General features: G+C 40.2%; 1 protein-coding gene across 1 annotated transcript; it reads right to left on the bottom strand.

Annotated features, from left to right (window-relative positions):
- Positions 1-11,519: 11,519 nt before the first annotated feature.
- Positions 11,520-15,681, bottom strand: LOC128102694 (odorant-binding protein 2b-like). The gene is made up of 6 exons (XM_052726697.1): positions 15,547-15,681; positions 14,379-14,512; positions 13,583-13,656; positions 13,406-13,507; positions 11,660-11,761; positions 11,520-11,548 (listed from the first exon to the last, which is right to left on the bottom strand). Exons 1-6 carry the CDS (start codon positions 15,679-15,681, stop codon positions 11,520-11,522), a joined length of 576 nt encoding a protein of 191 aa, XP_052582657.1.
- Between the last annotated feature and the right edge of the window lie 45,267 nt (positions 15,682-60,948).

The raw sequence follows: 60,948 nt of genomic DNA, 5'->3' as shown, positions 1-60,948 counted from the left end.
TGCTACCTGATGGCAGCATAAACTCCAGAGTTGGCAGGGTAAGGGTACCTTACCTGCCATGTTGAAAAACTGAAGTGGGTAGAGTCAGCAGCCAGGGATGCTGCTTCAATCTTAGCCACTCTGCAATTTGAAATGATCAGAAAAGAATTATAAATATACAAAAGACAGATTCAGATGAAATAAACCTCTAAATGATTTACATTGTGTGTAAACATGTTATATAGGCTTGGAAGAGAGAGGAGAAGGAGGATAGAGTTATATACAGAAATAGATACTTTTAAGCAGAGTCTTTAGAGAGACAGTAAAAATAATATAAAATAAGCCACAGAAAGATGGAAATCACACAGGGAGTCTGGATTATGTTGTCCTTGGGATTTTTAACTGCAGAAAGACATTTGATTGTAAACCTGCTGAGTTAAACCAATAGATATATTTTAAAGGTATCTTGACTTCAAAATTTGTGTCTAAGGATACATTACTTTGAATAAGAAGTTCTGCTTTTGTTTTCACAGAAGATGAAGAGCTGTGGATTGATTCAAGGCTAATACGGTTTGATCAGCCAAGACCACCTGAAAGGTCTCCAATGACACCACGGCCCAGTGTCATGGATCCAACATCCAAAATCAGGTTCAAAGCACCTGACAGAGATGATCCATCCTCACAGCTTACAGCCAAGATTTAACTATAATTCTTAATTTTCTCAACATCCCCATTAGATTACCAGTGCCCCCAATCAACAGGAAGTAGTATGAGAAGCTATGCCCAAATTTCTAAAATATTATTTATAAATGTTTATTTTTATTTAAAGGAGATTGATTATAAATGCAATATCTTTCTAAAGAAGAAGGGAGATATAGATATGATAGGATAAAAAGATAGATTATTGAATCTACTTTTAAAAAGCAACAACTTGTTTGAAGTGTTTTACATTGCTATGGATTTTAGTTTATTGATGCTAATTTAAAGATAATTTTGTTATACTGTATGTATATTTCTTCTGTTGTTTAAGGTATTATGTTTATGCAGCTCAATTAAAAATGTTATATATAATTAAAAATGCAAATTAATAGACATCTATAATAGTCAAACTTACAGTCATATTAATTAGGTTTTTTAGATATGCAGAGATATATTTCAGGTAGATAGGTAATCTTCAAACACTTCAAAGACTTATAGAATATGGCATTTAAAATGTTTTAAAAATTTAGACTTTCTGGACAGTGAGACGTGTCTGTTCCTGGCAGCACTGATTTATTTCAAAGAAGATGATAGACATTGAAGAAACTCCATATAGAGTTTGCTTTCCTTATGAAAAAAGCCATTTGAGCAAGAAACTGTTCTTGCCTGGACTGTTTAACAAAATATTGTATCGACTGGCCATGCATCACAATGGCATGTAGATTGGTCCTCACTCATTCTGTGTCTTGCATTCTGCTGCTCATTGCCGTTGACTTGGTCTTTTCCAGTGCTATATCCCAGCTGCATGGGTTTCTCCTATAGCAAACCACCATTCCCCATACAGTGTGTGAGCAGCCAGAGTGGCTCCTGGCCCATGCATGCAGTTAGTATGGCTGGAGGCACCCCACTGTATCTGTTCTCCTGCCTACATAGTCAAACATCATGCACATTCAAACATCAGGTATAATCAAACATAATCACTACAGCTGATTAGTCCTGCAGAGCTCCACTTATGCTGCCAGTAGATCCATTGAGACACCGGGGAATTCTTAATGGGGAAACTAGGTTTTAAAAAGAGGGGAGGAGGATGGAATCTTTCCCATGTTTAGATTCAGAAATATCACAATGCAGGGAGCTAGGACCCTGTAAAGTGCTAGTATGGATGGATTGCAGATGGAAAAAAATAAATGAGGAGATAAACCATTTAGCTGACATTGACATAATATTGATTTTAATAATTATCAGTTTGCTAAATCATAATTTATTCTTAAAAATGGTTTGATAACTGTGCCAAATATGGAAATTTGACTGATAGAAAGACTTACTATTGATAGTATGCAAGCTTTAGACAGATGGACTACTGGTAAGATAGAAGACTTAGAAAGATTTACTAATGAAATTTTAACTGATAAGATACAGGCCTTAGAAAGACCCACTAAGGAAAATAAGAAAAATATTCACACAGACAGAAGAATTTAGAACAGAACCTACCACACCACTGCATTATGAAATTGAAGAGGAATTTACCAAGGATTTTAGACAATCAACCTTAGTTTGTCCAGTTTCCATACAAGAGCAACCACCAGATTATAGTCATCCCCAAGGCTATGCAGAAGATGACTGGAATACTGCAAAAGTTTTAGATTTGAAGAGATTTAAAGAAGCAGTCTTTTCATATGCCATGAATTAACTCTATGTGAAGCAGATGTGAAATTCATGAGCAAATCAGAAGATAATTATTCCAAAAGACTAGGGAGATGTAGCTACAGAGTATTGAAAACTAGCCCTCAGTCATGATGGAAAACATGGTGGAAAGAGGAAGGTAGGGTCATAGAACAGTGAGGTAGGGTTAGAGGTATGGAAATTTCCTAAGACCACATACTTGGGGAAGGCTAGTATGCTGATTTGCAATGGAAATCTAGATTTGATGATCACACCTTGGTGTCCTATTTTATAGTGGCTTTGAATGCTTGGGACAGGGTAGAAGAATCATGAAGGAGTACTGAGTCACTTATACAAAGCCTAAAGGAATACTTCACTGATTTTTTACAAAGATTGATTTCATCTGTAAATAGAATGATATCAGATCCAGAAGTTAGACAAATATTAATTGAAACTTTGGCTTTGAAATTGCTAATTCAGAATTGAGAATGGTGATTAGGGATTTAAAGGCAATATTAGCACTAATGGAAGAATGGATTAGAAATATGGCTGATATTGGGTCTTACACTAATGATGCAGCTTTGATAGAGGCAATTTCTAGAAATTTTAAGAAAAATAAAAATGTGAAATGTTTTAATTATGGTAATAAAGGTCACTTGAAAAGGAATTGCAGGTGAGATGGTCCTAGAAACAATGTTTTTTCTAGAGATAATTCAAACAGAAAGCCCCAGCCTTCTGGAGTATACAGAAGGTGTGTCAAAGACTAGCATTGAACAAATGAATGCAAATCAACAAGGGACAGGCAAAGTAATCATTCAACATTGGGAAATGCCCTTAGGGGCCTTCTGCAGGCCCCAACATCAAATTTGGCTCAATCATTCCCTGTCAACATGAGAGAAACTCATCCAAAGAGCAACTAAAAGACTTAATACCTGTTGTTAAAAACCTGCTCTAGGTATGACCAAAGACAAACCAACTTGCATAAATACAAGAAAAAGATCAGGAGATACCAGAAAACAAGTATTTTGGCAAACTGCTATAAGTGATCACAAACAAAAGCTTAAAAAATATAAAATGGCATTAAAATTGAGGGCTTGATAAATATAGGTGCAGATGTAACAAAAATTTCACCAAAATTTGGCATCTAAATTGGCCTCTTCACAAGGTAAGTGTTCAGCTTTTGGGATTAGAACTTTATTTCATATAAAACAAAGTGCAGGATGCATCAAGTGTATGGGGCTAAAAGCACAAATAAGAAAATTAAAACAATATTATGCTAACATAGCAATGAATATATGGGGATGGGATTTGTTGCAGCAATAAAAAAACACAGATTAACATTGCTCCACTCTCAGAAACAAACCATAAAATAAAGAATGCTTCTGAGAGAAATATTAAAATGTATAATGAACAGTCACAGACAATTCAGGTTGTATGTAACATGGCACAACAGAGGTGATATTTCAAAAGTAGCAACAGTCCTACCTTTAGAATAGTTAACTGACAAACCTGTGTGGGTGGAACAAAGTCCTTTGATATCAGCATAATTACAAGCACTAGAACAACTGGTACAGGAACAGCTAAATACTCAACATATTGAAGAATTGACCAGGCCTTAAAATTCTCCTATATTTGTCATTAAAAAGAAATCTTGAAAATGGAGAATGTTAACCAATTTAAGAGCCACAAATAAGGTAATTCGGCCCATGGGCCTGAAATTCCTTTGCTCTCTTTATTACTTAAAGCACAGTCTGTTATAGTGATTGATTTAAGACTATTTCTTCACTGTAGCTTTACAAGGACAGGATAGAGAAAAGTTTGCCTTGACAGTGCCTACTTATAATAATTCCAAGCCTGTTAAAAGGTATCAGTGGAAAGTTTTCAACAAGGAATGTGAAACAGCCCTATCTTTTGTCAATATTTTGTACAACAGGCATTGGAAATAATATTTAGTTTCTTCAATAAATAATTTCTCATTATAAGGATGATACCTTACTAGCTGATTGAGACTGGGACACCTTAGAAAAAGGTTGAAGAGGTAAAGAAATTTTTGTTTTGCAGAGGATTACAAATTGCTGCTGAAAAATACAAAGAGAGGATTCTATTAATTACCTAGGATATAAGATAGGTTTACAAAAAATTCAATCACAGAAGGTATAAATCAGCAGAGATCAATTATGAACTCTTAATGATTTTTAAAAACTGCTGGGAGATATTAACTGTCTATGGCCCACAATTGGAATAACAACTCAAGAACTAAATAATTTATTTCAAAGCTTTACAAGGTGATAAGGACTTACATAGTCCAAGAAAATCATCACCTGAGGCTGAGAGAAAATTGGCTTTGGTTGAAGATAAATTATAGGATGAACACATAGATCACTTGAATCCAGAGCTTGATTGTATCCTGCTTATTTTTACCTTCTACACATTCCCCTATGGGAATTCTTATGCAGAGAGAAGATAATATCTTAAAATGGATATTTTTACCACACAAACAGAGTAAAAATTAAGGACCTGTGTTAAAAAGATTTCTGAATTGATTCTGAAAGGAAAGTTGGGACTTCATCAATTAGCAGGAATAAAGCCAGCAGCAATTGTGATACTTTTTACTGATGCTGAAATTGCCTCATTATGTATGGAAAATGAATATTGGCAAGGAGTTTGCAGTAATTTTGTGGAGATATTAGTAACAAACATCCCCAAAGCAAGAAACTTCAATTTGTAAAAGGAACTAATTGGATACTTCTTCACATTATATAGGGAACACCAATCAGGATCCCCTACATTCTATATTGTGTAAATAAATCAGGAATGGCAGGTTATAAGTCAGGAAAAGTAAGTAATAAGTGGCTCAAAGGCTTTATGATTCAGTTAAAAGTTCAGAATTATATGCTATTCCATGGTATTATTAGATTTTCCAGAACCTGTTAATATAGTTACTGACTCTCAGTGTGCAGAGAGTTGTTGTACATATTGAAATCACTAAACTTATTCCAGATGATTCAGAATTAACTGTGTTATTTATTCAATCCAAGAAATAATCAGGAATAGAAATCATCCCTTATGTATAGCACATATCAGATCACTTATGGACATACCAGGCCCTCTAGCGTAAAGTAAAGATCAAGTTGATCAGCTATTAGTAGGAAATGTGCTAGAAGCCTCATAATTTCATAAGAAACACCATATTAAAGCAAAGTTTTGAAGGTAGATTTCTCCATCACTTGGCAGCAAGCCAAAGAAATTATATAGAAATGTCATACTTGTCTTTCGTATAACCAAACTCTAGTATCTGTAGGAAGTAACCCAAAGGGTAGTAAAAAAAAAATTGGCAAATGGAAGTCTTTCTTTTTGCAGAGCATGGAAAATTAAACTATATGGACCATGCCATAGATAAATTTTCGGCATTTCAATGGGCAACAGTTTTGAGTTCTAAAAAGCCAGATTCTGTAATAACATATTTATTACAAGTATGGCCATCAGGGGAAACCTATACAAATTAAAACTGACAATACTCCATCATATGTCTCTAGTCAAATAAAAGGATTTTTTGCATATTACAATATAAAGCATATTACAGGTTTACCATATAATCCTACAGGACAAGCAGTTATAGGAAATTCTAATCTCACTTTAAAAGATACACTAAATAAACAGAAAAGGGATATTAAAGGCTTCCAGAGTTAGATAGCACAATAGTTTATTAACCTTAATTTTGAAGTGTGTCTGAAAAAGGAACAACATCTATGGAGAGACATTGGATAATGAAAAAAAAACTACTGAATTAAATCAGCCTGTATATTTAAAAGATGTGTTGACCTCAGAACGGAAATCAGGATATGTGTTACATTGGAGAAGAGGTTTTGCTTTTGTTTCTACAGGAGAAAAAACACTATGAATACCATCAAGATTGATAAAGATTTGATTCAAATAGGAAAGTCCTCTTGATTAAGAGAGAAATTGTAGTGCCTCAACTGCATAGCCATTCCATCTAAATTAACTTATAGGATTGACATATGTCTTCCATTTGATCTGCCAAAAAAAAAGGAACCTCCCCAAAGGTAGAGTTGGTATAGTGTTTTCTTTTTGTCTTTCCAGGAGAATAAAACCATCCAACTATAGAATCTGAATACCACTGGACAAATATGACATCTAAAGAAGAAGGACAAGTTGTGCAGAGAAAATGCCCCAAGAAAGAATAGATTGGCTTAATTTTATAACACAGTTCCAACAGTAGAATTTCCATGTCTTCTCAAATGTTTGTTTCTACAGTTCTCTACAGACAAATAAGGCAAATGGTCTTTTTGTATTCCCAACTTAACTAAAATTTAAAGCTGGCTTTGGGGTTGGAGTGTGGCTCTCTCCTTCTCTAAACCCAAGAATACATATTAGAGGAAAATCCATGGTCTCTGTCTCATGTCAGAAAGCCACCTGATAGGAGACAGAAGAAACCCAAAATTAAGGGACTATTTCATGTCACTAATTTCACAATCCTTTATTTTAGACTCTTTAAAACTTTCCTTAGGGTATTAATTATATTATCTTAAAATTTATAAATGTTTACTTATTTATTTATTTATTTAAACTTCTGTCATATATTAATGGTCATATAGAGAAGTAGGTCATTAGAAGTAGGCTTCATCTGCCTTTCCGTACAGGATTTCAGTATTGAGTTTGAAGCAGGTAACTAGGAATTAAGTTTGTGTATACCAGATGTATTTTGTAGATTGTGGTCATTTAAACAGTCTGAGATCTACTGCATGTGACATTTAAAACAGCTAAGATTTTTACAGTAATCTGTGATCATTCTTAACAATGACCTTTGAAGTTTCTAAAATGATGATGGGGCCCCACAAGGTCGATTCCACCTGGATTGTGGTAATGCCACTAAGCTGACAAACATGATACAAAGATCAGCTTTGGTCTACAATTTACTCATGACAATTTCAAGACAGGTAGATAAGTTGGTCCAGCATCATAGACTACTACAGCCAGAATTTCAGATAAGCCTTGCACTTTCCCATCTTATACAGAATGAAAAACAGGTAGCTCTCCCAGATCTTGATCTTTACCTCAATTATTTCAGGGTCCCATAAAGATGCTGTCACCACCCAGACAGAAGGAACAAGATGCCCACATACCCAAGAGGTGTGCTGGGTGTTTTTTAGTTGTTTGATGGATTTTTGTCATTGTTTAGGGGGTTTGGTTACAACTTGTTATTGGTCATGGTCAGGAAGAAAACTAAGCAAGGGATATTAGATTCATGGAACTTCTTCTGAAAATAAAAAAGGAGAATATAGAGAAGATAGGATAAAAGGGTAGATTATTGAACCTACATTAAAACTAAAAAAGCAACTACTAGTCTCAAATATTTTACATTGGTATAATTTTTGTATGTTGGTACAATTTAAGGTTAATTTTGTTATACTGTATGTATTTTTCTACCCTTGCTTGAGGTATTTGTGCATATTGATACAAATTTACGGTTATTTTTGTTATACTGCATTATATGTTTCTATTTCTTGTTTAAGGTGTTGTACTTGTGTGGCTCATTTAACAATGTAATGTTAAGTTCTATTCCTTGAAACCTATTTAGGATAACAAAAAATTAGAGGTTAGTAGTCAGTCATCTATAACAATCAAACTTCTAATCATGTTAGGTATGTTTTCAAGGTCGAATAGAGATATGTTTTAAATAGATGACCTTCAAACACTTCAGAAACCTACATAATATGTCATTTAAAATGGCAATAACGCAAGGCTTTTCTTGACAGTGACACACTTTTGATCCAAGTAGCAAGCATTTACTTCAAAAGAGGATGACAGGCATTAAAGAATCTCCATAGAGTTTACTTTCATTAGTGGCAAAGTTAGCCACTGAGCAAAGAAACTGTCCTTGCCTCAAATGCTAACAGTATGCTGTCCAAATTGGACAAGCAGAACACAAAGAATGGCAACTGCCAAAATTGCCAAGACAGGGTAGAACAGTCCTTCAAAATTCTTGCTTCACAGAAAAGTCTGTCAGATATTCTAGGCCTGGGGGCCAAAAATGCATGCCCCAATGTTCCAGAGGAACCTTGAGGTGCTTGTCTAGGCAGTCAGATGTCACTGTTTTGTTGTTGTTGTTGTTTTAAGTTGATAGCCCTACAAATTCTGTTTAATCAGGCAATATTATAACCCTTTCAGGTCTCTGATGTGGTTGAAAATTAGATAATTACAGATATAGTTTTCTGTAGTTTTATAGGAAGTAAATCAGATACAAAACTTTGGGCTCACCAAGATGGGAATTTTTTTCATATTTTCCAAAATATTAATGGATTAGACATTATGAATGTATTTTTTGCTTGATAATTGTTCTTATTGTAAACAGTTTTACTATGTAAGAGTTAAGACCTTTCCCTTTCATCCAGACAAAAATGGGGAAATGTTGTGGGGTAATCGTTCAAACTACCATCCTGCTATGCCAATAAATTCACCTTAAATCAAGGACAGAGTCAGTGACTGGCTGACCAAGATTTGCAATAGATTTTATGAAGAGTGAGAAAGTTGGAGAGACAGCAACAGAAAGAGAAAATGAAGGGCAGGGATATATTTCTGGGTCATTTTGATGGTTAAAACGGGGAGAGTGGGATCAGCTGATTGCCATCTGTTGTTCTTTAGATTTATCAGGTTTTTATCTCAATTTCTGATTGCTGAACTTTTATTAATACTAGAACAATTTAAGTAAAATCTATACAGTCCCAACACGACTCTCACACTCTGGGTCCACACACAACTCTAATACACTAGAACAAGATACACTGTGACCTCGAGTATTCATAATTGTTTAGCTTTCCTAAAGTCAAAGAAACAAGATACATATCTAATCTCAATAAGACCCAGCTCACTTCTACCATATCCCAGAAGCAAGACTCTCTGTAAACAGATTCTTGAGCTGCTTTCTACATTTGGGTCTCTAGTCAAGAATAACTCTGCCTCACATTTCCTGAGGTCATTGTGGGCATGACCACAAAGTAGCATCCACCGTATAACACACCCTGATCCAGGAAATTCTCCCACCAGTAGTCATAGCTTCTGAACCCATAAAACCATTTCCCTAAAAATTTCATCCATTTATTTGAACCTGTTTCTGCTTCTAGGCTAGGATAAACACCATTAAGGGTACAATTATCTTTCCAACTCTCCTCTATCAGGGGTTACTCTGAATGGAGACTATCCTGCCAATTGTCTAAATACCATGGCCTATACTCCATTGGTTGAGCAATGCCAGACAGGCTTCACAGGTCAAGTGTATGCACAGATACCACAGACACCAGTAATTCTTCACATTTATGATTCAAATGACTAAAGAAAGTCAAGCATCACTTGTCTCACCCCAGAGGGATGGTACAGGTGGGATTTGAGTGTCCTTGGGAATGGAGTCACCAGGGTGAATGAGGCTCTGATGAGGATTACACTTTTGGGTGGTTCCATCCCAACAGGTACTCACAGCAATGATGGCTCTCAGTCAGTGAAAACTCCTGACCTGGCCTGTTGCAAAGCTCTGTCCTCCAAGCATGACATTTGCAACCATTTTCGATCAGCAAATGTGATAATAAAAACACTATTGAGATCAGGTCTATAGATGTTTTCTGAAATAAGTGTATGGTGGGTCTTACACCTTCAGGTGAGATTTCATCAACTCCCTACTGGACCTCCCTTCAAGATGCATGTAACTGTACAAACTACACATGTTCTTATCTTGGAATACACAAAAGGTTAACTGAAGAAAACTTCATCTATACTGCTGTCGGTAGTTTGTCATCTGAGCCCTGGGGAGTTGTTTCAGTGGTGTGGCTTCTTATAGGTCAGTCATGCCCCTGTAAACACCCCTTCATCCTTGATCATTATATAATCAAATTACTCTTTGGTTCATCTAATTACTTTTCAGTGGAAATGTACTTCAGTCTTTTGTATGTGATAGTCAGATGTGAGAAGATGTTTGTTGATTAACACAAGACTTATCAGGTCTCAGAAGAATGCTGCCATTTTCCTGTCCCAGAAGCTCAGTGTGAGACAGTTGGAAGGCACAACAGACACCCTTCCTGTGACTTCCATGAAGAGGATTCATCCTTCATCCTGATCAATGAACATGGTCATCCTGAGAGTTCACTGTGTCTTCTGAGGTCCAGAATCCTCTAATCCTTCCTCAGGACTCAAATCTACTCTGACTGACAATCTATGGCTGGCATACCCAAGGGACAGGGCCAGATGGGCCGACTTTTCACTGCACATGTTTCATGGTCATAGTAGCCTGACCTCCAGGAACCACGTGCAGAGGGTGAACCCAGGGGGACTTGAGTCATTACAGTAAACCCACCTGCTTTCCTGAATTTGGGAAGACAGCAGAAAGAGGAAATCTGCATTTTATATGAAAATATATTTCTATGAGAAAAGATATGTGGTGTGCCAAAGAAGACTGTTTGTTGGAACTGAAGTGGAGATGTGCGGTAAATTTTCCCATTCTTTTTATCTGGGCTTGTGGAAGAGCATACTTGTGTTTGACTTCCTGCATATCTGGAGCTCTGTGTCTTAACCTTTCTGTTTTTGATTACCTCAGTCCCAGGTTATCTAATTGCTAGAGACAGTAAAGGCTTTGCCTGCAAGCCCTGCATTCCAAATTTACAGAGCCCACCCTACGTCCTCCATGGCCCTCACAACAGGACAACTATCCAACATTAGGCACCAGAACATAAAGTTCTTAAACTGACCCACACTAGCTGACATACACCTGCTTGCCTGTGACTGTAATAACCCTCTCCCACCCTCATTAGCCATAATGCATGTTCCTATCCTGTCTCTCTCTCTAGATGCTTTGCCTACCAAAGCTGAGCACCATGACTTCATGGGACATGCATGACATGTCACTTCTATAGGGACCATGAGTGCTGGTGATCAAGTTCAGGGATGTGTGGCTTCTCACACAAGAGTAAAACAAATCCAGGCACCATTTGATCACACGTGACACATACAGCAGAGAATATTTACCACTTTTACTAAAAGCTGAGATGTGAGAGGGTATGGATATATGGTCTGTCATCTCTTGGCACCTAGAATTATAACTACAGGATGACAGGGTAAGTGCAGTGGTCCCAGATTCAAGGTCCTGTGCAGACTCTGTGGTACTTCTCCGTGCACTAAATTTCTCTGGACAGCTCACAGGAATCTGTTAAAAACAGAGATAGTTGTCTCAGAGTGGTTTTCGTATGGTCATTATCTTACAGAAAAATCATGAATGTCAGTGGAACAGAAATAAGCAAAACATCAATCGCATTACCATCACACCTAGGGCTGACGATGTCTTTTGGTTTCAGCCCCACTTCTACCACAACATCTCCAAAATCATAAAGTATTGTTTTCTTAGGAGCCGTGTTGCGACCTGCAGGACAGATGGGTATCAGAATAGGGGATGGAAAGGACTCTTACTGTAGACAGTTAGCACACATATCATTCAGGTATTTTTTTCTGGGACCTGAGAGATTTCAAGTCAGAGAAAGAGAATCTCCAGCTGAATATTCATGAGCAGGAGAAGGACCAGGTGGAAGCAATCCCAAAGGACAGCAGTAGGTATATGTAGAGTCTCCACGTCTAGGTTGAGGGATTCCTAGGCCATTGTTGGGATGTCTTGTGTGCAGAGATTACTGTTTGAGGACTGTGGGTGTTCAGGATGACCTAGAGAGAGGGAGGAAGCACAGTGCCACCTGATGTTCAGAAGATCATGAGAGAAGAGCTACTGGAGAATACAAGCAGAGGCTAGAAATGTGCTGCCAGAATTGGGATCTAAGTGCTTGGTGATGGTGGATGGTGGAGGTCAGGTTTCCACCCAACACTGGTAACTTTGAACCCGAGTTCTTTTCATGTGCACTTTAATGTCTAGAACTCCCCCGTGAGAACAGACACAGGATGGAATGCTTGATCAGGACACCTCCATTCTCCAGAATGTGACTGACAAATCACTCTTGAGGAAAAAAACACATGCCTAAGTCCTGTTTTTACTCCCAACTGGCAGGTGTGTGTGTGTGTGTGTGTGTGTGTGTGTGTGTGTGTGTGTGTGTGTGTGTGTGTGTGTGTATGTGTGTGTTTGTGTGTGTGTGTATGTGTTTGTGTATGTGTGTGTGCATTGGATGGTTGGATGTGTCTGTTTGCAACCATGGTGACCAGAGAAGGATGTCAATCATCTTCCTCCACAGCTCTCAACACTGTTTCCTGAGACACAGTCACTCACTGATCTGGACCTTCATCAATGTGCCTTGATTGTCTGAATAGCCAGCTCTGAAGACCCACTGTCTCTTCCACAATAATGGTTGCAGACATGCTCAGCCATGTCTAGCTATTTATGTGAACTCTTGTGACATGGATTCAGGTCTTCATGCTTGCAGGGCAAGAGCTCTGATCACTGAGATTTCCTAAGCCTTGTTCAAGTTTCTCATTACATTTTAAACAATCTGAAGGAAGAAGTGAGTAACAAAATATTTTTCTCTACTTAACACTGACTAAAACTGTACATGAACCTTCCTTCAGCAATTTTTCTCTCACTTCTCTTTTGATATTATGATAAATGTAGATTCTAGTACCTCATATCTATCTCGATAGAGTGGGACAATTTATGTACAGCAGGAGTTGAGTACAACCCTGTCCTCCACGGACTGGTTGTCAGATCAGGCCCTGTTAACATGACAATAGCACATTGTCTCCAAATGATTCTCAGTGTCACCATGGGAAATGATTCCAAGCAGATCTCTTCTCAGAACAGGACAAGAAAAAGGCTAACAGAGAAAGGAAAGGAGGACCTAGGGCTCAGTGTGTGGGGTGTGGTTGTGAGCATAAAGTTTCAGTAGCCATCTGGAGAGGGCTGAAGACATATTAAGAGCTTGCAATACCCTCTCTCAAAAACCCCAATCATCTCAGAAAAGACCCCAAGGTGGGACTACAGTAAGAGAGCAGGAGATAGTGACCCACTCTGTACACACTGCCCCCCAAAATCATACTCATCTCTCACAGTCTTAGGCTCTGTGAGACGCACCCATGAGCATTGTCAAAATGTTGTTGTTCAAAATGCCCTCATAAAGGGCAATAGCGAAGTCCTTCCCACGCACAAACACAAATTTGATGCGGTGATCTGGCCCTGTGGAGAAAAATAAATCATGTAGCTGAAGGGCGATAGCACCAGAAAAGGAAGAACACAAACACAAGCACTCACAGATCTTGAAGACACCAGGTTTATGTTTAACTTTATCCATATACACCTTGAACTCAACACACCCGGTGGGTTTTCTGTAACACAAGACAAAAGCATGGCTTTCTCCATGATATTATCCCTGTCCTTCCCTGTTGCCCTCTTTGAGCTACACACCCCAGATACACTTCTAGTACATATAGTAACTAGCCAAGCATCAGCTCATGGCTTTCCACAACCCCTGAGTCACCTCCTTGTGTGCTCCACATCACAGCAGGTGGGAGCAGCAGAAAGATGGTCCATATCTGAAGATAGCCCATCTTCCCAGTTCTAAACAGTATATTGCCAGCCCAATCTATTTTCCCCAGGAGGCCAGGTCCTGCCCTGATTCTGCTACTGTGTCTCCAAAGGTATCCCCCAGAAGACTGAGTCCTGCACCTGCTGTCCCTACCCCTGGATCCTCACTGAACAAGGAACTCAGTGAAATCTTGAGGAGCCTGAGGTTCTGTGCCTGAACAGAAATAAGCACAGCATCTACAGGGCTCCAAGGAGCAAAGCAGCACTAGGAAGGAAAGCTTCAGTCCTCCAGGGAGTATCATAGGAGAATAGCATGTGATGCGCTGGACCTTCTGTTTGAATCTGGTATCCTGTGAACATCTCTCCTGTGCTTCCGAAAGTCAGCTGAACCATTGTCCAGACAAGAAAAGAGGATTCCATGTTGACATCGAGTGTCCAGCTGATGTCTAGGGCATCCACATGGTTAATGTGGTGATTCCATGGAGCCGAGGGCAGAGAGGGCTCTCTGAGTACAGGTACTTACGAGATGTTCATCCTGAACTCCAACTTGCCAATAATGTTCCTGACGAATGTGAAGGGTGGCAGTGGGCTGAACTTATTCTTATCAGGAATAGGCACGTTTCCTGCCCAGGCAACTATGTACCACTTTCCTAGAAGCTTGAGAGCAAAGCCACCCATTAGGGGGGAGCATGGAAAAGGGGAAGCTAAACAAAGGGGTTCTAGGAAGTAATTGAGATGGGAGGAGATGAAGGAAGGGCCTGGGGTAAGGGCCCTGTACCATTTGAAGGGACATAATACACTGAAGCATCAAAAAGAGTCCTGGTTTTGGTTTGCCCCTCTCTGTCATGAGTGGGTAGATCCTGGCAGGATAGTCCTGGGACCTTGAGTGGAAGATATAATTTCTGGGACAGATTGATTCTAGGGTTCCTGCACACATCCCACATAAAAAAAAAAAAAAAAAAAAAAACCAGAGAAAATCACCAACAGACCCAGGCTAAAAGCATGATCTAAATGTCCAATCCCTTTATTCTCAGACTGAAAAGGACCGTTGGTCCAGATTGAGCTGAGTTGTCAGAGGGAGGCAGAGTACCCAATTACCAGCTTCATCTGTGGGGAGTGCTTGCCTCCATGTCAACTGAGTTTCCAGGAGGAGGCCATGGAAGATCAGGGAAGCCACAATGGCATCCTTATCCATCAGTGCCAGGGCATGGGAGGAAGCCTGATCATCTCCAGGGTCTCTTATCTTATCAAAACTCATCAATTTAAGCATCAAAACATCTTAGGAAGTTCCTCCCTCCAGACTTCCTCATACCCAACAATGCTCAGCCCTCTGCAGACAGCAGCTCTGCATTGTGCACATCATCCTGCATGATGCTTTCATTGAGAAATAGAAACTCTGAAAAGAATCATTTCTGTGGACTATCTAGAAGGCTTTAGAAGACTGCAGGCTGACAGAGGAAGACGTGTGTTTCTGTGGCATATGATGAGACAGAGGCATTCTTAAATCACCATTTGGCATCTGGGTACCCCTGATGTCAGATATCAAGGAAAGCCATGCCGGAGGATGGACACTTAGTCAAAAAACAGAGCCTCTCAGTGATGTGCATTTTCAGCTCTCATCAGCAGCCCAGACACTCTCACTCAATCCACGGGAACCCACTGTACATATTCTGTCTGCCCAGCACTCTCACCTCATCAATAGTGACATTGTGTTGAAAATTCCTGTAGGATGATTGCTCCACAGAGGGCAGGGTCAGAGCCACAGTCAGCAGGAGCAGCTGCATGGTCGCCATGGTGCCACTATGTTCCTGGCCTTGCTGCAGCATTTATATCCTGCACTGGGCGGTACCACACTTGCCCCTGTCCATGCTATAGGTTCATTACACTGTTTTGTTTGGACCTCGTGAATACATGGTGCTAATTTCTGTAATTAGTCACCTGCCTGTGCTTTCACTTATTCTCAAGAAGCCTTGTCAGGAGCGAGAATGTTATCAGAGTGGGAAGTGACACCTGAGACCCAGAGTCAGGAGGATAACCAGGGCTCCTGTGTTCTCAACCTCCCCATGCCTGGCTCTACTAGCATTAAAAGATGCCACAACCCTTTTTCTTCCCTCTCAAAACCTCCACTTTCAAGAGCAGCCTCCAGCTTGTCTCCAGATAGCAGTGCTGGACAAAAAAAGTGTGTTCTCCAGCCACAATCCCCATGATAACTGAGCTATTGTACCGGCCTTCTGCACCTTGGCCCCTCTGTCCTGTCTTCCCTCATGAGAGTGTTGCACACTTCCCTGACTCTCCCCACCCTCACAGCTTATCTCTAACAAGTCATCATCTTGGCCCTAAAATACACATAAATCCCAACCCTCCTTTTCATGGAGAAGCTGCCTTCACACTTCCCAGGCTCCAAGATTCATTAGGAGTAGGGTCTCTGACAAAATTTCCCCGGTTCTCTACTTCTCATTTCTCTTTAGTTCTCTGTCACATCACAGTGTAAATGCATTGTCCTGCTTCTTTGTATTTATGAACCTGTCTGTGCCAGAGTGCATACAATGTGTTTATGTGTCTGGGTAGCTGTGGAGACTGCATGTGAGTATTTATGTTTACACATTAATGTGTGCAAATGTCTCTGTGTGCTGGTGTATTTACCTGCTTGTGTAAATTTTTGCCTGTTTAGTTCTTTTGTGCATTTGTATCAGTTGTGTCTGTTTTGAATATGTAGATACATGCATGTTTGTGCATTTTTCTCTGTGACTAGTCATATTGCCCATATATGGGCATGTCATTCTACGTGTGACTGTGTAAGTCTTTTTCTAGGTGTCCACTTGTGTCTGTGTACATTCCTATCAGTGGGTCCCTGTGTGTGTGTGTGTGTGTGTGTGTGTGTGTGTGTGTGTGTGTGTGTGTGTGTGTGTGTGTGTGTACATGTCTGTTTATTTATGTTTGTGTGTTAATTTCTTGGATGTTATTTTTAGATACGAAATGGTATGCACTGAATCTGGTTTTTGAATGCCTGGTCATTTGTGGAGGACATTTGTGGGGAAATGTGGAACTTTTGGCACTGTGTCCTCTCTAGAAGACATGGATGTCAGTGGAATTCCCATCTGGGTCTTCCCTGAGCACTCAGGTTTCTGATTCATCAACATGCAAACAAAATCAGGGGCAAATCCCACAAGTAACAGCGTTAAGTGGAAATAAAATAAAAATTGATATTTTGAAAAGAGTATAATGAATGTCAACCTTTAGCAAAACAAAGCAAAAGAAAAACTAAAATTAAATACAATATATCAAAGAGAAGACATGTGGATAACCCCTCAAAATCAGAGGACCTTCAGGATATACCTTAAAATTTTATACTCAAGCCAGATGATGGCGGCACAGGCCTTTAATCCCAGCACTCAGGACACAGAGTCAAGATGATCTCTGTGAGTTCCAGGCCAGTCTGGTCTACAGAGCGAGATCTTAGACAGGCGCCTAAACTACATAGAGAAACCCTGTCTCGAAAAACCAAAAGAAGAAAACCTATACTCAAATAAATTGCAAAATACAAAAGAAATGAACAGTATTCTACACTGTGATACACAAAATTAAAAAGGAATACATGGGCAATTTAAAGAGTTCTACAGTAAGCAGTGAGATTAAACAGCAACAAAATGTCTTCTAACTGGAACAACCCTGAGCCAAATGTGTCTAATGCTGAATTCTCCCAAGAATGAACAGAACATTCCTGAATCCATTCCAGAAATCATAAAGGGGATGGCATGCTGCCAAACTCTTTGATGAAGCTGGTATTGTGCTGACATACCCAAGCAAGGAAATTGTAGGCTGATTTCCTGATTAACATGTAAGCACAAACTGTCAGTTACATTTAAAGAAAGCATTTAGCAGCATATCAATATAAATTTACTACTATTCATTTGGTCTGATATATTAAAAAGAAATAAATAAGATATACCACACTGAAGTATTTAGGGACAGAGATGGCACAATCATATGAGATGGAGAGAAGCCTTTTGAGAAAAGCCAATCATACTTCATGATCATAGTTCTGAAGGAACTATCCCTGGGAGGAGTGAATTAACACAGCTAGCATCCTCCTAAGTAGAGACAAATCAAAGCAATGTCACTGAAGTCAGCAGAGACTTTCTTCTAAAGTTCTTTCTTTTTCCTCTTTCTTCTATCCTACTGAATGATTTCTTAAAGTATTATCTAGAGCAATAAGACAACAGCAAGAAATAAAAGGGATACAAATAGAAAAGGAAGAAGTCAAAATAATAGCAGTGGCTGATGATATGATCCTGTACATAAGAGACTTCAGAGATCCACAAGGAAACTCTAAGGACTAATAAAAACTTTTACAAAAACATCAGGTTACAAAATTGATGAATAAGACCCAGCACCTTTCCCCCATACCAAGAGGGTCATATGGAGAGAGAAGTCAAGAAAGTACTCCAGGTAGCATTGGCTTCCAAATGAGAAATAAAATACCTTAGAAGAAGTTCAGTCAAGGGAGTTAAAGGCCTCAACAGCGAAGTTTTCTGTGGAGTGAAGAATGAAAGAATGAACGTTTTGAATCACAAGGGAAAAAACTGAAGAAGGAACAGAAATGGGAATAGTTTCCTTGTGTATGGAATGGTCGAATCGATACTGGGATAATGTCTGTATTATCAGAGCAATCTATAGATTCCATGGAATTCTGATCAAAATTTTAACATCTTTGCTCACAGAAATGGAAAAAGCAATTCTAAACTATAAATAATAAAACTCCAAACAATTCAATCAATAAATGGACTGATGACATGAACAGACAATTCTCAAGAATGGAAGGAATAATGGCAAATAATCACGTTTTTAAATGTGATTTAAATTAAAAATGCCCCCGTGAGGAGAGTATTGCTTTTATTTTGGTAATTGCACATGGTATGCTTGTCAAATGCCTTCTAAATGTTTCTGTTTGTGCCCATAGGTGACAGTTGCTGTCAGCCTCACTCCAGTGAGAAAGTTATTTGTGCTGTGGGTGGTGGTTACTACAACTCATATCTACAAACTGATGAAAGTGACTGTTGGTGTTGTATAGGGGACAGTATTTATCAAGAAATGAAAGAAAATTAGACATTTGTCTCATAGTTCAGGGGATAGTACAGAAGACAGGCCAAGACTGGGCAGATCATGTCTCTAGCCCCTAGGCCTTGGGGATACATTCTGTGACTGTCCCCCAAGCCATTGGAACCCCAGGGACTGAGCTGCTGCCTCTTCCCTTGCCCCCCTTGCCAAAAAAACAGCCCCCCCTAAAACACCAGTGAAAACCAGAGTTTTAAGTCCACCCTGCATTGATTGGGAATAGCTTCTCCCTGAGACAGAGCCCATCATCTGTAAATAGAAGACCAGGTCCCTAGCCACTAGGCCCCAGGAGCACATTCTGTGTTCCTCCCCCAAGCCATTGGAGCCCCAGGAACCAGATAGCTGCCTCTTCCCATGCCCCCTCACCAAGAAAACCATCTCCTATGACACCAGCAACCACCAGAGTCAAAACCCCACCCTGAACTGATTGGGAATAGCTTCTCCCTGAGGCAGAGACCATCATCTGTAAATAGAATGATATCAGATCCAGAAGTTAGATAAATATTAATTGAATCTTTGGCTTTGAAAATGCTAATTCAGAATTGAAAATGGTAGTTAGGAATTTTTAAAGATAATATTGGCATTAACAGATGAATGAATTAGCTATATTGCTGATATTGGGTCTTACATTAATGATGGTGCTTTGATAGGAGTGGAAATTTCTAGAAATTTTAAGAAAAATCAAAATGTGAGATGTTTTAATTATGGTAAACAAGGTCACTTTAAAAGGGATTGTAGGTGAAATGGTCCTAGAAACAATTGTTTTTCTAGAGATAATTCAAACAGAAGGCCCCAGCCTTTTGGAGTATACAGAAGGTGTGTCAAAGGTTAACATTGAACAAATGAATGCAAATCAACAAGGGACAGGCAAAGTAATCATTCGACATTGGGAAATGCCCTTAGGGGCCTCCCGCAGGTTCCAATATCAAATTTGGCTCAATCATTTCCTGTCAACACCAGAGAAACTCATCCAAATATCAATTCAAAGACTTAATACCTGTTGTTAAAAAACACACTGCTATAGATGTGACCACAGACAGAGCAACTTGCATAGGTACAAGAAAAAGATCAGGAGATACCAGAAAACAAGTATTTTGGCAATCTGCTACAAATGATCAGAGACCAAAGCTAAAACTAAATATAAAATGGCATTAAAATTGAGGGTTTGATAAACATAGGTGCAGATGTAACAAAAATTTCACCAAAATCTTGGCATCTAGATTGGCCTCTTCACAAGGTAAGTGTTCAGCTTTGGGGATTGGAACTTTATCTCATGGAAAACAAAGTGCTGGATGTATCTAGTGTATAAGGCCAGAAGCACAAATAGGAAAATTAAAACAATATGTGACTAACATATCTATTCTCATGGTATTATTAGATTTTCCAGAACCTCTTAATATAGTTATTCTCAGTATGCAAAGAGTTGTTGTACATATTGAAATCACTAAACTTTTTCCAGATGATTCATAATTTACTTTGTTATTTATTCAGTCCAAGAAATAATCAAGAATAGAAATCATCCCTTATGTATAGCATATATCAGATCACTTATGGACATACCAGGCCCTCTAGCACAAAGTAAAGATCATATTGATCAGCTATTTTTATGAAATATGCTAGAAGCCTCATAATTTCATAAGAAACACCATGTTAAAGCAAATGTTTGGAGATATATTTCTGCATCACTTGGCATCAAGTTAAATAAAACTCTAGTATCTACAGAAAGTAACCCAAAGGGGACTCAAAAAGGAAATTTGGCAAATGGAAGTCTTTCATTTTGCAGAGTGTTGGAAATTAAACTATGTGGACCATACCATATACACATATTCAGCATTTCAATGGGTAATTGTTCTGAGTTCTAAAAAGCTAGATTCTGTAATAACATATTTATTACAAGTATGGCCATAGGAGGATACCTCTACATATTAAGACTGACAATGCTCCATCATATGTCTCTAGTCAAATAAAAGAATTTTTTGCATATTACAATATAAAGCATATTACAAGTTTACCATATAATCCTACAGGACAAGCAGTTATAGAAAGTTCTAGTCTCACTTTAAAAGATATGCTTAATAAACAGAAAGGGACACTAAAGGCCTGCAGAGTTATATTGCACAATGTTTTATTAACTTTAAATTTTTTAAATGTGACTGAGAAAGGAACAACAACTATAGAGAGACATTCAATAATGGAAAAAAACTACTGAACTAAATCAGCCTGTATACTTAAAAGATGTGTAGACCTCAGAATGGAAACCAGGATATGCATTACTTTGGGGATGAGGTTTTGCTTTTGTTTCTACAGGAGAAGAAAGGCTATGAATACGATCAAGACTGATAAAGATTAGATTCAATTAGGAGAGACCTCTTGATTAAGAGAGATGGTAGTGCCTCAACTAAATAGCCATTCCATCTAAATTAACTTATAGGACTGACATATGTCTTTCATTTGATCAGACATAAGCTACAAAAAAAAAAAAAAAAAACCAACTCCCCAAAGGTAGAATTGGCGCAGTGTTTAGTTTTTGTCTTCCCAGGAGAATAAAATGATCCAACTACAGAATATGAACATCATTGGACAAATAAGACATCTAAAGAAGCATAAGTCATGCAGAGAAAATGCCCCAAGAAAGACAAAATTGGCTTAATAGTATAACACTGTTTCTATAGGAGAAAATTTATGTCTTCTCAAATTTTTTTTCTACTGTTTTCTACAGACAAATAAGGTAACTAAACACAAATAAAATTTAAAGCTGTATTGCAGTTGGAGTGTGGCTCTCTCCTTCTTTAAACCCAAGCAGACTTGTTAGAGAAAAATCCAAGATCTCTGTCTCATGTCAGAAAGCCAACTGATATGAGACTGAAGAAAGCCAAAATTAAGGGACTATTTCATGCCACTAATCTTGTAATCCTTTGTTTCAAACTCTTTAAAATTTCTCTTAAGGTATAAAAATTACCTTAACTTTATAAGATATTTATTTATTTAAACTTCTGTCATGATATTTGATATTAATGGTCATATAGAGTACTAACTAATCCTAGAAATAGGCTTCATCTGCCTTTCTGTACAGAATTTTAATCTTGAGAGTGAAGCAGGTAACTAGGAACTAAGTTTGTATTTACTAGATTGTGGTCATTTAAACAGTCTGAGATCTGCTGCATGTGATATTTAAAATGGCTAAGATTTCTACAGTGATCTGTGACCATTCCTAACAATGACCTTTGAAGTTTCCAAAATGATGATGGGGCTCCACAAGGACAATTCCACGTGGATTGTGGTAATGCCACTAAGCTGACAAACATGTCACAAAGATCATCCTTGGACTACAAATTGCTCATGACAATTTCAAGACAGGTAGATAAGTTGGTCTAGCATCATAGACTACTACAGCCAGAACTTCAGATAAGCCTTGCACTTTCCCATCATACACAGATTAGATAATAGGTAGCTCTCCTAGGACTTGATCTTTATCTCAATTATTTCAGGGTCCCCTAAAGATGTTGTCACTGCCCAGACAGAAGGAACAAGATGCCCACATACCCAAGAGGTGTTCTGGGTGTTTTTTGGTTGTTTGATGGATTTTTGTTATTGTTGGGGGGGGGGTTGGTTATAACTGTTATTGGTCATGGTAAGGGAAGAAACTAAGCAAGGGAAATTAGATTCATAGATCTTCTTCTGGAAAGAAAAAGGGGGAATATAGAGAAGATAGGATAAAAGGGTAGATTATTGAACCTACATTAAAACTAAAAAAGCAACTATTAGTCTCAAATATTTTACATTGGTATGGAATTTTGTATGGTAATACAAATTTAAGATTATTTTTGTTATATTGCATATATCTTTTTACTCTTGCCTAAGATATTTGTGTATATTGATACAAATTTATGGTTATTTTTGTTATACTACATTATATGTTTCTATTTCTTGTTTAGCATATTGTACTTGTGCAGCTCATTTAAAAATGTAATGTTAAGTTCTAGTCCTTGAAACCTATTTAGGATGACGAAGAAATAGAGGTTAGTAGTTAGTCATCTATAAGAATCAAACTTCTTGTCATGTTAGGTATGTTTTCAAGGTCAAACAGAGACATGTTTTAAATAGATCGATGGCCTTCAAATACTTCAGAAACCTAAAGAATATGTCATTTAAAATGGCAATAATGCAGGGCGTTTCATGACAGTGACACACATTTACTCTTGGCAATACCAATTTACTTTAAAAGAGGATGACAGGCTTTAAAGAATCTCCATGTAGAGTTTGCTTTCATTGTGGCAAAGTTAGCCACTGAGCAAAGAAACTGTCCTTGCCTCAACTGCTGATATATGCTGTTCAAATTGGACAAGCAGAACACAAAGGAAGGCAACTGCCAAAATTGCCAAGACAAGGTAGGACAGTCCTTCAAAATTCTTGCTTCACAGAAGAGTCTGTCAGATATTTTAGGCCTGGGGGCCAAATATGCATGCCCCAGTGTTCCAAAGGAACCTTGGTGTGCTTGTCTAGGTAGTCAGGTGTCTCTGGTTTTTTGTTTGTTTTTTTTGTTTGTTTTATGGGTTTTTTTAGTTTTGGAAGTGGATAACTCTGCACATTCTGTTTTATCAGGTATTATTATATCGTTTTTGGGCCTCTGATTGGATTGAAAATAAGATAGTTATATTTTTCTGTAGTTTCTTATAGGAAGTAAATCAGATATAAAACTTTGGGCTCACCAAGATAAAAGACATAATGGAGTATTGTCTTCATATTTTCCAAATACTAATGGATTGGATATTATGAATGTACAACTTCCTTGATAATTGTTCCCATACAGTTTTACTAAGTCAGAGTTAAAATGCTTCTCTTTTGTCCAGACAAAAATGAGAAAATGTTTTGCGGTAATTGCTCAAGCTACCATCCTCCTGTGCCAATAAATCCATCTTAAATCAAGATGTCAGTGACTGGCTGATCAGGATTTGCCACTGATTTTTTTTGAAAGATCAAGGAAGTTGGAGAGACAGCAACAGAAAGAGAAAATGAAGAGCTGGGGAGGGGTTCTGGGTCAATTGGATGGTTAAAACATGGAAAGTAGGGTCAACTGATTTCCCCCTGTTGTTCCTTATATTTATCATGTTTTTTTCTAAATTTCTGATTGCCAAGTTTTTAATAATACTAGAACAATTTAGGCAAAATATATATAGTCCCAACACTATTCTCACACCTTGGGTCCACACATAACTCTAATAACCTAGAACAAGATCCACTGTGACCTCGAGTATCCATAATTGGTTAAGTTTCAAGAATTCCAAGAAACAAAATACATAGCTAATGTCAATAGATCCAGCTCACCTCTTTCATATCCCAGAAGCAAGGCTCCTCCATGTGGCCAAGTTTGTGAGCTGCTTTCTACATTTGGGTCTCTAGTCAAGAAGAATTCTGCCTCACATTTTCTGAGGTCATTGTGGGCATAACCACAAAATAGCATCCACCTTTCAATACACTCTGATCCAGAAAATTTCTCCTGACAGTTGTCACAGCTTCTGAACCCATAACCCGGTTTCCCTGATAATCTCATCCATTTATTTGAACCTGTTTCTGCTTCTAGGCTAGAATAAACACCATCAAGGGAACAGTTATCTGCCCAACTCTCCTCTATCAGGGGTTACTCTGAATGAAGTCCATCCTGCCAATTGTCTAAATCCCATGGCTTATACTCTGTTGGTTGAGCAATGCTAGACAGGCTTCACAGTGGGTCAAGTGTGCACAGATATTACAGGCACCAGTAATTCTTCCCATTTATGATCCTAATGACTAAAGAAAGTCTAGCATCACTTGTCTCACCCCAGAAGGATTGTACAAATGGGATTTGAATTTCCTTGGGAAAGGAGTCACCAGGGTGAATGAGCCTCCTATGAGGATTACATTTTTGGGTGATTCCCTCACTACAGGGATCCAAAGAAATGATGACTCCCAATACATTTGTGCATGGTAGGGGACTATGAATACTCCTGACCTGGCCTGTTGCAGAAATCTGTCCTCCAAGCATAACACCCACAACCATCTTCTATTAGCAGCTGTGATGATCAAAACACCATTGAGATCAGGTCTACAGATATTCACTACAATAAGTGTGTGGTAGGTCCTTATACCTTCAGGTGAGATTCCATCCACTCCCTACTGGACCTCCTTTCAAGATGCATGTAACTGTACAAACTACACATGTTCTTATCTTGGAATACACAAAAGGTTAACTGAAGAAAACTCCATTTATACTACTGACAGAAATTTGTCATCCATGTCCTGGTGAGTTGTTTCAGTGGTGTGGCTTCTTATAGGTCAGTCATGCCCCTGTAAACACCCCTTCACCCTTGATCATTATATAATCAAATTACTCTTTAGTTCATCTAGTTACTTTTCAGTGGAACTGTACTTCAGTCTTTTGGATGCGATAGTAAGATATGAGAAGATGTTTGTTGATTAACACAAGAATTATCAGGTCTCAGGAGAATGCTGCCATTTTCCTGTCCCAGAAGCTCAGTGCGAGACAGTTGGAAGGCACAACAGATACCTTTCCTGTGACTTCCATGAAGAGGATTCATCCTTCATCCTGATCCATGAACATGATCACCCTGAGCTATCGCTGTGTCTTCTGAGGTCCTCTCTTCTATACCTTCCTCAGGATACAAATCCACTCTGGCTGACAATCTATGGCTGGCATACCCAAGGCACAGGGCCAGATGGGCCGACTTTTCACTGCACATGTTTCATGGCCATAGTAGTCTGACCTCCAGGAACCTCATGCAGAGGGTGAACCAATGTGGATCTGACTCATTACAGTAAACCCACAGGCTTCCCTGAATTTGGGAAGACAGCAGAAAGAGGATTTCTGCATTTTATATAAAAATATCTTTCCACAAGAAAAAGATGTGTGGTATGCAAAAGAAGATTGTTTGTTGGAACTGAAGTGGAGATGTGGGGTAAATTTTCCCTTTCTTTTTATCTGGGCTTGAGGAGAAGTATGCTTGTGTTTGACTTTCTCTGTATCTGGAGTTCTGTGTCTGGACCTCTCTGCTTCTGGTAACCGAAGTCCTAGATTACCTAAGTGGTAGAGACAATAAAAGCTTGCCTGCAAGCCCTGTATTCCAAATTTACAGAGCCCATGCTACCTGCTCCATGGGCCTCACAACAGGACAACAATCCAACATTAGGCACCAGAACATAAGGTAAGTACTGAGACCCCAGGTCCTTAAACTGACCCACACTAGCTGATCTACACCAGCTTGGTGGTGACTCTAATGATCCTCTCCTTCTCTAACTAGACATAATGCATGTTCCTATCCTATCTCTCTCTCTAGATGTTCTGCCTGCCAAAATGAGCACCATGACATCATGAACCATGACATGTCACTTATATAGGGACCCGTGAGTGCTGGTGATCAAGTTTAGGAATGTGTGGCTTCTCACACAAGAGTAAAACAAATCCAGGCACCATTTGATCACACGTGACACATACAGAAGAGAATATCTACCACTTTTACTGAAAGCTGAGACATGAGAGGGTGTAGATGTATGGTCTGCATTCTCTTGCCACCTAGAATTGTAACTACAGGATGACAGGGTAAGTGCAGTGGTCCCAGATTCAAGGTTCTGTGCAGACTCTGTGGTACTTCTCCATGCACTAAGTTTCAATGGACAGCTCACAGGAATCTATTAGAAACAGAGATAGTTGTCTCAGAGTGGTGTTGGTATGGTCATTGTCTTACAGGAAAATCATGAATGAGAGGGAAATAGAAATAAGCAAAATACTAATCTCATTACCATCACATTTAGGGCGGATGATGTCTGTTCGTTTCAGCCCGAAATTTACCACAAAACCCTCAAACTCTGATAGTATTTTTCGTTTTGGAGTCATGTTGCGACCTGCAAGACACATGGGTATGGGATAAGGGGGTGGAAAAGACTCTTACTAAAGACATTTAACACATGTATCATACAGGTATTTTTCTGAACCTGAGAGATTTCAAACCAGAGGAAAAAAATCTCCAGCTGAATATTCATGAGCAGGAGGAGGACCAGGTGGAAGCAATCCCAAAGGACAGCAGTATGTGTATCTAGAGTCTCCATGCCTAATCTGAGGGACTTCTAGGCCATTGTTGAAATGTCTTGTGTGCAGAGACTACTGGTTGAAGACTGTGGGTGTTCAGGCTGACCTAGAGAGAGGGAGGAAGCACAGTGCCACCTGATGTTCAGAAGATCATGAGAGAAGAGCTATTGGAGAATACAAGCAGAGGCTAGAAATGTGCTGCCAGAATTGGGATCTAAGTGCTTGGTGATGGTGGATGGTGGAGGTCAGGTTTCCACCCAACACTGGTAACTTTGAACCCGAGTTCTTTTCATGTGCACTTTAATGTCTAGAACTCCCCTGTGAGAACAGACACAGGATGGAATGCTTGATCAGGACATCTCCATTCTCCAGAATGTGACTGAAAATCTCTCTTGAGGAAAAAATACATGCCTAAGTCCTGTTTTTATTCCCAACTGGCAGGTGTGTGTGTGTGTGTGTGTGTGTGTGTGTGTGTGTGTGTGTGTGTGTGTGTGTGTGTGTTTGTGTGTGTGTGTGTGTTTGTGTGTGTGTGTGTGTGTGTATGTGTTTGTGTATGTGTGTGCATTGGATGGTTGGATGTGTCTGTTTGCAACCATAGTGACCAGAGTAGGATGTCAATCATCTTCCTCCACAGCTCTCAACACTATTTCCTGAGACACAGTCACTCACTGATCTGGACCTTCATCAATGTGGCTTGATTGTCTGAATAGCCAGCTCTGAGGACCCACTGTCTCTTCCACAATAATGGTTGAAGACATGCTCAGCCATGTCTAGCTATTTATGTGAACTCTTGTGACATGGATTCAGGTCTTCATGCTTGCAGGGCAAGAGCTCTTGACCACTGAGATTTCCTAAGCCTTGTTCAAGTTTCTCATTACATTTTAAACAATCTGAAGGAAGAAGTGAGTAACAAAATATTTTTCTCTACTTAACACTGACTAAAACTGTACATGAAACCTTCCTTCAGCAATTTTTCTCTCACTTCTCTTTTGATATTATGATAAATGTAAATTCTAGTACCTCATATCTATCTGGATAGAGTGGGACAATTTATGTACAGCAGGAGTTGAGTACAACCCTGTCCTCCACGGACTGGTTGTCAGATCAGGCTCTGTTAACATGACAATAGCACATTGTCTCCAACTGTTTCTCAGTGTCACCATGGGAAATGATTCCAAGCAGATCTCTTCTTAGAACAGGACAAGAATAAAGGCTGACAGAGAAAGGAAAGGAGGACCTAGGGCTCAGTGTTTGGGGTGTGGTTGTGAGCATAAAGTTTCAGTAGCCATCTGGAGAGGGCTGAGGACACATCAAGAGCTCACAATCCCTCTCTCAAAGACCCCAGTCATCTCAGAAAAGACCTCAAATTGGGGACTAGAGCATGAAAGGAGGAGATTGTGATCCACTCTGTACACACTGCCCAGGCCCAACACCATACAAATCTCTCACAACCTTAGGCAGGGTGACACGTACCCATGAGCATTGTCAAACTGTATTTACTCATGTCATTAATATAAACGGCTACAGCGAAGTCTTTCCCCTGCACAAATATGAATCTGATGATGTGATCTGGCCCTGTGGAGAAAAATAAATCATGTAGCTGAAGGGCAATGGAACCCTTGGAAAATGAAGAACATAAACCCAAGCACTCACAGATTTTGAAGACACCAAGCACAGATTTATGTTCATCCAGATATATCCTGAACTCAATACACCCGATGGGTTTTCTGTAACACAGGACAAAAGCATGGCTTTCTCCATGACATCCAGCCTTGTCCTTCCCTGTTGTCATCTTTGAGCTACACACCCCAGATCCTCCTTCTGGTACATATAGAAGCTAGCCAAGCATCAGCACATGGCTTTCCACAACCCCTGAGTCACCTCATTGTGACAGCAGGTGGGAACAACAGGAAGATGGTCCATATCTGAAGACAGCCCATCTTCCCAGTTCTGAACAATATACCTGCCAGCCCAATCTATTTTCCCCAGGAGGCCAGGTCCTGCCCTGATTCTGCTACTGTGTCTCCAAAGGTATCCCCCAGAAGACTGAGTCCTGCACCTGCTGTCCCTACCCCTAGGTCCTCACTGCACAAGGAACTCAATGAAATCTTGAGGAGCCTGAGGTTCTGTGCCTGAACAGAAATAAGCACAGCATCTACAGGGCTCCAAGGAGCAAAGCAGCACTAGGAAGGAAAGCTTCAGTCCTCCAGGGAGTATCATAGGAGAATAGCATGTGATGCGCTGGACCTTCTGTTTGAATCTGGTATCCTGTGAACATCTCTCCTGTGCTTCCGAAAGCCAGCTGAATCATTGTCCGAACAACACAAGAGGATTCATGTTGACATAAGTGCCCAGCTGATGTCTGGGACATGCACATGGTTAGTGTGGTGATTCCACGGAGCCTAGTGCAGAGAGCACTCGCTGAGCACAGGTACTTACGAGATGTTCATCCTGAACTCCAACTTGCCAATAATGTTCCTGACGAATGTGAAGGGTGGCAGTGGGCTGTACATCCTCTTTTCAGGAAGACGCACGTTTCCTGCCCAAGCAACTATGTACCACTTTCCTAGAAGCTAGAGAGAAAAGCCACCCATTAGGGGCAGCATAGAAAGGGGAAACTAAGCCAAGTGGTTCTAGGAAGTAACTGAGATGGGAAGAGATGAAAGAAGGGACTTGGGTTAGGGCCCTGAACCATTTGAAGGAACATGATACACTGAAGCATCAAAAAGAGTCCTGGTCTTGGTTTGCCCCTCTCTGTCATGAGTGGGAAGATCCTGGCAGGATAGTCCTGGGACCTTGATATCATTCCTGGGACAGATGATTCCGGGGTACCTGCACATGTCCCACATAAGCAGAGAAAATCACAAACAGCACCAGGCTAAGAACATGATCTAAATTTGTCCAATTCCTTCATTCTAAGACTGAGAGAGATTGTTGCTCCAGATTGAGCTGAGTTGTCAGAGGGAGGCAGAGTAACCAGATACCAGCTTTATCCGTGGGGAGTGCTTGCCTCCATGTCAACTGAGTTTCCAGGAGGAGGCCACGGGAGATCAGGGAAGCCACAATGGCATCCTTATCCATCAGTGCCAGGACATGGGAGGAAGCCTGATCATCTCCAGAGTCTTTTATCTTCTCAAAACCTGTCATCAATTTAAACATCTAAACATCTTAGGATGTCCCTCCATCAAGACCTCCCCATACCCAGCAATGCTCAGCCCTCTGCAGCCAGCAGCTCTGTATTGTGCACATCATGCTGCACGATGCTTTCATTGAGAAATAGAAATTCTGAAAAGAGTCATTTCTGTGGAATATCTAGAAGGCTTTAGAAGACTGCAGGCTGACAGAGGAAGACGTGTGTTTCTGTGGCATGAGAAGAGACAGAGGCATCCTCAAACCATCATTTGGCCTCAAGGTATTCCTGATGTCAGATATGAAGAAAAGCCATGCTGGAGACTAGACATTGTGTTTAAAATAGCGTCTCCTAAGCTCTCTTTCCTCCTGACCCTTGCCCTCCATTACTAGGGGAATTGGGGGTGGATTGAGGGGGAGGGCTGGGGGATGGGAGGAGGGAGGACAGGAGAATTCATGGCTAACATGTGAAATTAAGTTAATGTGTGTGTGTGTGTGTGTGTGTGTGTGTGTGTGTGTGTGTGTGTGTGTGTGTGTGATAGCCTCTCAGTGATGTGCATTTTCAGCTCTCAGCAGCAGCCCAGAAACTCTCACTCAATCCATGGGAACCCACTGTACATATTCTGTCTGCCCAGCACTCTCACCTCATCAGTAGTGACATCAAATTGTAAATTCCTGTAGGATGATTGCTCCACAGAGGGCAGGGTCAGAGCCACAGTCAGCAGGAGCAGCTGCATGGTCGCCATGGTGCCACTATGCTCCTGGCCTTGCTGCAGCATTTATATCCTGCACTGGGTGACACCCCACCTGCACAAAGCCTCCATCCAAGCTATAGTCTGGTTACACTGTTTTGTTTGGACCTCGTGAATACATGGTGCTAATTCCTGTAATTAGTCACCTGCCTGTGCTTTCACTCATTCTCAGGAAGACTTGTCAGGAGAGAGAATGTTATCAGAGTGGGAAGTGACACCTGAGAACTCAGAGCCAGAGGATAACAAGGGCTCCCATGTTCTCAACCTCCCCATGCTTCGCTCTATTCCTGTTAAAAGATGCCACAACACTTTCTCTTCCACCTCAGAACCTCCTGTTTTAAGAGGAGCCACCAGCCTGTCTCCACATAGCAGGGTAGTACAAGGCAGTGTGTTCTCCAGGCACATTTCTCTGAGGACTGGACACTTCAGCACCCTGACCCCTGTGTCCTGTCTTCCCCTCTACTTTCTATCCTTATGAGAGTGCAGCACACCTCCTTGACTCTCCACACCCTCACAGCTGATCTCTACCAAGCTAGCAGCCTGGCCCTAAAATGCACATGAATCCCAACCCACCTTTTCATTGAGCAAGGGCCTTCACACTTTCCAAGATTCCTTAGGAGGAGGGTCTCTGACAATAGTTCCCAGGTTTCCTACTTCTCATTTCTCTTTAGTTCTTTGTCACATCACAGTGTAAATGCATTGTCCTGTTTCTTTGTATTTATGTACCTGTCTGTGCCAGAGTGCATACAATGTGTTTATGTGTCTGGGTAGCTGTGGAGATTGCACATGAGTATTTATGTTTTTGTGTTAATGTGTTCAACTGTCTTTATGTGCTGGTGTCTTTGCCTGCTTGTGTAAATCTGTGTCTGTGTAGTTCTTTTGTGCATTTGTATCAGTTGTGTCTGTTTTGAATATGTAGATAAAGCATGTTTGTGTGTTTTTCTCTATGACTAGTGCCATTGCCCATATATGGGCATGTCATTCTATGTGTGACTGTGTGTATGCCTTTTTCTGTGTGTGCACATGTGTCTGTGTGCATTCCTATCAGTGGGCCCATGTGTGTGTGTGTGTGTGTGTGTGTGTGTGTGTGTGTGTGTGTGTGTATGTGTGTTTAATGTCTGTTTATTTATGTTTGTGTATTAGTTTGGTATTTTGTATTAGATGGTATTTTGGGATATGAAATAGCATACACAGGATCTGGGTTTTGAAAGCTTAGTCATTTGTGGAGGACATTTTGGGGGAAATGTGGAACTTTTGGCACTGTGTCCTCTGTAGAAGACATGGATGTCAGTGGAATTCCCATCTGGGACTGCCCTGAGCACTCAGGTTTCTGATTCATCAACATGCAAACAAAATCAGGGGCAAATCCCACAAGTAACAGCATTAAGTGGAAATAAAATAAAAATTGATATTTTGAAAAGAGTAGCCGGGCGGTGGTGGCGCACGCCTTTAATCCCAGCACTCGGGAGGCAGAGCCAGGCGGATCCCTGTGAGTTCGAGGCCAGCCTGGGCTACCAAGTGAGTTCCAGGAAAGGCGCAAAGCTACACAGAGAAACCCTGTCTCGAAAAACCAAAAAAAAAAAAAAAAAAAAAAAAAAAAAAGAAAAGAGTATCATGAATGTCAACCTTTAGCAAAACAAAGCAAAAGAAAAACTAAAATTAAATACAGTAGATCAAAGAGAAGACATGTGGATAACCCCTCAAAATCAGAGGACCTTCAGGATATACTTTAAAGACTTACACTCAAATAAATTGGAAAATATTAAAGAAATGAACAGTACTGTACACTGAGATACACAGAATTAAAAAGGAAAACACGGACAACATAAAGAGTTGTACAGTGAGCAGTGAGATTAAACAGCAGCAAAATGTCTTCTAACTGGAACAAGCCTATACCAAATGTGTCCAATGCTGAATTCTCCCAAGAATGAACACAACACTCCTGAATGCATTCCAGAAATCAAAAAGGGGGTTGCACGCTACCAAACTCTTTGATGAAGCTGGTATTGTCCTGACATACCCAACCAAGGAAATTATAGGCTGATTTCCTGATCGACGTGTAAGCAAAACCTGTCAGTTACATTTAGAGAAAGCATTTAACAACATATCAATATATTTTACTACTATCCCTCTGGTCTGATATATAAAGAGCATCAAATGGGATATATCACACTGAAGTATTTAGGGACAGAAATGGCACAATCATCTGACATGGAGAGAAGCCCTTTGAGAAAGGCCAACCATTCTTCATGATCATAGCTCTGAAGGAACTATACCTGGGAGGAGTGAATTCATATAGCCAGCATCATCCTAAGTGGAGGCACATCAAAGCAATGTCACTGAAGTCAGCAGGGACAGGGCTGTCCTCTTTCTTCTATCCTACCGAATGATACCTTAAAGTATTATCTAAGGTAATCTAGGGACATCGAGTTAATGATGGGAAAATGTACAGAGATGACCAGCCAAACTAGTGGAAACACATGAACTGTGGACCAATAGATGAGGAGCCCCTTTGGTACTAGACTAGGCCCTCTGGATAAGCGAGACAGTTGTTTAGCTTGAATTGTTTAGGGGGCCCCCAGACAGTGGGATTGGGACCTATCCCTGGTGCATGAGCCAGCTTTTTGGAGCCTAGTGCCTATGGTGAGACACTTTGCACAGCCTTGGTGCAGGGAGGAGGGACCTGGACCTGCCTCAACTGAATATACCAGGCTCTGCTGATTCCCCATGGGAGACCTTGCCTTGGAGAAGGTGGAAATGGGGGTGGGTTGAGGAGGAAAGCTGGGGGGAGGCAAGAGGGAGGAGAGGGGAATCTGTGGTTGGTATGTAAAATGCATAAAAAAATCTCTTAACAATAATAATAAAAATAAAGAAGAGAGGCCAGAGAAAATGGAAGAGCCTGAGAAAGGAGTGGAGTTCAATGTAGCTATTCCCGCTTCATGGAATATTCTCTCCCTTTATTTATTTTACATTCCCTACATTCCCTCTTCCCCATCCATCCCCTACATCCCCTCTGCTGGTTCCCATCCATTACTTCTCTGTTTCTAATAAGAAAAGGGAGGCCTTCCATGGATATCAACAAAACATGGCATATCTAGTTGCAGTAAGACTGAGCACCTCCCCTCTTATTAAGGGTGGACAAAGAAATCAAGTATGAGGAATAGGATCCTAAAAGCTGACAAACTTGTACGAGACAGTAGCCCCTGATCCCACTGTTAGGAGTCCTAGAAGAAGACCTGTAGAAGTAATCAACCGTCTAATTAAATAAGAAACACACAACCAATGCAAAGAAGAAAGCCAAGAGATCAGAGCTAAGAGCCTTACCCTGCAGCTAGCCTCTTAAGCCAAGAGACCTCTCCGAAGGAGACCTAGTTCCTGTGTGTTTGTCTTTATATAGTCTTTCTGTTCTGCCTTCTCATTGGTTGTAAACCCAAACACATGACTGCCTCATCACTGCCTGTCTGTAGAGACTTCCAGGTCTTCTATGGTTGGGATTGAGATTAAAGGCGTGTGTCTCCAATGCTGGCTGTATCCTTGAACACACAGAGATCTACCTAGCTCTGTCTACCAAGTGCTGGAATTAAAGGCGTGCGCCAACACGGCCACACTCTTGCTATGGCTCTAGTAGCTCCGACCCCCGGGCAACTTTATTTATTAACATACAATTAAAATCACATTTCAGTACAAATAAAATACCACCATAAAGACCAAACTACACAACTGTAACAAATGTGCAGAAGGCCTAGGTCAATCCCATGTATGCTCCAGGTTATCCATTCAGTCTCTGAGCCCAGGTTCGTTGATTCTGTAGGTTTTCTTGTGATGTCCTTGATCCCTCTGGCTCCCACAATTCTTCTTCCTACTTATCTACAGAATTCCCCAAGCTCTGTCTAATGTTTTGATGTGGGTCTCTGAATCTATTTCCATCAGTTGCTGGATGAAGCCTCTCTGATGACAATTGTACTAGGCACAAATGTATGAGTAGAGCAGAATATCATTGGCACCATTACAATGATGTTTTTATTTTTGGTCAGTCGTGTTTCAGTCTATCCTGGGTCTCTGGGCCATTTCCCTATGGGTCCTGGTGCTATAGGCAATGAGTGTCAGGGGTAGGCTCATTGTTGTGGCATAGGTCTCAGACTGGGCCAGTCATTGGTTAGCCACTCCCACAGTCTTTGCACCACCCTTATCCCAGCACATCCCATAGGCAGGACAGACTGTAGGTCAAAGTTTATGTGGCTGGGTTGATGTTCTATTCTAACTCCTAGGAGTCTTGTCTGGTCACAGAAGATACCAGTTCAGGCTACATATCCCCTATTTTTAGGAGTCTTAACTGGGGTCATTCTTGTAGATTCCTAGAAGTTTCCTTTGCACTAGGTTTACCCCACATGAAATGCCCCCCTTTTCCAGTCATCTCTTTCAGTATTCTCCTTCATTCCACACCACACGATCCCTCATGTTCCCCTCTTCACCTACCTCCAGTCCACCCACATAATCTTTTCTGTTTCTCCTTCCCAGGGAGACCCAAGAACCCTAACTCCTTGAGCCTTCCTTTTTAGCTAGCATCTCTGTGTCATTGAATTGTAGCATGATTATTTTTTATTTTACAGTTAATATCGACTTATAAATGAGTACATACCATATTTATCTTTCTTGATCTGGGTTACCTCACTCAGCATGATTTTTTTTTTCTAGTTCCATCCATTTGTCTCAAATTTCATGGTATCATTGTTTTTATTTTTATTTTTTTAATTAACTTCTTTATTCAATCTTTGGGAGTTTCACATCATACACCCCAATTCTGATCATATTCCAGTCCCTCCATTTCCTCCCATCACCCCTGCAGCACCCCCCCAAACAACATATAACAAAACAAGTGAACAAACACACACAAAAAGGAACAAAACTAACCAAAAAAAAAAAAGTCTTCTCTTCTTTCCCGCCTCTCCAACATCTCTTCATTCATCCTGGTGGCATTGGGAGCCTCTGTGTCATATAGTGTACACTTTTGTCCCATCAGCCATACTAACAACTGTTCATTTCAATGAGTCATTGCTCCTGTTCAAGGCCAGGGGTTTCTGGTATACCACCATCACTAGATCCTCACTGAAACTCTTCTGGCATATCCCATGGATGCCCCAAGTTTTAGAGATTCTGAGGATATTGTTCTGCAGGACCAGTCCCTTTAAAAGCTTCAGCAGGTCCTAGATGGGGTAGATGTTAGGGTGGGTCAACCCAAGGCCCATCTGTGGGCCTGGGTAGTAGCTGAACTGGTTAGTCATGGCTACTGGGGCTACCCACCTCAGGGAGCAAGGAGTGGAGTCAGCTGCCCTATGCCCATACCCTCAGGGTCAGTTGACCCTCTCTGTGGTGAGGGGTGGGGCCATCTATCCAGAATGTAGGAGCCAACTCTCCTGTTTTTATTTTTATTTATTTTTTTTAATTAACTTCTTTATTGAATCTTTGGGAGTTTCACATCATGCACCCCAATTCTGATCAGGGACAGCTCTCTTGCTGCAGTGTCCAATGGGAAACAAGGTTAGCTTTCCTGGGCCAATGAAGGGTGGGTTCTGCTCAGTGTGGCCCTCTAACTTCATCTTGCATGGTTCCTAAGGCCCCCTGAGGTGACATGGGCCTCAGTGGCAGCTTTGGCCCAGATGAGATTCTGGCCTAGGTTGAAGCACTGGCCACTCAGGTGGGATGGTTCTGGTGGCTGCATGGCCCCTGGACACCACCAAGGCCTCTGGTTGGGATCCCAACCCTCAGCTTCTATGTGAGGGTTGGGATCCCAACCAGAGGCCTTTGGTGGGAATATGGAACTTGGACTTCAACACAAACCTCAGCCATGGTAGGACCATGGACCTAGACATGGTCCGAGCAGGAGCCAAGTCTGGATGTCACAATTTCCCAAGGTGAAAGTGCAGGACACTCAGATCATCAGAGGCCCCAGTGGCAGTGTGGCCTTCAGACATCAACATGGCCCCTGTCCTTGGGCATAGGCATGAACTTCAATGGTAAGAGGAGCCTTGAACCTCAGCATAGACTCTAGATACAGTAGGGTCATGGACTCAGACATGGCCTTCAGCTGCAGCTCTGGCCCTGATATCACCATGGCATTGGGTAGCAGTGTAGGCCTCTCAGATCTGTTCCCATCCTGACCCTTAGAAACCAACTGGACTCAGGTAGCTGACCTGATCCTGGACATCCTCATGGCCTTTGGGGCAAGAAGAGTCTCATATATCAACTTAGACCCTGGCCCTCAGCAGCAGCTTGGGCTGGGGTGACACCATGGACCTGGGTGGCAGCACAAGCCACACAGATCTGTATGGCCAGTGCTGTGGCATGGCGCCCAGAATCCTACAAATCTACAGACTGTGGAATAGACCTTGGGCCTCTGTGTGGGCCACACTGGAAAATCTGGGCCACAGACTTCAAAATAGACCCCAACTATAGTTGGAACATGAACCCAGACATGGTCCCAGAGAGCAGCTTGGCCCAGTAAATGTCATTGTTTTTTATGTAAATGTACCACATTCTTCTGTTGAGGGACATCTAGGTTGCTTCCAACTTCTGGCTATTAAAAATAAACATGCTATGAACATCATTGAATAAATATTCATGTGGTATGATTAAGCTTCTTTGGGTATACGCCCAAGAGTGGTAAAGCTGGGTCTTGAGTTAGATTCCATATTTCTGAGACACTGCCATATTGATTTCAAAAGTGGCTATTCAAATTTGCACTCCCACCAGCAATGGAGGAGTGTTCCCCTTGCTCCACATCCTTTCCAGCAGGAGCTGTCACTTGTGTTTTGATCTTAGCCATTCTATCAGGTGTAAGATGGAATCTCAAATTCATATTGATTTGCATCACCCTGATAGCTAAGTATGTTGAACATTTCTTAAAGACTTTCTCAGCCTTTGAAATTCTTCTGTTGAGAATTCTGTTTAGATATGTATCCCATTTTTTAATTGGATTATTTGGGTTTTTGGTGTTTAGTTTCGTGAGTTCCTTATATATTTTAGAAATAAGCCCTTTGTCAGCAGTAGGGTTGGGGAAGGTCTTTTTCCATTGTGTAGGCTGTTGTTTTGTCATATTGACAGTGTCCTTTGCCTTACAAAATTGTTTCAGTTTCATGAGGATGCATTTATTAGTTGTCAGTCTTAATGACTTCATTATTGGCATTCTGTTCAGCAAGTTGTGTCCTGTGCCAGTGCTTTCAAGGCCATTCTCCACTTTATTTTCTATCAGGTTCAGTGTATCTGAGTTTATGTTGACATCTTTGATTCACTTAGACTTGAGTATTGTGCAGGATGATAGAAATGGATTGATTTGCATTCTTTTACATGCCAACATTCAGTTTGATCAGCACTATTTGTTGAAGATATTTCCTTTTTTCCATTGTGTATGTTGGCTTCTTTGTTGATAATCAGGTGTCTGTAGGTGTGTGGATTTATGTCTGTTTATTCTGTTGGATTCCATTGATCCACCTGCCTGTTTTTATGCCAATAACATGTGATTTTTTATTACTATCGCCCTGTAGCAGAGCTTGAAATTGGGGATAGTGATACTTCCAGAGGTTCTTTTATTATACACAATTGTTTTAACTATCATGTGTTTTTTTGTTTTTTTTTTGTATGAAGTTGAGTATTGTTCTTTCAAGGTCTGTAAAGATTTGTATTTAGATTTTAATAGTGATTTCATTGAATCTGTAGATTGCCTTTGGTAAAATGTCCATTTTTCCATGTTAATCTAACCAATCTACAAGTATGAGATTTCCTTTTATCTTCTGATATCTTCTCTAATTTCTTTATTCAAATACTTGAAGTTCTTTTTGTATAGATCTTTCACTTTCTTAGTGTTACACCAATATACTTTATATTATTTATGGCTTCTATGAAGGATGTTTCCCTGACTTCCTACTCTGGATGTTTGTCATTTCTTATAAGGGGGACTGATTTTTTTTTTAAATTAATCTTGTATCCAGCCACCTCAGTGAAGGATTTTCTCAGCTGTAGGAGTTTCCTGATAGAATTTCAAGGCTGTTTATGTATACTATCATATCATCTGCAAACAGCAATTTCCTTTCCAATTTGTATCCCCTTGATCTCCTTTAGTTTTCTTATTGTTCTAGCCAGACCTTCATGTACTATATTGGATAGATTGGATAGATATGGAAAGAATGGGCAGTTTTGTCTTGTTCCTCATTTTAATGGAATTTCTTTGTGTTCCTCTCCATCTAATTTGATATTGGCTGTCAGCTTGTCATTTATTGCCTTCATTATGTTTAGGTATGTCCCTTGTATCCCTGATCTCTCCAAGACTTTATCATGATGCATGTTGGATTTTGTCAAATGCTTTTCAGCATCTAATGAGATGATCATGTGTTTTAATTTGTTTGTACCATAGATTACATTGACAGATTTTCATCCCTGCATCTGTTGAATGAAGCCTATTTAATCATGGTGGGTAATCTTTTTGGTGTGTTCTTCACGTGTGTTTGTATTTTATTGAATATTTTTGCATCAATGTTCATGAAGGACATTGTTCTATAATTCTCTTTCTTTGTTGAGTCTTTGTGAGGTTTGGATATCAGGGTGTCTGTGGCCTCATAAAATGAATTTGGCAATGTTCCTTCTATATCTATTTTGTGGAATGATTTGAGAAGTATTGATATTAGCTCTGCCTTGAAAGTCTGGTAAAAATCTACTTTAAAAAACTGTCTGTCCCTGGGCTTTTTTTGGCTGAGAGACTTTTAATATTTGCTTCTATTGCCTTGGGGTTATAACTCTATTTACATTGTTTGTCTGATCTTGATTTAACTTTGGTAGGTGGTCTCTAACAAGAAATTTCCCCATTTCTTTTAGATTTCCAATTTAGTAGAGTACTGGTTTTTTTTAAAAAAATATGACCTAATTTTCCTCATTGCCTGTTGTTATGTCCCCGTTTTCATTTCTGATTTTGTTAATTTTGATATTCCCTCTGTGCACTTTAGTTATTTTGGATAGGGGTTTGTCTATCTCATCAAGTTTCTCAAAGAACCAACTTTTCAGTTTGTTGATTCTTTGTACTTCTCTCTTTGTTTTTATTATTGATTTCATTGCTCAATTTGATTATTTCATGCTGTTTACTCCTCTTGAGTGTATTTGTTTCTTTTTGTTCTAGAGCTTTCAGGTGTGTTGTTAAGTTGCTAGTATGAGATCTCTATGAAGGCACTTAGTGCTATGAATTTTCATCTTAGCACCATTTTCCTTGTGTCACATATATTTGGGTAGGTTGTGCATTAATTTTCATTGAATTCTGGGAAAAATTTATTTCTTTCATTATTTGTTTCTTGACACAGTAGTCATTCAGTAGAGAATTGTTTTAGTTTCCATGAGTTTGTAGGCTTTCTGTTATTTCTGTTTGTTACATCCAGATTTAATCCATGTTGGTATGATAGGATACAGGAGGTTATTTCAATTTTCTTATATCTGTTGAAACTTTCTTTGTAACGTAGTATGTGGTCAGTTTTGGAGAAGGTTCTGTGAGGTGCTGAGAAGAAGATGTATTCTTTTGTGTTCGGGAGAAATGTTCTGTTAGATCCATTTTATTTCATAACATCTGTTAGCTCCATTTTTTCTCTGTTTAGTTTTTGTCTGGATGATTTGTCCATTGATGAGAGTAGGGTATTGAATTTTCGCATTGTCAATGTCTGATAAAGCTTTAGTAGTGTTTCCTTTACAAGCATGGGTGCACTTACGTTTGGGGCATAGATGTTGAAAATTGAGATGTCATCTTGATGGATTTTTCATTTTTGAGTATGAACTGGTCCTTCCCTGTTTCTTTTGGTTGGAAGTATATTTTGTTAGATATTAGAATTGCTACACCATCTGTTTACTTGGATCCTTTCCCTTGGAAAATCTTTTCCAATTGTTTACTCTGAGATAATGTCTATCTTTGACACTGAAGTGCATTTCTTGTATGCAGCAGAAGAATAGATATTGTTTTCATATCCATTCTGTTAGCCTGAGTGTTTTTATTTGTGGAAGAGAGGCCATTGATATTGAGAGATATTAATGACCAATGATTGTTAATTTATTGTTATTTGGTTATTGTTAATGGCAGTGTGTGTATGTGTTTGTGTTTTTGTGTATGTCTTTTGCTAGTATGAGACTTTTTCCTGTGTTTTTACGGTTGTAGTTAACCTCCTTTGGATGGGAGTGTTCCTTTTAATACCTTCTGTAAGGATGGATCTCTGGATAAGTACTTTTTAAACTGATTTTGTCATAGAATATCTTGTTTGATTCATCTATAGTGATTAAAAGTTTTGCTGGGTATAGTGATCTGAACTGGCCTTTGGTTTGTTATAGTCTGAAGGACTTCTATCCATGCCCTTCTGGCTTTTAGAGTCTCCATTGAGAAGTCAGGTGTAATTCTAATAGGTCTGGTTTTATATATTACTTGGCCTTTTTCCTTTGCAGCTTTTAGTATTCTTTCTTTGTTCTGGAGGTTTAGTGTTTTGATTAGTATGCAGCTGGGAGGCGGGGCACTTAAACTTCTGGTCCAATCTATTTGGTGTTCTTAAGCTTCTTCTACATTTCTAAGCATCTCCTTTCTTAGGTTATGAAAGTTTTCTTCTTTGATTTTGTTGAAGATATTTTCTGGGCCTCTCAGCTGTGTATCTTCTTCTGCTATTCCTATTATTTTTGAGTTTGGTCTTTTCATAGTGTCCAAGATTTCTTAGATGTTTTGTATCAGGAACTTTTTATATTTAACATTTTCTTTGATTGCTATATCAATTTCTTCTATTGAATCTTCAATGCCCAAGAGCCTTCTTTCCATCTCTTGTATTCTGTTGGTGATACTTGCATCTGTAGTTGCTGTTCACTTACCTATATTTTCCAAAACCAGGATTCCCTCTGTTTGTCTTTTTTTATTGCTTCTATTTCCATTTTCAGGTCTTGAAGGATTTTATTCATTTCTTTTGCCTGTTTGTGTTTTCTTGCATTTCTTTAAGGTTTTTTTTTTTAATTTCCTCTTTAAGGGTCTCTACGATCTTCATAAGATTGTATTTAAGGTCCTGGTCTTGTGCTTCCACTGTATTGGAATATCCAGTGCATTCTGTAGTAGGATAGCTTGTGGTGCCCTATTGCCCTGGGTGTGGTTGATTGTGTCCTTATGCTGGCCTCTAGTCATCTGGACTTGGGATTATTATCAGTTTAGGTGATGATTTCTGAGTTTATCTTTGTTTGACGAAGGCTTTACGGATAATTTCCCTCTTGTTTTCTGCGTCTTTCTGGTCTTCTGGTCTGAGTGTCCTGTGATTCTGGTGACCAGCCAGGCTTCAGGTCCAGATACATGTCTCTGATAGGGTATAGGTGACCTACTTGGCCTCTAGGGTTTTGGATCTTCACTTTTCTTCTGAGATTCTGGGGTTCTGGAAAAAGGTATGGCCTCTAGGGTTCTGGGAAATGAGTGTGGTCTCTGGGGTTAGGTACCTGGGATTCCTAGGGTTCCTAATAACAATGTGGCATCCAGTACAGTGGATATTTTCTGGAGTTCCTAATACCTGTGTGGCCTTCAGTAGAGAAGACATCTTCTGTAAGGGGTTTTTGGCCAGGATATGGAATCCAGGGGAGGAGGTACTGTTGGGGACTGCTGGGCAGGACTTAAGGCATATTACTGGGTAGTTGGTGGTATCTTAACTGAGGTTCCTTTTACGGGCATGGCCTCCAGTAGAGTGGAGTCTTCCTCCAGGGGTTGTGAGTTAGGATGGCAATATTGTCTCATGGAGAGTAGAGGTACAGACTCACAAAACTGATATAAAAATTATAAGAATTCCTAAGAAATTACAAAAGGACACACTTTCCCAGTGTCTTGGGAATTGTACTTGGGGCTACATCCTGGTGTAGACACTCATATCTGTAAAAATAGAAACTCTTCTGCCTGGGTCACTGGACTCAGGCAGATGGATCAGAGCCCTCAGGAACTGAGGAGTCTGAGCTCTCCTAAGGTCCTTACAGGGAGTCACTTACTATTGTGATCTTCAGGGATACACATTTCTGTAGAAAAAAATGAAAAAACCAGGGTTGAAGAGGAAGTATACTGGGTGAAAACCCAGACACCTTCATACCTGCAGCTTAGAAGGTTCATGACTGAGTTCAGAAGAAGGGCTCTTTGGTCCTTATGAGGACAGAGTGGGGCACATGGTGACATAAAAAGACAACAAAGAAACTGGGAAACAGAAGAGTCAATTAAGGTCATGGCCGACACAGAAAGGACATGAGATAGGGTCATGGGCACCCTGTTTTCTCACCTCACTGCTCAGAAAATAATGATGTTTTCTTGAAGAAATCCTTTTGTGCTGTGTGAGTTTTGTAAATACTTGTAGGGCCAGAGTGTTTCTTTCAGCCCCTTCCCTGTGATCAGAGGACAGAAAGGTAGAGGGGTCATAATTGCACAGCTCTACGGGGAGCAGTGGCAGAAGGACAGGAACACTGCCCAGCACTAGAGTCTTCACCCTGGGGTGGACGCAGGCAGTAGAGGAGGGAGCACTTAGAGTAGACAGGGAGGTAGGGTATGGGTTGAGGAGATGGACACCAGCATGCAGGCAGATACAAGGAGATAACAAATATCATGAATGACTATACAGAATCACATCCTGACCAGGAAGAACTCTGATTTCTAGGCCCACTGGTCCTCCCAATTCTAGCATTCACTATAGAAGATGAAATGGTCCATTCCTGGCATCTTATGTACATGAGAAACATGACCCCATATAGTAGATAATCAGAGAAAATCTGGCCATACTCAGGCACAGTCTAGAAGATGTCAGCAATGACCCATGAATTCCCAATCATATGGAGCTGTAGTTTTCTACAACCTTATTACAAGACCAAAGTTCTCTCCTGGAAAGGTGTCATCACCGGGTATGGAGTCTGGACCAAGTTTGGCAGGGAAGGTGGAGGCTAGAGCTTGCTATGGCTCCTTAGCAGCTTCACTGCCATGCTTCCTAGGTTCTATGCTTCAGTTTCCCTTTGGGTCAAGGGACAGAATTATATGGATGGAAGAATGGTCTCATCTGTGGACTAGCCTGTGATCTCTAAGGTCACCTAGGAGCCTCTCATGAAGATAAGTGGAGCAGGGATGTTCCAATGCCAAGAGTTAATCACAGTATGGTAGGATCACATGAAGCCTACTGCACTCTGACAGTTAAGGTTAAAGAGCCACTTCACAGATACACCTGGGAGATATGGCTTTGTGCATACCTGTGGCTTATTATCTTGACTGTGATAACTTAAGTGGAAAGATCTATCTTAACTGTGGCAAAACTATCCACTGGGCAGCAGACACTGGCTTATGTAAAATGGAGAAAGCCACCTGAGCACTGGCATGCATAAATATCTCATTCTCTTCTTCTGGGTGTAGATGTAATGTAACTAGCAGGGTCTAGTGTCAGGTGCCTTAAATTACCTGCTATAACAGACCATGAACAGTGAACTATAACAAACTCTGTTCCCTAATCCTTTAAACAGACTGTTTTATCACAGCAATGGCAGAAAAAATTCAGACAAGGAGAAAAAAGCACTGCATTAGTCAGGCTTCTCTGTTTTCTCCATCAGGAATTCAACCTGGATGTACTCAACATTAAGCCTGCAACACAAGTAACACACCAGAAGCCTTGCAGAGCCCACACCTGTCCTCTACACAGCTTGCATCATAAGTCAGTGACCTCCATATCCCATATCAATGGCAGCTGTGATTTTGAATGGTTGCTGTAATGGTGTCCTTTACATTAAGAATCTGCTTGTCATCAACACTAAGAGCATAGATGAGAGTGAAGGGAAAGCAGGGAAGATTCCTGGTGGTGACATTCACATAGAAATGATCATGACCTCCATGTTTCCCTTTTTCAGGGCTCTCACTACAAAAGAGAATTCTTCCATAGGGCTCTTCCAACCTCTGATGTTTAAGTCATTCACTGGCCTTCCTGTACCAGTTTCCTGAGACCTATAACAGACAGAGCCCTGAGTTCACCCTAATCTAGGCCATGTTCTCCTCCAGGCTCTAGCCCATGGACGGGGGCCTGAATAAAACATTCCAGAGCCCAGACTGCAGCCTAACATAGACTGGCCCTATTTCTAAGTCCTGTGTTCATTAAAGTGTGCCTGAAAACTCATGTTTCAGCTAGATAGGAGATGACTGTTTCAAAAGCCCCCAAAGTATTTGGGTCTAGATCAAGGCATGAAAGTCCATGTTCCGAGGAAGCATTCGGGTTCTTGTGTGTCAGAAGAACTAGAACCCTTCAGTGTTAGAGCTATGCTAGCCAGGAGATCCCATGCTGCTGGTAGAACAGCAGAAGAGACAGCAGAGTTGTAGACAGCAGATAAGACTCCAGGTTGAGGTGCAGTGTTCAAGGCCAGACTCAGAAGACTTAACAGCTCATGAGTGCTAGCTCCTGCCCTCAGGATCTATACAATAGTCAACCCTTCCATCTACCCCTGTTCACTATCCCTCTCTCTTTCTTGACCTTGTCTTCTGAGAAGAGGGACAGGTCATCCTGGACCTGTAGCACAGCTACTGGGACAAACAGTGGGACAGTCAGGAGCAGGCTCTTCATTTTAGTCTCTGTCCTCTAGAGAAGGCACATCATTTGGGTGACATGATGAGGCTGTGCTGGTTCCTCAGAGAATGCCCTTTATGGCCACAAGTGGCATTGACCACACCCGTCCTAGTCAAATTCATATCCATCACAGTATTGGAGATTATTTTTGTTGATATCTGGTAATCAATTTGTGCCAACTGTAGATAAAAGACACAATTCCCTGCAATATCTGCACCATCCAAGGTTACCACAAACTAAGAACCCTCTACACTTGGTAAATTAATCTGGTACATGAGTAGAGAACAAACATGCAGGCTGGGATGGCCATGGCCTCCTCCTGTTACTCTTGCAACCCTGTGTTTGATCTCTAGCCACTGTTGTCTTCCTTGGCCATCTTATCTAGAAGCTGGCTTCTCTTTCACTGAAGCTGAGGAAAGAACTGAGCTTCTTAAACATTTACAATCCTGCCAGTGCCCTGAGTGCAAACTCTACACTAAGAGCCCACCATATTGCCTTATACTGCTACTGGCTATGCACCTACTCCTGCCAGGAGTCATAGGGTTATCATTGTAGACTCATGGAAGTTTGCCTTGCATTGGACTTCTACTTGACTCTATAAAGTCCCCTTTCCAGTCACCTTTCTCAGCACTCTTTCTCTCTGCCCACATCCCCAACCTGTTACCTCAAGTTCCCATGCCCACCTCACCCGCACCCAGTACAACCAGGATATATCCTCTATTTTTCTGTCCTAGGAGATTCATACATCCTTTCTTAGGTCCTCCTTTTTAGTTAGCTTCTCTGGGTCTGACAATTGTAGCACAATTATCCTTTACTTACAGTTATGTATACTTATGAGTGATTTAATAAAATGTTTGTCTTTCTGAGTCTGGGTAACCTCATTCAGTATGATTTTTTTTCTAGTTCCATTTATTTGCCTCCATATTTCCCAATGTCATTGTTTTTAACAACTGGGTAGTACTCCATTGTCTAAATGTAGCACATTTTTCTTTATCCATTCTTCTGTTGAGGGACATCTAGGTTGTTTCCAGGTTCTGGCTATTCAAGTAAAGGTGTTATGAACATAGTTGTGCAAGTGTCCTTGTGATATGAGCATATGTCCTTGAGCATTCTTTGGGCATATGTCCAAGAGTGATATCATTGGGTCTTGAAGTAGATTGATTTTTCTGAGAAACCACCATATTGATTTCCCAAGTGGCTTTACAAGTTCTCACTCCCACCATCAATGGAGGAGTGTTCCCCTTGCTCCACATACTCTCCAGCATAAACTGTCATTTGTGTTTTTGATCTTAGCCATTCTGACAGTTGTAAGATGGAATCTCAGCATTCTTTTGATTTGCATTTCCCAAACAGCTTAGGATAATGAACATTTCTTTAAGTGTTTCTTAGTCATTTGAAATTCTTATGTTGAGAATCCTGTTTAGGTCAGTACCACATTTTTAATTTGATTATTTGGCTTTCTGATGTCTATATTCTTGAGTTATTTGTATATTTTAGAGATTAGCCCTCTGTCAGATGGGGGGATTGGTGAAGATCTTTTCCCATTCAGTTAGCTGTAAGGCATCTACTTTCATGCTTCCCCACTTTTCTGGTGACAGTTCCTGCAGGTATCCCTAGTTTTACACTTATAGCCTTCATTGCTTCTGGTCATGCCCTTCACTAAATTTAAATTTCAACCTCAGCTTGGTCATCCCTTCTCTGTCTTGCTAATTACTAACAGTAGACAGAAATATCTGTCCCGCCAGCAGCTGCCAAATAAACATACTGAGGCTTATATTACTTACAAATGCTCAGCCAATAGCTCAGGCTTGTTACTAGCTAACTCTTACATTTTAAGTTAACCATATTCCTTATCTATGTTACATGGCTTTGTGCCTTTTCTCAGTATGGCATGCCCATCTTGCTTCTCTCTGCTTCTCTTGTGACTCCAGACTCTGCCCTTCTTCTCACAGCACCTTCTGTGTCTGGCTCTCTGGCCTATCCCTCTACCTGTTCAGCTATTGGCCAGTCAGCTTCTTTATTAAACCAATTACAATGTACAAATCTTTACAGTGTACAAAAATATTATTCCACAGCACTTCACTGCAAGGGACAAAGTTTGGACTTCCCCCAGGATTTGCAGGTGAAGGGTTTTTGATATCACCTCCTATAGCACCATGCAGAAGGCTGGAATTGAGGTGTGTCCTAGATTGGTTTCTATTGATGTGGCAAAACACCCTGTCCCATGCTGGGCGGTGGTGGCGCATGCCTTTAATCCCAGCACTCGGGAAGCAGAGGCAGGCGGATCTCTGTGAGTTCGAGGCCAGCCTGGGCTACCAAGTGAGTTCCAGGAAAGACGCAAAGCTACACAGAGAAACCCTGTCTTGAAAAAAAACCATCCTGTCCCAAAGCAAATAGTGAATAAAGGGTTTATTTCAATTTACAGTTCATAATCCATCATTCAGGGAAGTCATGGCATGCAAAGACCATTTAGGATTGCAGCTTACTGACATTGCTCCTTATAGCTTGCTCAACCTGCTTTCTTAAAGCATCAAGGGCTACCAGTTAAGTGGCAGCATTGCTTGCTGTCAATGGGACAATGCCACATCAATCACCAATTTACACCACAGGCTTGGCCTTGTCTCAATTAAAGTTCCCTCTTCCCAAAAGACTCTAGCTTGTATCAAGTAGACATAAAATTAGCTAAAATAGGATTCATCTAAAACTCCTTGAGAGTAGTAGAGTATGAGTAGCAATAACACTTGAAAGATAAACTGCATTGTGTGTTCTAAAAATTGTTTCCCTAAACACAATTATTTTAGTCATTTTAGATCCACTAATTTTATGTGTGTAAATATTTTCCCTATATGTATTTTTGTGTCCCACATGGTTGCCCAGTACATGAGGAAGTCAAATGAAGGCATCAGATACCCTTGGAACTTGAATTAGAGTCAGTTGTGAGCTTCCATGTGTGTACTGTGAAGAGAGCTCAAGTCCTCTACAAAAGCTAACCATACTCTTAACAGATAAGCCATCTCTCTAGCCCCTCATTAATTATTTTAGAAGCTCTGTTTCCATAACTCTGAATGATCAGCTGTAGAATAAATTCAGTTTTAAGCCTAAGTTCATCAGTACAAGAAATGGACTGTAGTTGAAGTAGAAGATGACTGACCCTCTTGGGCCTGTTGGACTTGTTGAATATAGTACATGTCACAGTGATCATAGCTCCCACTTCTGGTGCCTATATCTCTCTTTTCTGTCTTTCCAGTGACACACTTTGGTGAAGCTCAGATGTTCTGTGAATTACTATCACTAATTAAGGCAGTTCCTAATTAAATTAAAGAAGCTTGGTGTGGAGGAGCACACCAACAATTCCAACACTGAGAGGCAGAGGCAGGAGGACTAGGAGTTCAGTGCTAGCCTCATATGAATACTATTTTTATGCTATCCTCAGCTATATTAGATTCTGCTTTTTATTTTTTAAAAAAATCAATTTAACAATTGCAGTAGAAAAATTCTGAGTCATGTCAAATAATCAGTGCTGGAAAACCATTTGACAAGATTCTGGATAAGAACTGTCCAAAGAAAAGTCTCTTCCTTATGTTGATGAAGAGTTTCTCCAAAAGATCTGCAGTCTGTATCATTCCTACTGTGCAATACATCACTCTCTGCAACCTCTGGGACAAGTGAGGATGTCCTCTCCCTGTGTACATGTAAAGCAATGCAGAAAATTCCAACTACTGATTTAGGGTTAAAGGAGGAATAAAAGATATACAGATGTACAGGAAGAAGTAAGGCCCTATATGTGAATGGTGGGATTGTCTCTGTGGAAGGATCCAATGAGTCTAAAACAGAATCCAAAATGACAAGTGACTTAACCAAGGTTCCCAGCTGTATCATCTTCCCCAACATGGTGGAACCAGTCACATAGAAGCGGTCCCACTACAAAACGGTTTCTTTCCTTTGATTTCCTGCTACTCTAAGTTAGTGTCTTTAGTTGTCCTTACACTGTATTGTTAAGGGTTCATTGTATTCAGTATCCCTGCTCACTCTACTGTGTGTTCCTTTTTCCTGATTACTTAATGATATTTTATTACAAGTATGGCATGTGCTACAAGGAACCCAAATGTAACAAGTTGGACAATAACTATAGGGGCAAGGGGTTTTAGATTAAATGGTCTGAGTTTTTGTGGAATATTATTTTAAGATGTGTTACATTTGTTTATACTGTGGAGCATTTGTTTAATGATACAAAGATATGTTGGATTCTTTTATGTTGCATTCATTTAGCTCTATGAAGCTGTGTTACTTTTCCTGTCTAAACCAGCTGATAGGTCTAATAAAAGCTGAATGGCCAATAGCTTGGTAGGAAAGGATAGGTGGAACTTACAGGCTGAGAGAATAAAATAAGAGGAGAAATTTGGGCTGTCCCAGTTTCCAGCCAGCAGAGAAGACTGCTGTGGGCAGGTTTCCACACCAACACCCCACATAGGATCCTGCAATCTGCAAGACCCACTCCCTACCCCAAACCCACCCATCCACCTGTGACCTCAATGGCTTCCTGAAACACAGAAACTACCAGCTCTGATTGGACTAAGAAGTAAGTGATTCTTCTCCCACCCAGAGAGTCTTGCTTCTAGGACCTAGGCCATGGGGTACAACCCATGCCCCAGAACTCCCACCCATTGCAGCCTCAGTTGCCAGCAAGCAGGGAAGACTCCTGCAGGCAGGCTTCCTCACCGACACCCCCCAACAGACCCTGCAATCTACAAGACCCACACCCTACCCCATATCCACCCATCCATATGCTGCTTCAGCAGCTTCCTGAGACACAGAATTTGCCATCTCCAATTAGACCAAGAGCTACAATTGGGCCAAGAGTGGCTCCCTGAGACACAGACATAGCAAGCTCAGATTGGAACAAAAGAAGCTCCCTCAAACACAGACACCTCTTGCAAGTATTTGAGGAAGAGATGGGTAGACACCAGTGTAAAAATACATACAACAAAGTAAAGAGCAATATGGCACCACCAGAACCTAGCAGTTTTACAACAGTAAAACCTGACCATCACAACATAGAAGAAGCAGAAGAAAGAGACCTTAAAAATAATTTTATGATGATGATAGAGGTCTTTAAAGAGGAAATGAAAAAATTCCTTAAAGAAATTGAGGAAAAGACAAGCCAAAAATTGGAAAAAAAAACAATAAATCCCTTAAAGAAAGCCAAGAAAACTAGAATAAGAGGAGAAATTTGAGAAGAGAGTTTCAAGTAGCAAGAAAAGAAGAGAGAACACAAGGGACCAGTCACCCAGCTACACAACAAGCCATGAAGTAAGAAGTAAAGAACAGTGTACAGAATAGAGAAAGATAAAAGCCCAGAGGCAAGAGGTAGATGGGTTAATTTAAGTTAAGAAAAACTGGCTAAAAACAAGGCAAGTTAAGGCCAGGCATTTATAAGTAAGAATAAACCTCTATATGATTTATATGGGAATTGGGTGGTGGGTCCCCAAAAGAGAAAAGAATAAAGAAAAAAAGGAACTACATTGATTGAGTCACACAACATAGATATTTAAACACATAACTGAGGGTAGTGAAGGGAATGACCCATGGATGAGTGAAATGAAAGAGGACTCCATGTGGAAGGAAGAATTAATGTGATCTGGAAGTGGTATAGAGGGCCTGGCTGTGACTGTGACAGGAAGTGATTGGAGGGTGAGGAACATTGAACAGATGGCAAGGGAGGAAGAAGACAGCCAAGACCAGATTAGAGAGATGGTTGAGCAAACAGTGTCAATCTTTTGGTCACAGTGTCACTTTAGTTTTTACTCAGAGTAAAAAGGAGACATGGTTACTGGTGAAATTATTAAGGCCACTCCACATAGTTAAAAGGGAGATTTATTTAGTGGTATAACTTACAAATGAAGGGATAGATAGGTTGCAGATTCTGGGAAAGATGCAGCACAGCCCAGCAGTGTTCTCTGGAGAACTCTCTTCAGCGTCCAGGGTCCAGGAAACAAGAGAGCATGGTGCATCCAGATCCTGGGTCTTCAGGGCCCTCTCTTGGCCCTGCCTTGTAGGTGTGATAGTTACTGAAGCCTCAATGGGGGTTGGAACTTCCAGATCAAAGCTGGAATGGCTACCCACTACATTTCCCCCTTTTTGTCTAAATAACAATGTTCTAACTTAATACAAGACTATATACAAATGAATGGTTATCAAATGTTGTCCAGGAGTAATGAGGGATAATGACCTAGATAAGATGGAACTACAATCAATGCGAACAATATCAAGCAAGAAACACATACTAAAATCCAGAGAAGTCTAGAGCGTAGGTAAATGGTATGTTACAAAGATCATTCCAAAAGATGTCCAACCTAAAGAACCTGAATCTAATACTTAATATGTTCTATCTAAGATTTTATATATATATATATATATACGAAGTTGTGACTATAACTGCTAGTCTCCAGTCCCATCAAAGACCTGAGAAGGAATATAATGGTACATGAGAAATGGTAGATAAATGCAAGCAACTTTCAGGAATCTTGCAAGAGTAGACAGAGACAACTGCCAGCCTGGACAGTCACCTAATGTTTCTCAACATTGTTGGTGCATTCAAATTGGCTACAGGCCTAGAGATTCTGACAGACCATTTTCAGAAGCAGGAATTCTGAAAGACCATCTTACCCTGTCTTGGCAGAGTACAGTGGTTGCTTTCCTTGTGTCCCGCTTGTCCAGAAAGAACAGCATTGCATTTGTACTGTCAGCAATCGAGGCAAGGGCAGTTCTTTGCCCAGTAGGTCATTTTGTGCCAAGAAGACAAACTTCCAAATGGAAATGTCTTAGAATCCCAACATTCTCTTGGGATCAAATTGGTGCTGCCAGGAGCAATTGTGTCTCACGTCAACAGAGTTATAAGTTATTTAAATGCCATATTCTCTAGGACTATGAAGTGTTTGAAGATTACCTGTCCATCTGACCTATGTATCTGTGAATCTGGATAACCTAACTAACATAACTACAGAGATGACAAGCATAGGTGACTATAAATCTATAAGTCTTATCTACCAAAATAACCTAAGGACTAAGGCTTCATGTAAACAAGGTAAACAGGCTATAAGCAAATGTATGGTAAAGAACGATGACTTCAAAATTGTGACAATACACAAGATAATTATAACAGAGGAAGGAACATAGAGTACAATATGAAAATAATCTTAAATATATATCAATATATGGAATATCCTAAACAGAAGTAGAACATACATAAAGTATGACATATAAATTTACATTTGCTTCAATATACAATTATTTTAAATAAGAGTAGAAATATATGTACATTATAACAAATATAGTTCTGTATTTGTATCAATATACAAATTATCTTAAACAGGAATATAAAAATAGCTTACATTTGTATCAACATATAAGAATCCATAACAGTGCAAATTACAGTGCAAATTACCTAAGGCTGCTATTTTACTAAATTTGTTTACTAGTATATACAATAATCTACCATAATATTTTATACCTATTCATTCCATTTCTTATTTTCCTTTTTTTTTAGGAGAATATTGAGGCTAATATTTTCTTCCACCCCCAACCCTATAACCATCATCCATAACCCTGAGAAATACGAAACCTTAGGGAGAAGGAGCGTCGTTTTCTTAGAATTGCTTCCTGCTGTTTAGGGGGTGATGGTATGTCTGTTGGGTACTGTGAGAGCTCAGATAGTTAAATTTCAGTTAGACTAACAGTAGGTTCTGGAGCAAGTCTTAGAGTAATGGGTAAGATTGTCTGAAATTCTAGCAAGAAGTGTAGTATGATGATGATTACCATGGCATCATTCTGGATTGGGTAGAGTTGTTGTTGGGGCCCCACCTTCCTTCTAGAGACTTCAGAGATTGCTATTGGAAAAACTTATTTGTTATCAAAATGGAAGATTTGGATTTGAAGAGGACATAGCATGTAAGAAAGGATTCTGAGAAATCAAGAGTAAGCATGTAGAGAATTAGAATCTTGAAGACAATGGTCCCTTTTTATTGGTTTCCTTCTGTCCCACACCAGAAGGCTCTTCTGATATGGGACTGAATAATCTCTCAACCTTTTCTTTTAGCAATATGCTTGGGTTTAGAGAAGGAGGGAGTCAATTCCACCTCCAAAGCCAGCATGGTTTATAATTGAATTGGAACCACAACTTTTCTAGATTGATAGATATATAGATGTTAGACAGTGAGATTTTACCCTGTGTAGATTGGTACCAATAGAATCTTTCTTTCTGCTGTAAACATCCAGATATCCAAGGCTTTATGATTTCTGGAAGATGGGTATTTCCATTATCCAGGAAAAACAAAAACAGAACCCTACCCCAACCTTTGATTATTAAATTTTTCTTACAACTTGTAGAGATGTCACATTGGTGGATGATCTTTTACTTCTCCTCATCAAGGGGTTTCTCCTGTGCAAATCAAATTTTTATTAATTTTGTTGGTATCCATAGCTTTTCTTCTCCTGCAGAAACAAAAGCAAAACCCCTTCTCCAACGTAGAACATATCCAGGTTTCCATTCTGAGGTCAGCACATCCTTGAAACAAACTGGTTGGCTCAGGAGTTTTGTCTGTCATCCAATGTCTCTCCACAGCCATTGTTCCTTTGTCATCAGCATTGAGAAATTCAAGGTTAATAAAGCACTATGCAATCTATTTCTAGGAGTCATTGTTACCTGTTGCTGTTTATTTAGCATATCCTTTAAAGATTGATTGGATCTTTCTATGACTGCTTGGCCTGTGGGATTGTGTGGTATACCTGTAACATGCTTTATATTGTAATAAGCAAACAATTGTCTCATTTTATTGGAGATATATGCTGGGGCATTGTCTGTCTTAATTTGTACAGGTATTCCCATGATAGCCATAACTTCTAATAGGTGTGTAATCACAGAATCAGCCTTTTCAGAACTCATAGGAGTTGCCCATTGAAATCCTGAATAGGTGTCAATGGTATGATGTACATACTTTAATCTTCCAAATTCTGCAAAATGAAGCATATCCATCTGCCAAATTTCATTTCTTTGTATGCCTTTTGGATTGCTCCCTGCAGGTAATGGAGTTTGGTTATAGATGGAACAAGTAGGACATTTTTTCACAATATCCTTAGCTTGTTGCCAAGTGATGGAAAAATCCTTCTTCAAACCTTTGCTATTTACATGGTATTTCTTATGGAATTCTGAGGCTTCTAGCACATTGCCTATTAGCAACTGATCAATCTCATCATTGCCTTGTGCTAGAGGTCCTGACAGACCTGTATGGGATCTGATATGTGTTATATATATATATATAGGATGTTCCCTTTTTCTGATGATTTCCTGCAATTGTATGAATAATGAAGTTAATTCTGTATTATCAGGAATAAGTTCAGCAGTTTCAATATGTAAAACAACTCTCTCTGCATATTGAGAGTCAGTGACTATATTGAGGGGTTCTGTGAAGTCCATCAGTACCATAAGAATGGCATACAGTTCTGCCTTTTGTACAGATCTGTATGGACTTTGTACCACTTTACTTAAGTTTTCTGATTTATATCCTACGTTCCCTGATTTATTTGCATCAGTATAGAATGTGAGGACTCCAGAAATTGGCTTTTGTCATACAATGTGAGGAAGGACCCATTCAGTCTTCTTTATGAATTCTATTCTCTTGCTTTTGGGATAGTGGTTGTTAATCTCTCCCAAAAAGTTACTGCAGGCTCTCTGCCAGTATTCATTATCTTTCCATAGTGATGAAACTTCCTCATTAGTTAAAGGTACTACAATTTCTGCTGGGGCCATTCCTGTCAACTGGCGAAGTCTTAATTTACCTTTTTAAATCAATTCAGAGATCTTTTCTATATGTCTTTAATTTCTTATTTGGTTTACATGGTAGGAATATCCATTCCAATATGATATCTTCCCTCTGCATCAAAATACCTGTGGGGGAATGTCTGGAGGGGAATATGACAAGAATGCATTTAAGTTCTGGATCCACATGATCCACATGTGCTTCTCGAATTGTCTTTTCTACTAGAGCCAATTCCTTCTCAGCTTCGGCTGATAATTCTCTTGGACTATTTAATTCTTTGTCCCCTTCTAGAGTATTAGCCAAATTTTGTAGTCCATCTTTGGGTATTCCCATGATACCCAGTAAGTTGGAAATGCTTCCTAATAACTTTTGAAAATCATTAAGAGCCTTCAATCGATCTCTCCTTAGTTGTACCTTTTGGGGTCTAATTTTTTGTAGCTCTATCTTATATCCTAAGTAATTAATAGGATCTCATCTTTGTATTTTTTCAGGAGCAATTTGCAGTCCCCAGTGAGGCAAAACATTTTTTACTTCTTCAAACATGCTTTCTAATGTGTCTAACTTGGGATCAGCTAATAGGATATCATCCATATAGCAATAAATTATGGATTGTGGAAGCTTTACACGAATTATCTCCAATGGTTTCTGCACAAAGTGTTGGCACAAGGTAGGGCTGTTTAACATTCCCTGTGGGAGGACCTTCCATTGATATCTCTTGACTGGCTGGGAATTGTTATAATTAGGTACTGTGAAGACAAATTTTTCTCTATCATTTTCTTATAAGGGTATGGTAAAGAAACAGTCTTTTAAGTCAACAACTATTATATGCCATTCTTTGGGTAGCAGAGAGGGCAAGGGCATCCCAGTCTGTAGGGAGTCCATGGGCTGAATTACTTTATTAATAGCTCTCAGATCTGTCAGCATTCTCCAATTAACAGACTTTTTTTAATAACAAATACAGGAGAATTCCAAGGGCTGGTAGATTCTTCAATGTGTTGAGCATTTAACTGCTCTTGAACCAGGTGTTCTAAAACTTGTAGCTTCTCTTTTGTCAAAGGCCATTGTCCAACCCAGACAGGTTTATTAGTTAGCCATTTTAAAGATAAGGCAGTTGGTACTTCTGAGAGTTCAGCAGCAGTTGTGCTCTGTTTGTATACAGCCTGAATGGCTGGTGACTGTTCTTTATAGGATGTTATGATATTATTCCTAGAAATATGCATTGGTCAGTATTCCTTTACTGAGAGTGCAGGAATTTTAATCTAGGTATTTCACTGTTGTAACAGATCTCGGCCCCAAAGATTTACTGCTATATTTGCTACATATGGCTTCAGCCTTCCTCTCTGTGCTTCTGGCCCTATGCATTCAACCAATCTCAAACTCTGTTTTATCTGAGATAGGGTGCCAATCCCTAAAAGTTGGACATCTACCTGTTGAAGAGGCCAATTCAGATGCCATGATTTTGGTGTAGTTATAGTCACAGCCACATCTGTGTCTACCAGGCCCTCCAGAACCAGGCCATTAATTCGAATTCTAAGCTTTGGTCTTATTCATTTATGGAAGTCTGCCAAAATATTTGTTTTATAGTGTTCTTTGTAAACTGTGATCCATCTATCAGAGTTGTTTTCTCATCCATTGCAGTATTGGTTTTGACATTAGGCATTGGTTTATTCAGTTGTCCTGGAGAGGAATTTCTTCCCCAGTGGCTGGGAATGTTTGTCTACATTTGATTTGGGGGCCTGCAAGAGGCCCCCTGAGGCATTTTCTGCCAGTAAAGTGTTGCCTTGTATATCTATTTTTGATCTGCACTCACTGGTCCAATGTTGGCCTTTGCCATATCTTCTACATAATCCAGGAGGTGGTTGAGGTCTCCTGTTTAGGCTATTCCTAGAAGGAGTATTACTTCTAGGAGTACCCCATGTACAGTTTTTACTTATATGAACTGATGTGCCACATTTAAAACATTTGATACTATGGGGCCTTCTCTCACCTCTGGGATTTGTCTCTCCTATTCAAGCCTCATTACTGTAGTTAAGAGACTCAACACCATTAGTATATTGAATCCATTCTTCCAAAGTAACTGATCTGATCTTTAATGGTGTAAGTATTCTTCTGCATTCTGCATTAGCATTGTCAAACACCAAGGACTCAGTCAATACTTTTCTTAATTCTTTATCTGACACAGCTCTTGTTATAGCTGTGTTCAGCCTTTGTAAAGAATCAGTGAAGGGTTCATGTGGTGCCTGATATATCTTTATGTATACCTCAGTTGGTTTTCCAGGTTCTGGAATTTTTTCCCAAGCATTTAGAGCTGCTGTATGGCATAGGGATATTGTATGCTCATCATAAGGGCTTGTACATTCCTGTCAGAGAAACATCCCTCACCAAGTATTTGAACTTGGGAGATCACAAAACCTCTGAGTTTACCTTGTTGTTCTAAATTTTTTGCCTCTTCTCTCAACCAGCTTTTCTACTGTAACTGCTGGCTATATTCTAGAACAGCTGAAATTAACTGATGCCATTCATCTGGAATGATTCTATGTGATGCAGACCACGAATTTAACATCCGTTTTACATATGTGGAGTGTATTCCATATGTAACTACTGTTTCCTTTATATTTTTTAAGTCCCTTGTTGAAATTGATTGTAATGTATATGCCATATATGGCTTGGGGTGTGTGTCTTCTGCTGGCTTCTCATGGGTGATAACAGGATAAGCTATTGTATGAGAGCCATTTGGAGATGTTACAACCTCTATGGTCTTGACCTGCTTATTTGGTCCCTTGTCATGTTTATTGAGAGTTTCCTCCAGGGCTTGCAAACGAGCACCTAGGGTCTGTTCTAGGGAATAAACCTCCTCTCTTGCAAGGGATTCCAGATTTCTCATGGAATCATGGAAGCTTTTATGTTCTTCTGAAACACGTGATTCCATGGACCTTATCTTATCAATTAATGATAATCTTTCTTCCTTATGTAATGTCTGAGTAGCCATAACTTCACTCTGGAGAGTTAGCGTTCTATCCATTAAATATTCATATTTATTATCAATAAAATCAATTTTGGGTACAAGCCTGTTTTATAAATCCTGATTAGCAGATTCCAGAGAAAGAATCTTTTTCTGTAATTTCTCATTGCTATCTTTTAAAGCCTGTATTAGTCCCAATAATGACTCATCTTTGTTCTCATTATTAAACCAGTGTTTGAACACTGTGTGAATTATTACGGTGAATGCCAAAATGGTACAGGTCAAATATGCCTGAGGAAGGTCGTATATTTCCAGGAAAATGTCATTCATCATACAGACAAAAAAGTTTTTAAATTCTTGTGAGATAATGTTGTCGGCCGTATTACAAGAATTATTCAAAATTTGTTAGTCAACTTTAAGGTATAAAATTATCAAGTACTTTTACTTGAAACAAGACACTGCTTTGCCTATCTTACCCTTCCTCAGTTCTGGGGGTGTAGTAGGACTTTTCAGCCAGAAGGAGGTGTTAGTATAGCGCTAAAGCAGGTCCTGTTGAATGCCTTGGCTGGCAGCAGAGTGAGCACAGGCAGCAGACAGTTTTTCCGGTTAACCCCTGGAGCTTCAGGGCCTGGAGACTTCCAGGCCACTCTAAGCCCCTCTCTTCCTCTACAGACAATAGGTCTGCCAGCAGGCACAGCTCCAAACCCCCGCTGGGGACAGGGGACAGTGCCCTGTCTATTTTAACTATGTGAAACTGTGGAAGCCTTGGGCTAGGGCAGGGAGCTGGCACTCAGGGAGGAGGGGGAATGCCCCACTCACAGTGATTTTGCTGGTCTGGGGCTAAACTTGCCGTGGAACTGAGACAGGATTAGTTCCTTTTCAGGAATGGAACCGTGTAGGTTTTTCCTGGTTTTATGCAACTCTGCATGCGGGTAACCTGCAGCTTCAAGCGCCAGCCAGCTGGGGAGGAAGCTGAGGGCGGGAACCACCCAGGCCTTTGGAATTTGACCCATGTGAGCACCAGATATTGATGAAATTATTAAGGCCACTCCACATAGTTAAAAGGGAGATTTATTTAGTGGCATAACTTACAAATGAAGGGATAGGTAGGTTGTGGGTTCTGGGAAAGACACACACAGTCTGGCAGTGTTCTCTGGAGAACTCTCCTCAGTCTGCCTCTAGCATCCAGGGTCCAGGAAACAAGAGAGTGTGGAGCATCCAGATCTCGGGTCTTTAGGGCCCTCTCTTGGCCCTGTCTTGTAGGCGTGATAGTTATGGAAGCCTCAATGGGGATTGGAACTTCCAGACCAAAGCTGGAATAGCTACCCACTACACATGGTGATGGTGTTGACACATTTATGACATGAATCAATGTCTTGAGGGAGGAGAAAAATAAATCACCACTGTTAGAAAGATAATAAGCTTCAGGGATGAAATTAATGAAATGGTTATTAAAGCAAAGTGCAAGAATCAATTAAACAAATCCTTCTTTCTCTGAAAACTAAATAAGATTGAGAGTTTCTTAGCCAAACTATCCAAGAATGGGTGAGGAGAATGCATGAAATCAGAGATGAAATGGAGGCATTACAACAGACAGAAACCAAATTCAGAGAATCATTAAATAGGAACATTTGGAAATTTTGGACTCAAAAGATTGGAAGATCTACCTTCTGGGTGGCCTTTTCTAGGTCCCACAGTAGCTCTCTGGTCCCCCACCATCACCTTCAGATATTTCTGTTCTTCCCATGTGAGGTGGATGCTCTCTCTGAGGTGAGCCCCAGTAAGTGCTAACTTTTCTTCTTCTGATAGCCCATTGCTCTGACATCTCTATAGCCCAGGTGTGGTCTCTGGCACTGTCCCACATGCTTACCCTTGGACTTCAAAGAGCTCTTGGCACTTTCCCAGACAGGCTGCCTTCCTTGTTTCTCAGCTGCCATTGCTGGCATCTAGAATGGGGTAAAGAAACCTGGGCACCTGAGAAGAGTTGTTCAGCTTGCATGGTCACTCTCCAGCCTCAGCAGGAATCTTGGTGCCCTGTGAATAGACTATTGCACTAAACGTTGTTACAATCTCCCTTAGGAATAGCCTTGGGTGCCACATAAGAGCCAAGATTCATTCTATCTGATTGCTTCTTTATACTTTTCAAAAAGTTCTTTATCGATCCAGTTACATACTGGTAAATCACAATGCATTAGCCAAAGAATGTTGTTACAGTCTCCCACAGGAGGAGCCTCAAGTGCCCCATAAGAACCAAGATTCATTGTTTCTGATAGCTTTTTGATACTTTCAAAAAAAGGTATTTATTGATCTAGTTACATATGTGTAAATCTTGCTATATTAGCCAAAAGTTTCTGCTTCCAGTGAAGTTCTGATCTTGAGGAATGAAAGGTGGAGCACCATTGTAGCTAGAGTTTTCCTACCTGGCCCACAGTCAGGACAAATCTTTGTCACTCACCGGTCCCACAGCTGCTCAGACCCAACCAAGTAAACACAGAGACTTATATTACTTACAAACTGTATGGCCGTGGCAGGCTTCTTGCTAACTGTTCTTATAGCTTAAATTAATCCATTTCCATAAATCGACACCATGCCACATGGCTTGTGGCTTACCGGGATCTTCACATGCTGCTTGTCCTG

Source organism: Peromyscus californicus, unplaced genomic scaffold (assembly GCF_007827085.1).
Source record: "Peromyscus californicus insignis strain IS unplaced genomic scaffold, ASM782708v3 Scaffold_7__1_contigs__length_154581171, whole genome shotgun sequence".
NCBI classification, from domain to species: domain Eukaryota; kingdom Metazoa; phylum Chordata; class Mammalia; order Rodentia; family Cricetidae; genus Peromyscus; species Peromyscus californicus.
Note: the sequence above shows the minus strand (reverse complement) of the source record. Positions and strands in the feature narration are given on the sequence as shown.

Coding starts and splice junctions, on each gene's coding strand:
- LOC128102694 (XM_052726697.1), bottom strand. CDS start 15,681: ATGCTGCAGCAAGGCCAGGAACATAGTGGCACCATGGCGACCATGCAG. Junction 14,513..15,546: donor ACAATGTCACTATTGATGAG/GTGAGAGTGCTG, acceptor TTTGCTCTCAAG/CTTCTAGGAAAGTGGTACAT. Junction 13,657..14,378: donor GAGTTCAGGATGAACATCTC/GTAAGTACCTGT, acceptor CTTGTGTTACAG/AAAACCCACCGGGTGTGTTG.